Below are 71,529 nucleotides of genomic sequence, written 5' to 3' on the forward strand. Positions count from 1 at the left end.
GGCAGGAGATAAGAAGGGCTTGGTAGCTCCACTCCATGGCATATAATCTTAGGGTCCCAAGTGAATATTCACAGAAACCTGAACCAACCTATTTTCCTGGGGAATAAGTGCTTTCGGCCCACCTCTGTGTAGCCTCCTAATAGGATGAAAACGAAAGCCAGGCTTTTATTTATTTGCTTATTTATTTATATTACACTGAATCACACTTAACAAAGCCTTTGTGGAACGAGATCGAGTATAAACACATATCTAGCTTTTAAATTTTTCTGACAATGCTAACACTGCTGCCAGACCATCTGAAATACAAAGGCTGCTTTTCTACCAGCAGCACAGAAGACGAGTACTTAAGACTCTCATCAATCCCCACTTTCATGAACTAAGGGCTATTCAACTCTTATCAAAGGACAGGTGAGAGGAGCGGTATCTGAGAAAGACGGCCTGAGGGGGGCTGTTAGACACCCTTTCATCTCCGTTCGCAAAGTTCTATTCTTGTTCTGAATTAGATTAGGGACTAACACGCTCGACTAAATTGCCTGAACCCAGGAGGCGGAGGTTGCGGTGAGCCGAGATCGTGCCATTGCACTCCAGCCTGGGTAACAAGAGCGAAACTCCGTCTCAAAAAAAAAAAAAAAAGAAAAAAAGAAATATCACCACTGAACCAGCATACAGGACTGTTTTCTTAGCTTTTACGAGGACTTGATTTTTTTTTAAAGGCACATAAAAACTGTTTTGAATCTTCTGCTGATGTCCTAGACTGTAAGGGACTTGAAAGCAGGGACAGTCTTACTCACCTTGGTAGCTAAAGCACCTAATACAGTGGGTGCTGTGAGCACAAAAAACATTACTTACATAAATGTTGAATACAATAAAGGAACCAAAGTATACCAAGGTGTAGCAGATTATAAAGTTTTTTTTATTTTTTAATGTAGGTTTGAGACAGTCTCACTCTGTCTCCCAGGCTGGAGTGCAGTGGCACAATCTCGGCTGACTGCAACCTCTGACTCCTGGCTTCAAGTGATTCTCATGCCTCAGCTTCCTGAGTAGCTGGGATTACAGGTGTGTGCCACCATGCCTGGCTAATTTTTGTATTTTTAGTAGAGATGGGCGTTTCACCATGTTGACCAGGCTGGTCTCGAACCTCTGACCTCAAGTGATCCGTCCAATCAGCCTCCCAAAGTGGTGGGATAACAGGTGTGAGCTACTGTGCCCAGCTGTATAAAACTTTTTTTTTTTTTTTAAAAGAAAATGCAAACCTGCAAAACTAAAATTTGGCTTTATGTGAATAGTTTCACCAAGTGTGAAAACCTTTGAAACAGATTTTAAATATGCAATCTGAACAGGCTTTGTTACCAGGTTTTTAAAAATCAAGTTTCAATAGTTCAAAAACGACTAAAAATATTTCAGTGAAGCAATGGCCTTTTAAAACCCAGGTCCTAGCTGGGCAAGGTGCTGTGTGCCCGTAGTCCTAGCTACTTGGGAGGCAGGCCGCAGGGTCATTTGAGCCCAGGAGTTGGGAGTCCAGCCTGCACAATACAGTGAGACCCTGCCTCTTAAGAAAATAATAAAAGTGAGGTCCTGAAGGTTACTGAAATCAGTATGGGCAATTCATTCAGATGAGGCTGTTCAAAATACTCCTTCTGCAGAAAGCCACAACAAAAGGTAACATTCTCAGGACATCTGTGAGTTAAAACAACAGACCTAGTGTAGGGATTGTGCCAACCTCCCAGTCTCTAGCTGCCCTGCTGGCAGTCCGGGAAGGGTATCTCTTGTCACTTCCTGAAAGGGAATTCAGCTGCCAAATCGGGCGGGAAAAAGGAAGTATAGAAGGCTCTGTGGAAATTGGCACCAGAGCAGTTTCAAGGTACTGAGAGTTATATTTGAAAAATCATGTAAAGGTGGCTGCCAAGATTACAGTGGGTTTAAAGCAGTATAAGAAATCGTTCATGACTAAGACCACTTAAAAATCCTCGACCCAAAGCAATGCTAGAGACACAAACACTGTGAAGGATACCTAGTATCTACTTACTACGGGCAAATCTGCCACACGTGGGACAGAAATGACAACCTCTACATGGTGTGTTGCTAAATCCAGTACCGTTCTGTTCTAACAGCTGACTTTTATAGATGCAGAAATACACTAAGGGTAAAACCATGCCCTCGGAAAGGCGACGCCGTTGCTACCTGTGCAGAAACAGCCTCTCCTACTAGGAAACACGCTGCCGAGCGCTCCACCCCACAACCCCGTACCCCAGACGGCGCTGAGAGCTTTTGGTACTGAGCCAGTTCAGAAAGCAGCACATACGAGAGCCAGATATTTGGGGTATAGTCCAACTCTTGTCCACCCTTAGTTTCCTTTTCATTAGATTCCCAAGAACCTCCATCCACCGCAGAAACTTGGAACTGGGGGAGGCAGTCCCCGCGGAGGCCGGGGAGCGGTCCGCCCCGGGACACCTGCAGCCCCTCCCCGGGCCCCTCTGCGGCTCGGCCCAGCTGTCCGGGTGCAGCGCCCCATTCCCGGCGCCCCGCTCCTCCGGGCCCCGAAGCCCCCGGAAGCCCCCGTCGGCCGCGGGTCGAGACGCGCTTCCCGGGCCGGGGAAGGTGCCCGCGCCCCCGTCCGCGGAGCCCCGCCCCGATGCCCGGCCCCGCGCCGCGTCCTGGCGGGGGCGCTGCCGCGCGGTAACCCGGAAGTGGCGGCGGCGGCGGGCGCGGGAGCGGGAACGGGAGCGGGTGGCCGCGCGCACGAGCCGGCCATGGCCGCCGCCGCCGGCTTTGTGTGCCGCGCGCGGGCCCCGGCCGCCCGCGCCTCGCCTGGGCTCCGCGGCCGCCGCTGACCCGCCCGGGCTCCGAGCGCCGCGCCCGCCGGGCCGGCCCCGCCTCCCGCCCTCCTCCGCCTCCGCCTCCTCCGCGCTCGCCGGCCCGCTCCCTCGCCGCGCGCCCGCGCTCCGTCCTCCCGGGCCAGCCAGCCAGCCAGCCAGCCGGGCCGGCGGCGGGCACCAGGCCGTCCCGATGCCCGAGCCAGGCCCCAGGATGAACGGCTTCTCGCTGGGCGAGCTGTGCTGGCTCTTCTGCTGCCCGCCCTGCCCGAGCCGCATCGCCGCCAAGCTGGCCTTCCTGCCGCCCGAGCCCACCTACACGGTGCTGGCGCCGGAGCAGCGCGGCCCCGGCGCGCCCGCCCCGGCCCCGGCCGCCGCCAGCGCCGACGCCGCGGCCCAGCCGGCCCCGCAGCAGCCCGAGGAGGGCGCGGGCGCGGGCCCCGGCGCGTGCAGCCTGCACCTGAGCGAGCGCGCCGACTGGCAGTACTCGCAGCGCGAGCTGGACGCCGTCGAGGTCTTCTTCTCGCGCACGGCCCGCGACAACCGGCTCGGCTGCATGTTCGTGCGCTGCGCGCCCTCCAGCCGCTACACGCTGCTCTTCTCGCACGGCAACGCCGTGGACCTGGGCCAGATGTGCAGCTTCTACATCGGCCTCGGCTCCCGCATCAACTGCAACATCTTCTCCTACGACTACTCGGGCTACGGCGTCAGCTCGGGCAAACCCTCCGAGAAGAACCTGTACGCCGACATCGACGCCGCGTGGCAGGCGCTGCGCACCCGGTGAGCCGCCGGGGTCGCCGGGCTGGGCTTCTAGCGGGGGGGCGGCCTGCCGGGAGAGGGGCCCCTCCTCCGGGGCTGTGGGCCAGCGGACAGCCCCCTGGCCGCGGTGGATTCGCGTTTCTGGTCCCTCCGTGGCCTGCCCCCACCCTCTCCAAAACCCGCGCCAGCCTTCAGGTTCCTGGAGAGCTCAGACCCAGAGGGTTGTGCCTGCTTTGGCTCGCCTGGCCTGGGAGCCGCCGGTCCACCGGCTGGGTCTTTTATGGCTCCGGCCGCCGCCAGTGGCAGCGTGTGGGTGCTTAAGTACCGGGCGGAAAGAAACAACTTTGTTCGTGCTTCGTTTGTACGAGCTGAAGTGACCTTGGGCAGGGCACATGGGTTTCTAGACCTCAGTTTCCTTCCCTGTAAAGTCAGAAGGCGAGACAGGATGGCCTCTGAAAGACTTTCTGGTTGTCAAGTGCGGGCAGAACAATGTCTGGGCAGCCTTGGGGGCAGCTGGAGGGTCGGGTGGAGCAGGGAGTTTGCCTCCTGGTGGGGCAGAGTAGTGGCACTGCGGGGCAGGAAGTTAGCTGTAGCTGTGGGCTTGGCACACGGCTTCCATAACAGCCCGGGATGATTCGAATCTTACGGGGGCTGGGAAATCTCTGACCTTGAATTAGCATTCACGGAAGGACTGGGAAGTGTTTAGAGTGGGCCTTCTGTGAGCCAGGCACAAACTGGGGGCATGGTTTAGGGGTTAAACCTGGTTGTTTTATAACAAGCAAGCCAAAAATCTGACTTTTATTCGCAATTAGACGAAAATCTGACAAGTGGGCAGGTCGGGTTACCTGTTTGTGCTCCTGTTTGGGTATATGTGACCTTTCCAACCTGCCTTATAGCGGTGATAGTGAAAATACCTGAGGCCATGTCTATAATGAGATTTGATTTCTTCAGATGAAAGAGTCCCCAGAATAAGTACGCCGGGCGTTACTGCCACCATGGACCCTTCTGTAGTTTTTATCTAAAACGTGTTTGCTTGACTTCTGCATATCATCAACATTTACGATTTATTTATTTTTTTTATTCGTATTCATGCTGTTCCTAAGTGACTCCTTGCCTGCCTGGGAAAATGGCCTGTCCAACTGGGAAGAACTTAGTATTTTCGCTGTTGCGTGTTTATGCTTTCCTGAAGTCCTGAAGGGAATGCCCTCTTTGGGATTATAGCTTTTCGAAAGTGGCTTAGGCAAATGAGAATGTATCACCTGCAGATGCATTGGGTCAGAGTCTGTAAGGAGGAGTTAAAAGCAACCTGTTCCAGTAAAGGGTTTCAAAAGTATGTGTCACACACAGTAGCTTGCTAGAATTTGCTGTTGGCAAAGGTATTAAAAATAAGGTTGGCATTAGATCTTTTTTTTTTTTTTTGAGACGGAGTTTCACTCTTGTTACCCAGGCTGGAGTGCAATGGCGCGATCTCAGCTCACTGCAACCTCTGCCTCCTGGGTTCAGGCAATTCTCCTGCCTCAGCCTCCTGAGTACCTGGGATTACAGGCACGCACCACCATGCCCAGCTAATTTTTTGTATTTTTAGTAGAGACGGGGTTTCACCATGTTGACCAGGATGGTCTCTATCTCTTGACCTCGTGATCCACCCGCCTCGGCCTCCCAAAGTGCTGGGAGGCATTAGATCTTTAAAAACTGAAACATGAAAATCCTGCCCTGGTAGTTTTTTTATTTAAGAATTTCCGTAAAATGTTGTTCCTGTGTGCGCATGTCTGCATTACAATGAAAGCCTTTCACGTGGCTGACCCTTTGCCCCAAATATGCAGGTGTGTCTGTGTTACAGCCTACGTGGAGTGTAGTTATTTCCTGGAGACTTTTTTTTTTTTTTTTTGGATTATATTTAGTTAAAAGAAGGGTCGTTGTTTTGGATAATGTTGATTTATCTGGGCATTGTTTTGCATAATTTTGAATTATCTGATGGTATGTCTAAAGATTACCCAAGGTTTGTTTAAAGTTATACCAGAACTCTTAGCTAAGTTAATTTATTCAACTGTAAAATAGATTAGAATTTAAACACTACATGAGAATCTTAGAATTTGAAGGAACCTTACAAATCCTCATGTCTTGTGCTTTTCAAACTGTTTTTACTGTAACCTCACAGTAAGAAACACATTTTACATTTTGATCAAGTACACATACACATCTGTATCTACACACCTGAAGCACTGCTTCACAAAACAGTCATTTTTCTGTGGGCAATACACATAGCAGAATATGTTGTTTTATTTCACTTTTATAAAAAAGAAAAAAAGAGCCGGGTGTGGTGGCTCAAGCCTGTAATCCCAGCACTTTGGGAGGCCGAGGCGGGTGAATCACAAGGTCAAGACATCGAGACCATCCTGGTCAACATGGTGAAACCCCGTCTCCACTAAAAACACAAAAAATTCGCTGGGCATGGTGGTGCGTGCCTGTAATCCCAGGTACTCAGGAGGCTGAGGCAGGAGAATTGCCTGAACCCAGGAGGCGGAGGTTGCAGTGAGCCAAGATCGCGCCATTGCACTCCAGCCTGGGTAACAAGAGCGAAACGCCGTCTCAAAAAAAAAAAAAAAAAAGAAAGAAAGAAAGAAAGAAAAAAGAATGATGGTTGTGAATTGCTGGATTTATTTCCCACCTCATGCATGGGCACTGCTCACCTTGTCTGGCAGAAAATCAGCCGTAGTTCTCTTGACTACCAGTTTACTACTCTTGCCACAGGACTACAGTACTGCCACAGTGGTCATATTTATGAGATTCTTCAAGAAGTGCATTTGTGTGTCTTGGTTATTCTGCTGACCTAGGAATTACCTACTTCTGGAGCCAGTCAGCCACACAGCCACCTTCCTTTCTGCCTTTCCCCTCTGCACGTTCAGTGTGGCTCTTCTGCCCTTACTTGCCGGGAGCATACCCAGGTCAGTGCCACGGTGGGAATGCCTTCCACCCCATGTACCCATTCTTCTGTTACTGGGTCACACTGTTTTCCACGTGCCATCCCCATGTCTTCTTTGGGAATCTATCTTTCTTTTCCTCCTAATAAAACACACTCCCCAGGACACTGATTGGAGAGCTTGCCCTGTTCTGAGTCATGTCTGTGTCTCTGCTTAGATTATTTCCCCCGGAGGATTGTAAGGTGCAGTGCCCAGCAGCCCCCCTAGCTCCATATCAAGACCTTGCCCCACAATTCTGCCCACACCTAGCCTTTTTTATCTGCCCTTCTCCTGTGCTGGGAACACTGGACCCTGACTGGATCTGAATTGGGTTAGGAGACCCTTGGTTTTCCCTGTGTACCTGGTACTCAGCCCCTTTGCTTGAGTTATCATAGTGTTGATATATCTGTTATTTAACTGTATCTCCACTAAAATGAAAGATCTCTGAGGTCAGGGACATTCTGTCTTCTTTATTCTGACAGTTGGCAAGGTGTCTTAGATAATAGGCACTCATTGGTATTTGTTGAAGGAATTGCACGTAATGAGTGCCCCACAGATAAGCGGGATAAATTTATTGTTGTCCAAGTTGGACTTTTATAAGGACTTGGATCTTATTTTATCTTCAGGATTTAATATCCATAGGTACAACCATAGACCAGAAAAGGGCCAGTTGTATTGGCTTCAGGCCTGATCCATTTGTGTTCACTGTGTTGGTGTTCTTGTGATGTTGAAATGTCTGCATTGAACAGAAGAGCAATACTAACCCATCGTTTGTATGTCTCTGCCTCTTTTATCTGTTACCTGTCTGTGCCAGCCCGTGCTAGAGTGAGCTGCCCAGCCCTTGAAACAGACGTAAACGCTACCAGCGTGCAGGCCCCTCATGCAGGGATAAAGACAGTGAATCCCCCAAGATGATGGGTATTAAGGTGGGCATGTGATCCAGAGTAAGTTTCAGGAGGAAGTAGGTTTGGTAAGAAAGGTGGTGGTTGTCGTTTGGCCAATAGACGATTATTTTAAACATTTGAAAAGTTACTGAGTCAGAGTATAGAGGAGACGCAGAGTTTGAAGGAGCCAGGAAGAGTGGCATGAACAATGAGAGCTCACTGAGCAGTGTGGACAGCCCCGAGATCAAGACTTGTCTTACGTTTGCATTATTCATAAGTAATATAAGTGTGTTGTGAATACAAGTCCTTGAGGGAATGAATTGAAATCACTTAGACGTATCTGTGGAAAGGACACTGAAAATCAGGGTCACCTTATTGGAGTGTATTGTCACTTGAGTTGGGGAGGTAAAGTGATTAGTCGGTCCAGGAGAGAGACTGCCTGTTGGTTAAGGTGGGCGTCGGCAGATTGAGCCTCCTCAACACACGTTCTTCCAGGGGATCCTCTTAGGGCCGAGCAGTTTAGACTGTGTGTGCACATGTGGCACCGTGACTCGAGACAGTGAATCAGACTGATTTGAAACTACGAACCCAAACAAGCAAGTAGCCCAAGAACGAGGTGTAACGGAGGCAGAGGATTTTAGCTGAAATGTTTTTTTAATCCAGAGAAACAGGAGAGTGGGACATTTGTAATTCAGTTTGTTGTCCGTGTTTGCTGATGCTATCCACAGAAGTTGTCTTCGATCCTTCTTTTTGATGCTGGTGACAAAAGCTGTGGAGGAGAGAGGCATTTGGTAATGTAGGCAGAGAAACGCTGACACAGTCAGAGAAAGCAGATACAGAGGGAAGAAGAGAACTAAGACTTTCAGTGCCTTAAGTCTAAAAGGCAAATTACAAAAGACTTAATATTTCATTTATTCCTTCATTTGCCCAGTAAACCATTAACCATTAAACATAGGCTGGGTGTGGTGGCTCATACCTGTAATCCCAGCAATTTGGGAGGCTTAGGCGGGAGGATCGCTTGAGCTCAGGAGTTCGAGACCAGCCTGGGTGACATAGTTGAGACCCCCGTCTCTACAAAAAAATGTTAAAAGTAGCCAGGTGTGGTGGTGTGTGCCTGTAGTTCCAGCTACTCGGGAGGCTAAGGTGGGAGGATTGCCTGAGCCCCACAGTGTGAGGCTGCAGTGAGCCGTGGTTGCTCCACTGCACTCCAGCCTGGGCGATGGAGTGAGATCCTGTCTCAAAACACAAAATGAACAAAAAACCCCAAACTATTAAACACACATTTATTTATGCTCTGCTTGTGCCAGACCCTGTGCTGCGTACTTTGAAATATCGTTAATCCCAAACTCTTTCTTTTAGTTGTAAAAGGATGGGATAGATTTCAGAGGCATTTTGAATACATAACTATGATTTGCTGTTTTGTAACTTTTGTGTCTGTGATTCACAGGATCCATAATTGGAAAATCCGTGTCACAGCAAAGCTGTAGTGGCATCTTCTCAGGCCGTGGGACCCTTGAACAACACCTTCTGTTGGTTGTGAATGGTGTTCACGGCCAGCGCTCTCAGGGAGGAATCCTCCTCGCAGTAGCAAGCTGCTTTCCTGGGCGTATTAAGAACCTAACTTGTTTGTTCTCAGTGTTCCAGGAGGAAATACTATGATGCCATTAAGGGAAGAAGGCTTAGAATTTCTACTTGAGTTTGACTGATTAGGGAACAGAAAAACAGAAATGTGTCTGGCGCAGTGGCTCACACCTGTAAACCCAGCACTTTGGGAGGCTAAAGCGGGTAGATCTCTTGAGGTCAGGAGTTCGAGACCAGCCTGGCCCATATGGTGAAACACGGTGTCTCTACTAAAAATATAAAGGTTAGGTGGGCGTGGTGGCAGGCACCTGTAATCCCAGCTACTCGGGAGGCTGAGGCAGGAGAATGGCTTAAACCTGGGAGGTGGTGGTTGCAGTGAGCTGAGATTGCACCACTGCCCTCCAGCCCGGGCAATAAGACTGAGACTCTGTCTCAAAAAAAAAAAAAAAAAAAAAAAGAAAGAAAAAAAAGAAAAGAAAAACTGAAATGTTACGAATGCTGTTTGACATAAGGTGAAAGCACAGTGATAGTTCTGGAAAGGAGCTAGAACATTGATTTGCAATTCAAGGCAACCAGTATGTGAACCGGAAGAACGGAACTCTTAAGAACAGACCTGTTGAAATTGAAGTAAGCACAGCGTGATTTGGGGGTCCAGTCAAAGTAGTGGACCTTCTCTTTGGTCTGCCTTCGCTCTTTTGCTGAACCTGGGTCTTGCGGCTTGCCTCACCGTGTGGTTCTGCGGGTTTTCTCTCTTTATCGGGGCCAGAATCTGAGCTCTCGCTCTCCTCCCACCACAATTTACTTACCCACGGTTCTGTTTTGAGGGGCCTTGCTTTTCTCCGGTAATCCAGTTGCAAAAGATCTGACAGATGATTTCATTTTCTGTATTACTAGGCAATAACTCCTTAATGTGTTCTCTTCCAAGCACTTGTGTTTTCGTTTACGGAACTCTTGGAGACCCAGTCTTCCCTACGCGCAGTCTAAAGTCAGGCGTGGTGACACATGTCTGTAGTCTCAGCTGCTGGGAGGCTGAGACGGAAGGATTGCTTGAACCCAGGAGCCTCAGACCAGCCTGGGCAACATAGGGAGACCCTGTCTCTAAAAAAAAATTAATTAGCTGGGCATGGAGTCTCATGCCTATAGTCTCAGCTACTGGGAGGCTGAGGCAGGAGGATCCCTTGAGCCCAGAAGTTTGAGACCAGCCTGGGCATCATAACAAGAGCCTGTCTTCAAAAACCAAAGTCAAGTCTTCAAACTCTAATGATGCCATCGCATATTGGTGCCAGAAGCATGTTTTTCCCCTGCAGAAGTCGCTTAAATCATACTATCCTGAGATGACTTAGAGCTTGCCTGTAAGGTCATTGCCTGCCTTACATTACTGCTTCTCTTCCTCACTCTCCAAATTTAGTAACAACTCTCTTCAGTGTTGATAATCCCACATAGGACTCCAAAATCTGGCTTTAGGAATTGCAGTGTTCGTTTTGATAGCAGCTTTACCCTCTCTACTGGATTTCGCTGAGGCTCGTGTTGAAACTCTCAATGTGCTCTACTTTAAGAAGTCTCTGTGCAATCCAGAGTCTCAACACATACAGTTAGGAGATGATTATTTGGATAATAGAGTGATTTTTTTGTTAAGGCTGCTTTAAATAATAGGGTTTCTAATTTCATCTAAAAGATGTGATTTAAAAAAGACAAACAAAACCTTTGGACTAGGCAAATTAGTTCTGACTCCGGCACTCCCACGAATTCACTATGTCAGTTTTGTGCGGCTGTAACGGAAGACCTGGGATTAGGTAATTTATAAGGAAAGAGGTTTCTTTCCCAATTTCTGGAGGCTGGGAAATGCAGGATCCAGGCCCTTGCATGTTTCGTGTCTGATGGCTGCCCTGCTTCCCGGCTGGTTTCTTGAACCAAAGGCGGGAGGAAGGTTGCTGCTCAAAGCCTTCCCCAAGACAAGCCAAAGGGCAAGCAAGGGAGGGGACAGAGGCACAGAGTTGCTCTTTTATCCGGAAGCTGCTCTGAGATAAGGCGTTATCTGTTCATAAGGGTGGAGCCCAAATGGCCTGATCACCTCTTAGGGTCCCACCTCTTCACCCAGTTACCGTGGCAACTAAATTTCAACCTGAGTTTGGGAGGGCACAAACACTCAAACCGTGGCTGTCCCCTTCAACAAGACACGTCACACTTTTGGGCTTCACAATCCATTGCTTTAAAACCTGGAATATAATGAAATGTGATCCCCCTGCATGGCTTCTGAGGTGTCTTCTGGTGAGTCTGCGTTTTGTGATTTTCAGGGAAAGCACCTAATGTTTTTGAATTTGCATTTTCTTGACTACATGGGGAAATACAGTGGACTCTGTCTGCTCAGTGGACCTCCATCCTCGCTGTACTTTAGAATCTCCTAGGTAGATTTTTTAAAGTGTGCAATCTGTGGGTATGAGTGTGTGGGTGTGCACTCACAGCCAGCGTTGAGATACACTAGCCTAGAAATGTCCAGGAGCCCGTGAGCATGTCAAGATCAGCCTCGATTATAATTTGTTAATCCTTGAAAAAAATGGAATGTTAGAAATTTTCACACGTTTATAGACAGTCATCCCCCCTTCCCTGTGGGGTATACATTCCAAGACCCGCAGTGGCTGCCTGAGCCTTGGATGGCACCAGATCTCGTATACATGATGTTTTCTCCTATACATGCGTATCTACGATAAAGTTTAACTTACAAATTAGGCACAGTAGGAGATTAACAATAATAGGTAATCGTAAAATAGGACAATGATACCAATATATTGTAATGAAAGTTGAGTGAATGTGGTCTCTCTCACACGAAAGATCTTGTTCTGTACCGCGGATAACCAAAACTGCAGAAAGCAGAGCGGTAGATGAGGGAGAGCGAGGAGGATGGTTTCAGCTAAAGATCTGTGCTGGCCAGGAACCCACTAGAGTAAACCATGGGAATGGGCAGTGGTTGAAGAGAAATCATCACATTCCTATTTGCGAGATTCCAGGGAGTCTGAAGCTCCTGCCCCTTTCTCTCTCTGTCTCTCTCTGTCTGTCTGTCTGTCTCTCTCTCTCTCTCTCTCTCTCTCTCTCTCTCTCCCTCTCCCCAGCTGCTGGGCTCCTCTCATCTGTCCACGTGCCTGTCGCATTGCTCTTTCTTCACGCAAGCCGTTTCCCTCATTCACGTCCGCTGTACGTGACTGTGCCCCAACCCGCCTAGCTTCGCTCTGACCTGGCTGCCTGGAGCTGGCCTCCTTCATGCTCAGTTCCCATCCTTGCTCCACCTGGTTGTGCCCCGGGGTTAGCGAGGGCGGGTGCCAAAGCAGCGTAAGAAATGCAGCCGCCTCTTGGCGCCAGCAGGAGGGCGCAGTCCTGCGAAGAGGGGGCTGTGGCCAGGTGAGCACGTGGACACCCCCAGGATGCTGTCACTTCCGTGCCTTCTCAGTCAGCCTCCTGCCCCTGCTCTGGTTGTGGATGGAGGATTGCGTGCAATTGTCACCGCTCGCCACTGAGCTCCTTGTGTGACACAGAGTTCAGTCTGACAAGAGAGCATCGACCCTGAAGAATAGACTGCAATTAATTCTTAAACCAGGTCAGTAGAGCGGTGACATCATTGCCTTTTCGAGACCACATGTGTGTGGTGCCCACTGCAAGCCTGGAAGTGAAAGGCTGCGGGAAAACTCGGCCCATCCCTTGTGTTGCCCCTGCTGTCTCCTGTCCTGCAGCTGACACACCATCCACCGTGAGCTGTGGGGCTGTGAGGAGAAGCGGTCCGTGGTGTGGACACGATTCTGAACAACCCACGGGACAGCGGAGGTCGGCCCACGTGTCAGGTGAAGAAGGCAGGAGAGAAGAGGCAGGAGGGGAGAAACAGCCAGAACTTGATGGGGCCAGCGGACCTCTGTGTGACTTGGGTTGGAGGTTCCTGGCATGAAATGGTTTTATGATTTAATTCTTCATTTAGCTGGTTTACAACGGGAACTGATTCTGGCTTTTATGTCTGAGTCACACAGGCAAGGTTGTCTCAAGGGTAACCTGGGGGAAAATGTTCCCTGCAGTTCTGAGCTTCCTATGATTGTGTGTGTGTGTGTGTGTGTGTGTGTGTGTGCGCGCGCGCGCGCGCGCGTGCGCTCATGCGTGTGTGATTAGGAGCGTAGATTTTAGAGTCCAACACACCTGATGTTAGGTCTTGCCTGTGATTAGCTGCTTTCCCTCATTTCAAGCCTCAGTTACAATAATGATGATGGTCACAATAGCTGCAACCACCTTGCCAGGTGCTTAACACAGAGCTTTCCACATAGCAAGAGCACGGTGTTGTTCAGGATTATTGATAAAATTGCTAGAACTGTAATAACCTAATGCTCAGATCATGCTGGAAACTAGGTGCTTCGATCAGAAGGAGTGTTAAAGAAATTGCTTCTTTTCCCACCCTGTGTAAATACAAATACTCAGGTCCAGCCTAGTTTGGTGGGTGTGGATATGGAGGAACTGTAGAGATGTTTTAGTTTTATTTGTAGCTCAGGGGAACGTCTCTTTGGAATTGCTGCTTGTGGCCTGGAGAGTTTTGGAGAGTGGTATGCATTCGTATTTTAAATCTGATAGCATTTCATTAACCTAGGTGTTTATATCCCCCAGGGAGAGCTTTAAAGGAGAGGAAACCCTCCCTGTAATCCAACACCTGCAATTACTTTGGTTTGCTCCCTTCCCTTTGCCATTCCCAGGCTTAGTTTTGCGGAGGGAGGCAGGAATCAGACTTCTCTGAGCAGAGTCAGAGATGGCAAGGACCAGAAGGCAAAAGTGTGTATTGCGGGCACCATTCAGGACGTTCTGGTTGCTCTTTGCTTACGAAACGATCCCTAAAAGATAGTTAACCTTCCCTTTTCCTAGTTGGCCAAGGGATCTGAACAGCGAGCTTCCTTTTAAAATATGAATGCTCCCATAATGCCTTGCGCCTCAGATTCATGTGGCGTTTTCACGGCTCTGTGTAATGGAGCTCATTGATAACCCCCACATTATTGATTCACTTTAGAGTGTTAAAGGACCATGGCTCCACGGTGAAATTGGACACCTCTGTTTTTCAGGAAGTCTAGGTCATTCAGATTCAATGCTCAGACCGAATAGTTAACCACTGTACATCAGTTACTTGTGGAATCACCCAGAGGAGCCCAACGTCAAGTCTGCTTGTTAACAGAGCACTGTTTACATTTCCAAAGGAAAAACGAGCATACAGAACTGCCCGTGCTGAATATTCGTTTGCTCCTTCACTTTACATTTTTTCATGGTTACAGTGAAATCTGGGCGGTTACTTTGGGGGAAAATGTAAAGGAGTCTGTGTTCAGAATATAGCCACAAAAAGTGAGTTTCCAGATGTTATGTATAACTCTACTTGCTAAATTCTCTGTTATTATGATTGATTATCAGATGAGAATTCTGACCTAATCTCAGACTGTTTTTAGAGATTCTCATGGACATAACTAAACCCTGTGCAGTGATGATTATATGGACTGCAAAGATCTATGATACCAGAACAAGCTTTTTGTGTGCTGATCTAACTTAAATAATATGATTTATTCCTGTTGTCATAAACAACTCAAGGGTATTTCATTTCTCCAGTGTTGATTGTTGCCATGATGTTTAACTATCACTGTTGTCCTTATAACGTGTAACTTTATACTATTTTAATTTTAATATAGATATTAGGAAAGGATGCGTCACCTGCTAATCACTTTGAAGCATATTTTATAGTATACAGCTAGACTGGATAAAATAAGTACCTTAAAAAATGAACATGCCATTGTAGAGGCCAAGGGAAAACGTCCTTGTTGCTGAAGATTTGCTGAAAAATCACTTGATAAAAAGCAGATTAATGGGAGAAATGGCATATAAATGTATCTGTGTGCACAGGGGAGAAATGACAGAATTAACTACCCAATATCTCAAGGGGGTGCCTGCATATTCTTATATGCCCCACTTCTTAGGGGAAAGGGAAACGGGAACATGTGGGTGACTTCAGAGGCATGGTAAATGATTTTTAGGGGAATTTAATGGACTTGAAGAACACGCTGAGATAAAGTCTGTTGGACCCTCAGGACAGACAGGGGTTTGTGACAAAAGTCTGTGTAGGTGTGCTGACAGCCTGCACGCTTTCTTCCTGTGATTAGAGTTCAGTTAATGAAAACTCACAGAAGGGAACAGAAGTAATTGTTTACTTCTTTGATATCCAATCTTTTGGCTTCCCTGGGCCACATTGGAAGACGAATTGTCTTGGACCACACATAAAATTTACACGATTCCTAGCAATAGCTGATGAGCCAAAAAAAAAAAAAAAAAAAAAAAAAAAAAAGAAAGAAATCACAAAAATCTCAGTGTTTTAAGAAAGTTTCCGAATTTGTGTTGGGCCGCATCATCCAAAGCCATCCTGGGCCGAGAGTTGGACGCTGGAGCTTAATCTAGACTTAAGGCAGGTAAGGGAACTTCAGAGAACAACTTTCTGCTGTGCTTTGGGCGGGTCAGAGTTTTGGTGGGGAGGGGCAGAGAGGCCTCCTGAGGCTTCTGCAGCCCAGCCTCTCACAGTACTGTATTTGGGGATATCCATTTTTTAAACCTTAACACCCTCATATGTTTAATTAGAATAAATTAGTTTTTCCTACTAAAAACTCCAAGACAACCCTAAAAAGGTTAAGAAGGTAGTAAACTAAAAATATAAATGGTTTCCAGTTCCTGTTTCCATTCCTGAAGCTCAGTGGGGCTTGCAGTGCAAGGATTCCAGCTGCCTCTGGCTGCACCCAGACACCCAGGCCCCAGGCACTTGAGCACGGCTCTGAGCTCGGCTCTTCACGCTCCTGTCACTTACTTCTGCTTATCCAGGTCCAAGCCACAGAGTCCTCTGTGGTCCCTTTCTCTCCATCTGAATATCTGGTCAGCCACACGTTTCTGTTATGATTTCCTCCATCTTCCTTCTCCTCCTTTCCTTATTCTAGCCTCTCGACAGCTTGTCCCCGAATTGCTGCACTGGCCTGTTCTCCCCACCTCACTTTCTTCTCCATTTTGTTTTTCGTTTTGTTTTGTTTTGTTTTTTTGAGACAGGGTCTTGCTCTGTCGCCCAGGCTGGAGTGCAGTGGCGTGATCTCAGCTCACTGCAGCCTCTGCCTCCTGGGTTCAAGTGATTCTCATGCCTCAGCCTCCCGAGTAGCTGGGATCGCAGATGTGTGCCACCACACCCGGCTAACTTTTCTATTTTTAGTAGAGACAGGGTTTCACTATGTTGGCCAGGCTGGTCTCGAACCCCTGAGTCAAGCAGTCCTCCTGCCTCAGCCTCCTAAAGTGCTGGGATGACAGGCGTGAATCCTCCATATGTTTTGTGAGTTAAGCCCTGAATGCTTCAGTGCAGGAGGCAGGCTTAGCTTTGCGTGATCAGCTTCACCCACTCCTTCCTCTCAGCCACCTGGACTAGCGCAGCCTGGCGGGTAGTAGGTGTTCATTGAATATTCGTTGAGTAAATAAACAAGTAAGTTGGTAATGACAGAGTTCACAAACTTTAGTGTAAGAATTACTGAGAGGCCTTGATAAAATAGATGCCAGACCCCATCCTCAAAGACTCTGATAGAACAGGTCTGGAGCGGGCCCAGATGCAGTCATCTTAAACCCGCAGGCCTGCTGGGGAGGGTGGGTTGTCTGTATTTTAGGAACCCGAGGACATGTAATTCCTGAGGGAGGCAGTTGGAGACCCCACATAGTGACCATGTTTGTACAGTATTACCTGCTCCTTGGAAGTTTCTGCGATTCCCTTTTGCTGGAGCAGTGATAGTCACTGGACAACTTGCAGTTTATATTATCCCAGAGGTTTCCAAACTTTTTTTTAGCAGTAAATGTATACTTGATAAATATATGTATATGTTATAAATAGAAATATATAGGTTTTTAAAAAAGCTATTGGGGCCTGGTGAGGTGGCTCATGCCTGTAATCCCAGCACTTTGGGAAGCTGAGGTGGGCAGATCACTTGAGGTCAGGAGTTTGAGACCAGCCTGGCCAACATGGTGAAACCCCGTCTCTATCCCAAATACAAAAATCAGCCGGGTATGGTGGTGTACGCCTGGGGTCCCAGCTGCTTGGGAGGCTGAGGCATGAGAATCGCTTAAACCCAGGAAGCAGAGGTTGCAGTGAGCTGGGATTGCACCACCACACTCTAGTCTGGGCAACAGAGTGAGACTCTGTCTCAGAAAAGAAAAAAAATGATAATAAAATTAAATAAAAAAGCTATTGGTAGCTATTGGCCTCTGGGTTATAGTCACATACTCCTCAAAGACTTGCCCATCTGGATCACCATTTTCTTTACCCCCGACCTTCTGCTTTCATCCTGCATAAGGTGAATATCCTGTGAATATCCTGGGCCGTTCAGCAGCCCCGCCTCACACTTCCCTGGCCTCTCCCTCCTTGTTCTCCTCCTCCATTCTGCACATCTCCCCAGCAGCCCACACCGGTGGCCACACCTCGCACCTCCTGATCACCTGGAATGCTCTCCCTCCAGGATCTGCATGTTTAACAAACGTAGTAAGTGTCTGCTGTGGGCCAGGCTTTCTTCCAGAAGAAAACAAACAAAAGCCCTGCTCCTGTGAAGCTTTGTTTCACAAGTGCCCATGGAACAGAGTAATCATAATGATTATGTAAATGATAGTTTATTATTCAAATATGATAAATGCTAGAGGAAAACACAGAACAGGGCAAGGGGATGGGAGTCCTAGAGCATGGATGTGGCGGTTGCAGTTTTTAAAGGGTGATTAGCATAGGCTTCATTCAGAGAATGACACGTGGCCCAAAGCAGTGAGGGGTCAGCTCTGTGCAGGAACAGGCTGATGGACCAGGGTCCTAAGATGGGGTATGGTTGGCAGATGCAGAGATCATCAAGGCAGCCAGTGGGGGGCTAGAGCAGGGCGAGAAGGGGTGCAGGGGTAGAGGAGGAGTAGGAGATGAGGGCTGAGTAACAGCGGAGGGGTGAGGACCTCAGTCGCACAGGGCCTTGCAGACCGTTGCAGGGACTCTGGCTTTGTCAGCAGGATTGGGAGCCACTCGAGAGCTTTTGGGAGAGGCGTGACATGATTTGACTTAGGTTTCAGAAGGGTCACCCTGTGTTAATGACAAATTGGAGGGGCTGGTAAGTCAAGGGAGGAAGGTAAGAGACCAGCTAGGATTCAGATGCAGTATTTTAGATGGGAGATGCTGGTGGCTTGGACCAGAGTGTTAGCAGCAGAGGTGGTGAGATGTTGGGTGTATTTTAAAGGCAGAATCAACAGCAGTATTTGCTAATGCAGAGTGGGGAAGGGAGTATCCAGGATAACTCTAAGGATTTTGGCTTGAGCAGCAGGAAAACTAGAAACCGAAATGGATTTTTTTTCTTTTAGTTTCATTAACTGAAGCTTATTTTTCTTTCTGTGGAAATGGGGTCTCACTATGTTGTCCAGGCTGGAACTCCTGGGCTCAAGCAATCTTCCTGCCTCTGCCTCTGCCTCTGCCTCCCTAAGTGCTGGGGTTACAGGCGTGAGCCGCCGTGCCTGGCAGAATTGCTGTTGATCGAGATGGGGAGGGCTGTGAGTGGCTCAGGGTTCTGGGGCAGGGCATAGACTAGGAGTATGGTTGAGCTTGAGGTGCTCAGCAGACCTTTAAGTGGAGATGTAGAGTAAGCAAAAGAATAGAAGTCTAAAGTTCAGAAGTGAGGTCTGGGCTGGAAATAAATTTGGGAATTCTCCCTTCACAGAAGGAAAGGCAAGGAAGCCAAAAACAAAGCTGAAAGAATTGGCAGTTTTTCCTGGGATAGACCTACCTCTGCCTCCGTGCCAGAGTCACTCCGTAGGAGCTCTGCTCATCTGGCTCCGTGGTATCTTTGATCAGCGCTGCCACCAGGCCTTTGAAAGAAGCCAGTGTTGAGGATCAGACGCGCTCATGAATCACTGAGTGACGGGTCTCTCTGTCTAGGAGAGAGCATCCTGACATCAGTTTGTGACAGCAGGTTGGGGCTGTGGATCTTTGGTCACTTTCTGCGCCTGGAGAGTGATCGCTGATTTCCCCCGAGGTTTCTTCCCAGCACCCAGAGGAGCAGCAGGATAGCGCCCTGCTCGCTGTAGCAGCCCCAGGCGGCGTGCGATTTTCCCCGGGAAGTTCTATGCAGTTTGCCAGAGGTCTTGTCATTACTGCGTGCTTCCTCGCTTCCACTAGATTATTTCAAAAAAAAAAACCAAAAAACAAAAAACAAAATACCTCCTACTGACTCGGTGTGGACTAGTGTTTCTTGATTTGTGAAATGTGAGAAAATCATAATTACTTTGGCAGGATTAAGTGTGGCGAAGATTACAGTTTTAATTTGCATAATGCCTCCTGCCTGTCTGTTTCCCTGTATTTCCTCTCTGAACTGAAAATGGGACCCGTTTGGGGGGACTTTTACAGGCATCGGATCTTCCGAAACCTGTTCTTGTATCATTTCTGAGTTCTCCTCTTATTGACATTTGCTAAAGAACTGCGAAGCTAACTCATCAACACGCCAAACAATTGGAGTCCGTATTTCTTAGGACGTGTCCCTGCATTTGCAACTCTTTTCTGAAACGTTCTAGGTAGAATGAAAGACTGCTTGCTGCCTGTGGATTTTTGAAGGAAGAAAAAAGGCATGGCTTTGATCTTCACCTGCTTTTCTGCAGCTGTCAGGCAGTGCTATCCGTTAGCCCTCCTGCACCCATTCACATGTCTCCCTTGCCAGCAAGACAGATGTCCCGTTCTCTGCCTCCCATAGTTCTGATTATTCCTTGTTCCAGCCCTTGTCTTCTGGTCCTTTGGTTGTGGATGACTGTTCCTGCCTCCTCTGTTGGAATGTGATCTCCTTGAGGACAGAGGTAGTATCTAATTCTTTAGACTCACCCCGAGCCCAGTGTGATAGTTCTGGTGCTGGGGGTGGAATCACTGTAAGAGGTGGGATTTGTATGGAGAGCGCCTTCTTTTCAGGTTCAGGATGTGGAGCCTTCATCTCCTTTGATTCTTGGAATGGAGGCATCCGTCAGGTGGCTGGTGCAGCCCCAGCTTCCTGAGGTTCCTCTCTAGGCATGAGTGTGAATGTGTAGCCCATCCAAGGAGGGGTAGGAGCCATCTGGGCCCAGGAAACTGAGGTCCCGGCCTCAGCCTGCCATCGATTCTTCAATTGCCTGGCCTTCTGTGCAGAAGACAAAGCTTATTTTCTGCAGAGCAGCCTCCTGTCTGCGGGTGAGGTCCCAGAAGTGGTAGTGCTGAGAGAAGGGGAGGTTCATCGTTCTTGTCCTGAGTGGGGAGGAGTGTGTCCAGCTGTCGGTGCAGCACAGCTTTCCCCGTGTGGATTGACAGCCTCTCCTTCTAGTATGTTTTTACAATACTTGGACAAAGTGACTGTGGCTGTTATTGTTGAAGGATTTGCCTATACTTCAGATGTCACTTAATAATGAGAAGAATGCAGAATTTCAAGAGCTTTTTCGAAATCTGTAGTTTTACTGACTGTCCATGGCTTCATCTCCTCAGATCCATGAGACCTGTGCATTGCTGTCTTTTTGATACTTTGCCCTGTTGTCTATTAAAAACAAAACTTTCTAATGGAAAAATCTAAAATTATGTGCAATGTATAGGAACTATTAAGATAAATTCCATGGCACTATCATCACTACAGCAGCTGCTAACATTGCGCCATTCTGTAGCATCTACCTATCCACTCAAACGCCACCATCTACAGTCTATTATTACTACTTTGTAAATCTTTTTTAGGGAACTATGTGCATGCATTGAAATGCACAAGTCATACCTCCGTGACGTCCCTGCAGTGTCTTCTTGCCACCCACAGCAGCTCTCAGGCAGGTATGAGCCGGCTGCCGAGCAACACTCTCCATGGCATGCCGTGGTGACAGTGGCCTGTCGTTTTTTGGAGTGTGGATTGCACCCTGAGAGTAGAGTTAAGGGAGGTTGTGGAGAAATTTCATGCCAAATACTTGCCAAAGGAAAGCCACTGAGGGCTTGTTTTTTTTTTGTTTTTTGTTTTTTGTTTTTTTTTTTCCCAAAATCAGTCTTACAAAGGAAAACAGAAAGATAGGGAACTTCAGGAGTGTGTCCCGTTTATGCAGAATTAGTGGTTTGCTTCAATAGGGCACTGGTCTGGAGCTGGGAGAACAGTGGCTTTCGTTAACATTGAGACACACAGCTGTGTGGCCTGGATGGTCTTATAATTAAATTTTTGGGTTTCATTGTCTACACACACACACACACACACACACACACACACACACGCACACTCACACACACACACACACATACACACATTTTTTAAATTTTTTTATTCTTTATTGTCTTTCTTTTTTGAGACATGCTCTTGCTGTGTCACCCAGGCTGGGGTGCAGTGGTGCAATTATGGCTCATCACACCCTTGACCTCTCAGGCTCAGCTGCTCCGCCCACCTCAGCCTCCTGAGTAGCTGGGAATGCAAGTATGGGCCACCACACCTGGCTAATTTTTTTAAAATTTTTTGTAGAGAAGAGATTTTGCCATTTTGTCTAGGCTGGTCTTGAACTTCTGGACTCAAGCGATCTGCCTGCCTCGACCTCCCAAAGTGCTAGGATTATAGGCGTGAGGCATCACGCCCAGCCTGTCTCCATTTATAAAGTAGGAAGTTTGCGTAAGGTTGTAGTTCTGTTGTGACCAGCATTCCTTGAATATTTTGTTTTACGCTAAGCACATTTCACATATTACGTAATTTTAATCATCTCACATCTGTGGGGCATGAACTGTTGTCTCCATTTCACAGATCCAGAAACTCAGGACCACGATAGATGAATGATTTGTCCCAGGTCACACCAAGTTAGAAGGTGAGCCAGGATTTGAACCCAGGCAGCCTGACCCTGGATCCCATGCTCTAAAATTAGAAAATATTCACTACATGCATAGTCTTCCAAGGTGGCTGGGTGTGGACATCTGGAAAATGCTCAAGGCATACACTAGGGGTACAGAAAGACAACACCAGAGCTTACATTTTGGCTTAGTATTTGTCATTTGTGTGTGTGTGTGTGTGTTTTCAGTTTCTGTAGATTTTGTAGTGTTTTAAAATACACGCACACACACACACACACACACACACAAATCGAGAGCACACGCTATGATTTTTATGAAAAAGGATGCGTAAGTTTAGACACCAGTGTTCTCAATTCATATTGTTACTTAATATATTTTTGGATTTCTCTTCCCAGAAATACAGTATCAAGAGCATGACAATAAATTAAAATGTTTAGAAATTTTAGTCTTTCCACAAATCGAGTGCCTGGTATATGCCAGGCGTTGGGCTAAGTGCCGTGTATAATCTTCTGCAGTAAACAAAGTACTCAGTGTGCATTTTATTACTTTGTATATCCCTAGAGAGATTCCCCCCCCCATAGAATTCTGTATTGTCTAACCATTTTCTGATGAGATAAAATTTCTCCTGAATCTTTGGAAATCAATTGAAAGAAAGGAAAGAATTGCAGTGACCAGTCGGATTCCTCTCACCATTTGGATTGGGTGGTTCTGACTGCTTTACCACTTCCCGTTGTGGATGCTGCTAAGAGGAAGAGGGCTAAGGGTGAGTAAACAGCTGGATAACCGTAGGTGGGCCTGGCTTAAGAGCAAGGTCAGTAGAGCCAGACCACCTGGGTTCGAATCCTGCCTGCACGGTTTAATCCCTGCGTCTCAGTTTCTTCTTCTGTCACGTGGGGAAATGATCATTGTGAATATAGTATATAGTAGAGTGTTATTCATAGTAAATGAGTGTTTGCAAAGTGCATACATGGAAGTCGGATAGAATACGTTTTTTAAAAACGGAAAGAAATAAGGGAAAGATATGAATGAGTTTATAGTAGTAGACAGCTTTCAAAGATTTGAAGAATAGCAACCCACCTATTTCTAAGTGGGTTTGTGACCTTCAAAGCAGTTTCACGTAGACTCCGTCGGTTCCTAAGAGTGGTTCTGTGCAGCCCACATGCGTGTTCACTGGTGAGTGCAAGGTTGCGACATATTTCTTTCGACGTTTGCATGTTTTCGGTTGCCTGGATTCACTTGCTGCCATTAGTAGTCACTTCCGTCATTTGCTTTGCAGTGCTTTTGTCAGGCTAAATAAAGCAGCATGTCCAAATGGTCTAGCAATGTAGTCTCTCCCTATTTGACCTTAAGAAAAAATGTAGAGCAATTGAATTTGAATTCTTACAGTCTGCCTATGGACATCACTGTAATTGTTTTTTGAGCCGCGATAACCTGTGTTAAATAATCTGGAGGAACATTTTATTCCCCATGATTTAAACAAGGACCAGTTTTTCCCACTGACTTGCATCTTTTTAGACAGGGAGTCAGAATCTTCTGATGTGTTCATGGGGTCTCTCCAACATGCCTAACTCTAAGAGGTAAGTAAAGAAGGGGGTTCTTATCTGCCAAGAGCTTGGCGTATCATTGCAGGTTGCTTTCTGGAGATGTGCAGGCTCCAGGGGTAAAGGGTGTTGATTGGAACTAGCTGCTCAGGAGCCTGGCCAAGGCTCTTTGACCTCATCCCAGGCTAGGCTCCGACATGCTTCTGTCTCAAGACTGCAGGGACAGCCACATAAGGCAAGTCCTGTGACCTTGTGTGAAACGTCCCTGCTTCATGGATTCTTGCCAGTCTGTAGGTCCTCCACAATTTCTACAAAGTAAGAAGGTCCCTTTAACCCGAAAATGAGAGGGCTCTGGCAATAGAAGAGCTATAAACCATGTCCAGAGCCTCTGTAAGTTTCTTGGTAGATTGGATCACTAGTGTAAGATGCCATTAATAAAGGAAATCATCGTAAATCTCTCCCCTCTTACTTCAGTCCACTGAAGTTTAGTCTTCTTGAATTATAGCCAGATAGATGAAGGAGTATGGTCTCTGCTTACTTACATTGTGTCCTGTAAAGTCCATTATATTTACGAGTGGATTGTAAGGTTTTAGCTCCTCTATTGCTAGGGAAACCATTGCAGTATACAGCCAGATGATCCTTGGAAGGGACAGTAGAGTTGAGGTAATCCAGTGGATCCTTCATGCCAGTGCATGGTGCAGGAAGACATTTTTACTTATCCATAGAAAAACAGGACAAACAAAAACAATGGATCCTTGAAGCCAAATCTATTTAGCAGGTCCAGTATTCTGATATTTTTGCCTCTTCTGCTTTTTGTTCTTCAAATAGTCTTTAAAAGTATTTTATTTGGCAACCCAAATCGTTTCCCTGTTTTTACTGGAGGGGGGATGGGCAGGGCAGTCTGCAAGTGTATGAAAACTAGAAATACAGGATTTACTCATTTAGTCTAACTCATACTTGATTCAAGATGTTTGAAATTCTTTTTTTAAAAAAAATGCTAATGTCAAGTGCAGAATTTGACTCTCATCTGAGGTTATTGATACAGTTAAATGGCCTGTTAGCAATTTACATTTGTTTAGCTTTTGTGTTTATTTGAACGATGTAATAAATCAGCCTCATTTCTAGGGAAATAATAATTTACCTCTAGGCTTATGGTCCCTGTCTTGCTTCCCACCCCTCGGCCCTGCAAACCCCTTCCAATACCCAGGCGGCTAGCCACCGAACCCTGAATTTATCTTGGCCAGTAATTCTTTTAATATTAATAGTCATTCAGTCTCAATAAATGTGGTTTGAATGCATCATTGAATTAATACTTGAATGCCAACAGTCGAATCCTTCTAAGAGCAGTGTTTTCTCCTAAGCTCCAGTCTGTCTTTTAATTTTCTCTGCAGTCCTCATTCTCGGTTGTCAGGTGTTTGGAAACTGCTGATTAGTAAGCTCCATGAGGGCAGAGGTGGCGTCTCGTTGGTATTTGACTTCCCTGCAGCACCTAACAGGAAGTGGAGCCTCAGCAAATCCTGGCTGAGGTCGATTAAGTTCTCCTCCTAATCATCTCTTTTGCAGCCTGAACATTCCCAGTTCTCTTGACCATTCTTTGTCTGAGGTGTTGCCAGATTCTTCACCATCCCTGTCCTTCTCTGCGAGGACATCCCTGTCGAGCAGAATTTCTGAGACAGGCCTGTGGTTCAGGTGAGGTCTGACAAGGGACAGTGTAGTGCATCTGTTACCCCATGGCCTCATCTCACCAGTTAATGAGGGCTAAAGATGAATGAACAGCCTGCTGTTTTCATAAACGCATTTCTTAAAAGACTGCTTTGAGCAGGATGATAGACTTGTTTAGGGAAGATTCCATTCATTGAAAGCTTACTTAAAAATAGTTTCCTAGTTATATTTTTATTGACAGTTTTTTAAATGACACGTATTTCTAGGTTTTCACACATGTGCTTTTCATATTCTTGTTTTCCTTTACAATTGAACATACACTCTTATCAGCCAGAGGCCAGTGAGCATTTAATAGGAGCAAAAAAACCAAAAAAACAAAAATCAGAGCTTTGGTATAGCTAATACTTTGCATCTTTCCCCATCCTTACTAAGTTTGAGTCTCGCGCTTATTATTAATTTTAGCACTTTCATTTTTTCCATTTTCCATTCATTTTATAAAATTACAGCAATTTTTTTTTTTTTTTTTGAGATAGACTTTCAATTTGTTGGGCAGGTTGGAGTGCAGTGGCGTGATCTCGGCTCATTGCAACCTCTGCTTCTCAGGTTCAAGTGATTCTCATTAGTAGGGATTACAGGTGCGCACCACCATGCCTGGCTAATTTTTGTACCTTTAGTATTTTCGTCACGTTAGCCAGCCAGGCTGGTCTCAAGCTCCTGACCTCAGGTGATCTACCCGCCGCGACCTCCCAAAGTGCTGGGATTATAGCTGTGAGCCACTGTGCCTAGCTACAAAGTATATTTTAACAGTGGTTTTAAAATCTTTATTTGGCAATCTTTATTTTAAAAAATTTGAACCATTAGGTTCCTGAGGAGCTTAAGATGCTCTGAAACAGAATTTGAAAATGGTTGCAATAAAATATTCACATGATTTCACAGGTACTGCTGACTAAGGATGCTGCTGTTGGCGTAACTGAACTGCTAGCTGGCAGCCCCATTATCATGGACTGCAGAGGTCTGCCTGGGGAGTCTCTGTGAACCTGTTCCAGTTCAAGCAGACTGCCTGATTCCTAAATAAATAAATAAATAAATAAAACAAAACAGAAGCCCGCTTGAGTTGTCAGGAAGGTGATTTAGATGAGGGCTGTAGGATTGTTTGAGATTTGAACGTTGCTTCTGTAAGCTTTTATAATAGCCCCATCAAACTCCTGCCTCATTTCAAGCTTTTGATCAATTACAAGATCCGCCCGCAAAAATTTTTCCCCCGCATAAACTATTGCCAAATCAGGTCTCCAGCTTGCAGTTTATTTTTTTTTTAAACTGACTTTGAAGATTTAAAAATATGTATCTTTATTAATTTATACATATTTTATATATATTTACCTATATTCTTGTAATTTTATTTTATTTTTCTAATTTTCCTTTTGAGACTGAGTCACATACTGTTGCCCTGGCTGGAACACAGTAGCACAATCTTGGTTCCCTGCAACCTCTGATTCCCAAGTTCAAGTGACTCTCCTTGGTTAGCCTCCCCAGTAGCTGGGATTACAAGTATGTACCACCATGCCTGGCTAATTTTTGTATTTTTTAGTAGACACGAGGTTTCACCATGTTAGTCAGGTTGGTCTTGAACTCCTGACCTCAAGTGATCCTCCTACCTCAGCTTCCCAAAGTGCTGGGATGACAGGTGTGAGCCACCATGCCCAGCCACTTCTTGTAATTTTAAACCTCAGGCTTTGCCCATCAATACCTCCTTGCCACTGACCTTATTAATATTCAGTCTTGATTTTTAGATCAGATTCTTAAATGTCACTACTGCAAATTAGCATCTGGCGACTTGGGTGACTGCATGGTCATTCTGATAGAGTGGCGTCACTTCGGTACAGCTGAAGAGACAGGGCTGATTTATGAAGGGCAGAGTAAGGTAGAGGAGAGGTATAATAACTGTGTGTCACTTTGTGAATCGGTCTGAATAATGCCTGCATTTCATATCCTCATACAGTGATGATGGGTGGTGACATACAGGGTAGTAACTCCCCCTTCAATTTTTTTTAAAGAAGGAATGCCCTTGGGGTATTAATGGAGAATATGACTTGATAAGCACAGGAAGGTATGTCATTAGGTTCTAAGATAGACCAGCTCTCCAGTGAGAAGACTTAGTAATAAGTGACATGAGTAACATTTTCATGAAAACATTTAATGTTCTACTTAAATAACGTATGCAGACAGTGTAACAAGTCAAACAGAAAAGATGATGCTGAAAAGCGAGAGCCACCCCTCTTCCTCTTGACTCCTAATACCCAGGAGCCATTTTAGACGTTAGTAGTTGACTTTCTGTTAGAAGTGAGGATTTTTCTTAGTGAAGCAGTCTTTCAGACTTCCTTTTACTGTTTCCAGTGTTCGATAGTTACTTTTGGTTCCTCCTTGACAGTGCGATTTTTAGGTAATGTACACAAGCTTTATTTCTTCTTCTGTTCCCATGCATGAGCACACGAAGTCTCCCCCGTTTCCTCACCCCCAGCTCCCACTTGCTGTCAGGCTAACTTTTACGACGACAAGATCAAGGCTGCAAACATCTGCATTCTTTCTGGTAGTCACAAGTGACTTTCCATGGATTTCTATCGGTTGAATTTATAAGTTTAAAAAATCAGCAAATATCGTTACTGTTGATACTGATATTACGCTAGAGTAACATTTTTACTTCTACACGTAGTTTCAGGGCTTCCAGCCCACTCAAAGATGATGTTTTGCACTAAATGACAATGCCCTTTCTGATTTAGGGCAAACGCGTACTCCGTCATGGCTTAAAAACTGCTGTATGTTTAATTTTATCTTTGAATCATGATTTCTCTGTACTGTGCTTTCCATGTACTGGGTTTCCATGTACACCTTTTCTTTTTCTGTTCTTTTTGGAAACAGAGTCTTGCTGTGTCGCTCAAGCTGGAGTGCAGTGGTCGGATCTCAGCTCACCGCAGCCTCTGCTTTCCAGGCTCCAGCAATTCTCCCACCTCAGCCTCCTGAGTAGCTGGGACTATAGGCGCACACCACCGCACCCAGCTAATTTTTTTGTATTTTTTGTAGAGGCAGGGTTTTGTCATATTGGCCCGGCTGGTCCTGAAGTCCTGGGCTTAAGAAATCCTCCCACCTTCGCCTCCCACAGTGCTGAGATTACAGACGGGAGCTGCTGCAACACGCCTCCTTTGCTTTCTCTTGTTTAGAAAAGGATCATGGGCTTTCCGCATTTGCTCAGACGTTTCCATCTCCTTTCTTACACCACCTTTTGCGAGCCACTCTCCCTTGTCTTCTGGAAGCTTTCCCTTTCTCTCCCTTTAATTTGCCCCTTCCCTGCCCAGCACTCAGGGATCACCTGAGGCCTTTCCCCTTCCTTTGTGAGCCCCCAGTTTTCCGGATTCTACGTGTTCTTTCTTGGTTCTCTTTCTAGTTTTGCTGGAGGCAGTTCTTAATATCTTTAAAGGAGTGGAAATGTAGGAAGTGAACTTTCGAGAAGCCATTTTGTGGTTCCATGTCTGGACTGAAGATCAGTAGATCTGAACACGTGCACAGTATTGTCCTGTGGCACCTTGAATGCAGAGCCTGGCGCTGGACTGGTTCTGGCTTCCTGAAGGTGGCCTGATTGTCTTCTGAGGAAGCTTTTAGGATTTTTTTTTTTTAATCTTTGTGTTCTGAGATTTAAAAAAAAATATCCCAAGGAAGGGTCTTTAAATGATTATTAATGGTTAGGCAAAGCAGCTCATGCCTGTAATCCCACCACTTTGGGAGGCTGAGGCAGGCGGATCACCTGAGGTCAGGAGTTCGTGACCAACCTGGCCAACATGGTGAAACCCCATCTCTCCTAAAAATACAAAATTAGCCAGGTGTGGTAGTAGGTGCCTGCCATCCCAGCTACTTGGGAGGCTAAGGCAGGAGAATCACTTGAACCCAGGAGGTAGAAGTTGCAGTGAGCCTAGATCACGCCACTGCACTCCAGTCTGGTGACAGAGTGAGACTCCGTCTCAAAAGAAGAAAAATTATTATAAATTTATTGTTAACTACTTAGTGGGGTCCCTTACCAACTGAAGACCTGGGTCCTTTGGTCTCAGAGATTTTCTTTAATATTTCTTTTAAAATTTCTTTTCCTCCATTTTCATAGGTCTCTTTTATTACGACTTCTGTTACACTGGTCTCTGGATTTTCCTTGTCTCTCGTATTCTTCATCTTTTTGTCTACTTGGATATTCTGAGAGGTCTCTTCAACTTTATTTTTGGGACTCTGAGTTAAATTTTGTGTTTACCCATCCTTTTTAAGTCTTTTTAAAAAAAATTCATTGACTTCACTTTTTCATAGCACCCTGCACTTAAGGATATATTTTCATAAATCCAAGAGTATACTTATTTTTTTAAAGCCCTGTATGTTGGGCCCTTATCTTTCTGTATCCTCTGTGAAAAATACTCGGGTCTTTCATGCTGCTAGCTTTCCTTATATGTTGGTAGGTTAGCTTGGTGATAAAGAGCTTGGTCACCGGCTCTGATTTGGGCTGAGTCCTGGCTTTTCCATTTTCTTGTTGTAAAGTACTTTTAATAATAATGATATCCACCTGCTGGAGGAATTGAACATTAAATGATTTAGTACACGTAAAACTTGTAGAGTTGTGCCAGGCAAATAGCACATGTGCCATAAATGCTATTGTCACCGTCGTCACTTTTGTTCATCAGTTTACGCTGGGGACGACTGGGTAACCAGGTTGGGTTTCCTCTGTGTGGCGTAAGCAGGTATTCCTTGCCAGGCCTCTCCCCCGAGAGGTACCTTGGCTGGGGGCTTTCAGATACAGGCAGCCAGTAGGGCACTGGGGGCCTCCTCTTCATTCTGGTAGGCTTTGTTTCTGGAGGGTAGAAGGCCCCCCCAATGACAGAATAAGGATGACTTTCCTCGAGAGCACCAGCTGAACGTCTTAGCTCACCCTGGAGGGCTTTATACTCTGCGCTGGGGAAGGAAGTCGGATTTGTATAACTTCCTGTTCAGACTTCCTGTAATTCACCTAATTTTAGTTGCATGCTAATTTTGAGTCGGTTTCCATCTTCCCTGCAGCCCTGTTGCGGCAGTCCCGCACAGAGTTCTCTGCTCGGTGGTGTCCGTCGATTTGTTTCCATGAACCTTCTGTCACTGAGAGGGGCACTGAAATGCCTTCCGATTTTCCCCTGTCTTCTGTTCTCTTTGCTGTTGCAGATTTATTTCTTTCTAATTTTATGCTGCTTTTTCAGTGGCGTTTGGATTGGTTGAGAAGTGAACAGATGGGCTCAGGTGATCATTTTGAACGAGAAGCCAAAGGAATCTTTTTTTTTTTTTTTTTTTAATGTTTCCCCTTTATTTTCACTATGAGAAAGGAATCTGTTTTAAAGACCTGCTTTGTTGAGCTGTGATTGACATACAAAAAGCTGTAGATATTTAATATATACAACTTGATGTGTTTGAAGTTTACACCTATGAAACCATCAAACTGTCATCACTGTCATTGCCATGAATTTGTCCATCACTCCAGAAGTTTTCTCCTGCCCACGCTTTTTTGTTTTTCTTTTGTGGTCAGAGCACTTTACATAGATCTTCCCTGTGGGTAAATTTTTAAGTATACAATGCAGTATTGTTAATCACAGACTCTATCCTGTGCAGTAGATCTCCAGATACTTATTTTGCATAACTGAAACTTGGTACCCTTTGACCAACACCTCCCCATTACCGTCTCACCTAAACCCTGGCAACCAGCATGCTGCTCTCTGCTTCAATGGGGTTGCCTATTTAGATGCCACATGTGAGTGAGGTCATGTAGCACTTTTCTTTATGTGTCTGGCTTATTTCATGTAGCATAAAATTCTGCAGGATTTTCATCTCTCTAAGGGCTGAGTAGTACAGTCAGCTTTTGCGTCTGCAGATTCAACCAACCTTGGGTGGAAAATAACAGTATTTAAGCGATGCACAACTCCGGGATACGGAGGACCAACTGTTGACATCCTTAGGTTCTGCGGGGCTGACTGTGGGACTTGAGCATCTGAGGATTGTCATCCTGGAACCAGTCCCCTGAGGACACCGAGGGGTGGCTGTATTCCATTGTTTGTATACATCCCATTTGTCTGAATGACACAAAGGAATATTTTTAATTACGGTTTTACAAGCCTGTGTTTTCCATTGTGAGCTGCCAAGGCTGTGACGTGTGCTGGTGATCGGGGCATCCCATCCCATGACCCAGGGGATCACTGCCGACTTCTCAGCCTAGGTGAATGGTACTCCTAGAGTTGCTGGGGATGCAGCCTACACAGTTGCAGGTGAACTTCTCCACAGGTGAGACTGTCCTGTCATTTTAATAATGCTGACAGCCAGATTAGTTTCACTTGGTGTTCCGTAGCGAGGGAACTGACCAGCTCACGTTGTTAGGGCCTGTGCTCGTGAGCTCTTGTTGAATTACCATAATTTAAGGGAGACTTTACCATGGATTGTATTAGGGATTCCAAAACTCCATCTTATCGGAATTCCACAGTTTATCAGACTCAGCTAGTACACATTAAGTGACTCGTAATAGTTTATTAATTTACAATGAGAAATATTAGGTCAAGCGGATATTTGCATTGTTATAATCACATTGTCTCTGTACAAGCAGAAAGAAAGCCACATTGCCACAGGTTTCCTGGAGAACACAAAATCAGTGCTGCAGGAGAGGCTGCTGCTCTGTATGGCCAGTGGCATCAGGCCTTTCTAATCCGACCACCCCCAGGGGTATCAGGCCTTTCTAATCCGACCACCCGCAGGAGCATCATCCTCCTGCAGCTGAGGTGAACGAGATACTTCCATCTGCCTGTCAGTATGGTCTGCCTCCTGATGGCCTTTGAGCAGAATGAACTTAAAATCATCTTCAGGCTGGGCACTGTGGCTCACGCCTGTAATTGCAGCACTTTATGTGCCTAAGGTGGGCGGATCACTTGATCAGGAGTTCGAGACCAGCCCGGCCAGCATGGTGAAATCCCATCTCTACTGAAAATACAAAAATTAGCCGGGCCTGGTGGCAAACACCTGTTAATACCAGCTATTTGGGAGGCTGAGGCAGGAGGGTTGCCTAAGTCCAGAACTTCAGGACCAGCCTGGGTATCATGGCAAAACCCCATCTCTACAAAAAAAATTTTTTAATTAGCCAGGTGTAATGGGGCACACCTGTAATCCCGAAAACTTGGGAGGCTAAGGTGGGAGGATTACTTGAGCCCAAGAGGTTGAGGCTGCAGTGAGCTGTGATTATGACACTGTACTCCAGCCTGGGCAAGAGAGTGAGACCCTGTCTCCTCCCACCCACCCCTACCCCCAGAAAAAGGAAAAAAAAAAACCTTACAGTTTGTGATGAACTAGGCCTAAAATATCGTGTATATTTCTTTTCCATCCTGAGCAGAAAATCAGCAATGTAATAATTTATTAATGACTCAGTTTCATCACTGTGGAAGTTGGGAATTATACAGTGCAGTGATTTTTGAGTGATGATTGATTTATATCTCATCTAGAATGATGTATAAAATATTAAGGGGGATAAATTCCCGTAAGGAAAAAGCAAAAATAAGGCTGAAAAAATAAATGGAGGTACAGATGAGGTTTAGACATGCCTCCTGTAGTCAGCTGCTGGCTGGTCTCTGGTGTCTGTACGGGGCAGAGTTGCCCCCCAGTTCCGTGGGTCTGTGAGGGTGATGGATGCTCCTGCACAAAAGTGCCCTGCAGTGCTGTCTTCTCCCCATCCTCCTCTTTCTCCTTCTCCTCTCCCATCCTCCGCTTTCTCCTCCCATTCCGAGTTTTATCAAGGATGGAGTTTTCTGCTCCTGGCGCTTTCTTGGAATCTTTTTACTTGTGGTGGGTTTCCGTGGAGGAAAACAAGGTGACGTGCCTTTACTTTGACAATTTTCGTTACAAATCTCATCAAAGGTCTTTTAATCCAGAAGTAGTACTTCTGTGTTATCTTCGTTACATAACCACTGTGGTTGTGTTTTTATACCCTGGTGTCTTACAGAAGGACCAGAGTCAAACAAAGAATTGCAGGAAAGAGGCAAGTCTATGGGATAGTTTCACTCATGGGTGTGAACGCCTCTTGGGTGTCAGGGTCTAGTCTAACAGAAAACAGAAATGAATACAACATCACGAACCCACCCTTGCCCCGAACACTTAACCCATAAATACAGAAGATTTTCTCTGCCATTTCTGAGTTAGCAGACCCTTGAAATGGAGATTAGCTAAAGTCTCTTCTTCCTCAGACATTCTCTGAGAGCGATGGGCTATTGCAGACATGGGATAGTTGCGAATTCCTGCTGTATGCCGCTATCTACAGGTTCTTTAAGCTCGAATTTAGCATTCTAGTTTAGTATTAGTATAGCTTTGCTTATTTTGATGGTCAAGGTGACTCTCATTGTATCACTTCTCAATACCTGGTGTCATTTGTTTTATATGTTTTATGTGTTTATTTGTATTCATTACGTATATTTTTAGAGACAGGGTCTCACTCTGTTGCTCATGGTGGAGTTCAGTGGCATGATCCTAACTCATTGCAGCCTTGAACTTCGGGGCTCACGCGATCCTCCTGCTTCAGCTTCCTGAGTAGCTAGGTCTGCAGGTGTGCGCCACCATGGCTAGCTGATTTTTATATTTTTATTTTTATAGAGATGTGGCCTTGCTCTGTTGCCCAGGCTGGGTTTGAACTCCCGGCCTCTAGCGATCCTGCCGCGCTGGCCTCCCAAAGCTCTGGGACTACAGGTGTGAACCACTGCACGCCACTGTTTTTTTGTTTGTTTGTTTACATAGGCTGTTGTTGCTGTTTCGATTTCTCTTGACTCAGGAGTAGTTTAGAAAAGATTTTTCTGCATCTTCCCTTCCCACCCCAGTTTCAAGGATTTTCCCTTCTCTCTTGGTTAATCGCTTCTTTTTTTGTTCTTAACCTTTGCATGTGGTTAAGGAATGTGCCATAGCTTCCATTGACTTTGATTCTTCAGTTGGTCCCTTTTTAAACTTTATAAAATCTTTTTACATGTCTGTGGTTTTCCTCTGATTGTCTGTTTCTTCTGTGTGTCTCTAGCTGCCTGGTACTGGGAATTGAAATAAGTTCTGTCAGGGGTCATATATAGCTGTATTCAAATAGGTTATGACAGGGAGAAAAAGATTTAACTTAAAGTTCAAAAGCAAAGTACAGTTACCTTGTCTGAAAGTGTTGTAGGGGGTATGATGAATTCTTAAGGAGACCTGACCCTGATGTCTTTTCCACGTCCTTGAATAGCTGAACTTTGAGTCTTTCCTTCTCCTACATGGTGAGGGTTCTGAATCACTTAGGGACACTCAGTACTTCAGTGCCTTTAAGCAGAGATCGAGGGCAATCCAGCCAGTGGAGAGGGCATGTTAGAGTATCTGGTTGCTGTGAGAAATTCAAACTCTCTGGTTGTTTGACAGATGGAACAGCATGGCTTGGTGTGTGTCTGAGGAGGAACGTTCTGTGTGCCCTCGCCAGCCTTGCGATCCTAGAAGGTTTGCATAGTCTAGATTCTTTTGAGCCACTCTCAACCCTTTGGCTAACAATCAGTGTCATCGCATAGCGTGCTTTTCCAATGAGAATATAATCAGTCTCCAGAAATAAAGACAACTTATTGAGTGAGCAAACGGTGGGGAAGAAAGGGAACAGTGCGGGTGAGGATGTGGGCCAAGCCGGGACATTCGAGGGGCTGCACGCAGTGGGGTCTGTGAGCATTCCCAAGGTTGAGGGGCCAGTGACCAGTCTGGTGACATGTGTGCTGTTCTTGGGCCCGATTGCTGCAGCACCGTGAATTCTGAGGTTTTCTAGTAAGGTTCTGGTTCTTCATCATTTAAAAATGTGAGTATGGCCTTAGAGGAAGGGCTGGGGTGACATCCATGACAGATTGTCAGGCCTCCGCACCGCTTGACACAGCATTGCTGTGGCCACCCCTCCCTGGGTGCAGCCGCCGTCCGTGGCTTCGTGGAGACATGGCTCTGCGCGGAGGGGCTTAGCTCTGGAGGCAGGCATGGGCCTGGGTTCACAGCCTGGCTCTGCTTCCTAAGAGCATTGTGGTCTTTGGCGATTTACCTACCTGGCAGGAACCTTAGTTTCCTTGTCTGTGTAATGGAGCCACGATACCACCCTACAAATGGGTGACAGGATGGGAGAAAGGGCATGTAAAGCGCCATCATCACTTTATTATAGTTAATTCTGTTGTGTGCCAAGTGCCTTCTACTAATGAACAGGAACGAGCCCTGCTATTGAGGAGCGTGACTGTATGGACACATACATGCACACTCACCCACCTACGAACTCACCAAAATGGTTCCTGGCATCTTCCTGGTGTTCAGGCGCCCTCTAAGAGCCAGGTCTGCCATTCACGCACTGATGAGACCTCAGTCCTCCCTGGGAAAATCACCTTTGGTCTGACCTGATCAAGCATGCTTTGGGACCTGGTAGGACTGAACTTTGAGGGGAAAGTGTCAGTGACTAGCTGAGAAGGACCAGAGGAGGCAGATCCGGGCCTCCTCCATTCCCCTCACTTGATAGAGAGGAAATCTAAAGGCAGGTAAATCACCTTAGTGCCTCTGGGCATCTTTACTGGGCCTTAGAGTTAGGACTAGTGACTTGTGGGCTCAGAGTCCTTAACCTCACTTTCTTTAGTACATCTAAGTCGTTGAAACCAGGTGAACCACTAGACCGTAGGGCATTCTGATGTCTGAATAAAATTGAGACTTTTTAGAAGATAAAATGGCATCTCCTCCGAAGTCAAATTAGTTATTGAAAAGTACAGATTGGATGGATGGATGGATGAATGGATTGATTGTAGAGATGTGGTTTCACTATGTCGTCTAGGCTGGCCTTGAACTTTTTTGCTCACATGATCCTCCTGGCTCAGCCTCCCAAAGTGCTGGGATTACCGAAATGAGCCATCATGCCCGGCCTACAGCACAGATTTTCTAGAGTGTGTATCCTTCTCAAGAGTTGATGAGGCACGTGAGTGCCAGCCGTATAAAATGACTTGGCAAGACTTTAAAAGCAGCCATTCTTATTTTAGACGAGGATTAGCATTTATCATCAGATTGTTAGACTGTAAGCCCATGAGCGCAAAATTCAGGTCTTCCTTGTTCATTATCGTATCTTCGGCTTGTGGGCCCCAAAGGTGCATTGTGGGTGCTTGGTAACCATGGGAGGAATAAATTCTTCCTTTCTCTGTTTCTGGTTCCCGGGGGGGCCTCACAGAGAGAACCTAGCCAGCATGTATGCGTGAAACAAGCAGGGCAGGAAAAAAATCTCAACTGACATGTTTATTATGTAACACTCTATTCAGATATTCATTGTATTTACATAAATTGTGCTTTGTGCCAAAGAACTAGTGCATATGAAATCTTAGTAAGATCTTAATATTTTCATAAATATTTTGTTCATATCGTTTCACATTTTTCAATCTGAGGAATTCTAATATGTGGTAGAAAAGGATGAAAAACGTGCTTTTTATGATTTTAAAAATGCATGCAAATGGAGTTACGTCATGGAAAGCATTTGTTAATACTGTATAGAACATTGTATATCTTTCTGATTGCTTTCAAATTTTGGGTGAAAAAACCGTTCTTGACTACCTTTAAAATTACATAGTTAAAAAACTCTACTTTTCCGCATTGCTTTTCTTTGATGGGAACTAAAAAAGCCTGGTAAATTGTCAACAGGGAGTCAGACGTATTAGAAATAATAATGCAGGAACATTCTAAGGCCGAGGAAAGGAATTTGCACGTTTAATATGTTCAAGTACCTAATGGCATCACAGGTGGAATTTTAGAGAGACAGGGCTGTTTGAGGTCCAGTGGGTTTAGACAGAAGAGAGAACTCAGCCAGGGAAACAGATGCAGAATGAAGGGACTGCTGGAATTGTGTTAAAAGCTGGGAAAAGAGGCTGGGTGCGGTGGCTCACCCCTGTAATCCCAGCATTTGGGGAGGCCGAGCTGGGAGGATCATTTGAGGTCAGGAGTTCAAGATCAGCCTGGGAGCCGACATGGTGAAACCCTGTCTCTACTAAAAATATACAAAAAAATTAGCCAGGCCTGGTGGCACGTGCCTATAATGCCAGCCCCTCAGGAGGCTGAGGCAGGAGAACTGCATGAATCCAGTTGCAGAGAGCTGAGATCACACCACTGCCCTCCAGCCTGGGCGACAGAGCAAGACTGCATCTCAAAAAAAAAAAAAAAAAAAAAAAAAAAAAAAAAAAAAAAAAAAAAAAAGCTGGGACAAGAAAGGCCCAAAGCGAGCATCTAGGCATAGACATACGGGGATTATAGATAAGCCTCGCCCAGAGAAATGGAGTAAATTTCATGCTCAGAACAACTCTACCTCGAGCCCCTTCCTTTGTTTTAGCATCTTAACCCCAGTATCTGGGGACCACTGGTTGGGGTCCGGAGGTTCCCTGTCCTGCAGAGCCCATGGAATCCACTTCTGGAGGCCAGACCTCCTCTGCCCTCCCTGAGTTCCTGCTGGCTGGATGGAGAGGCTCCTTAGTGTGTATGATAAATGCATCTAGATGTTGTCATAGTCTGAATTTTTCGCAATGACAAAACAGTTTTATTTCGGGATGAAAAGGCAGCTCTGCTTCTGTAGCTGTTTGAGACATTGCTGGCGTGCAGCTTATATGAGGTCTCTCCATTTCTGAAATGATTTAAATGAGGAGACACAGTATTGTATGTTCTGCCAAAGAAAAGTCATTAGCATGACAGGGTAAATGTAAGACACCAAGGTTGAGAGTGTGAACTGAAACGTGGACTTGCAGGAGAAAAAGCCTGTGGAGTGCTGATTTCAGATGACACGTAGTACAGGCTTGTGTGGTCTGCAAAAGAAATGGAATCTGCTGTTTACGCTGCTGGGTCTCTAATTATTGCATTTTACTCCAAAAACTGGGTTATAAGGATGTTGTCATTGTTGATGGTAAAGTGAATAGGAGGGCAGGTGGCTAGCTGGGGCTTTAAATTATTAATGTCATGGTCCTCGATGTTTTTAGTGGCCAGTAAAGGCTTCCTGTTGATGATAAATCAGGGTGTAGGATTTGCTTCCTTATGTTTGTACACTGCGTAGTATTTTAATTAAATTATGATGTTGAAGTTACTTCACGGCCTTATTTTAGACTCACTGAAGAAGGAAATGGCAGAGTCCACGTGGGAAGGCCTCTGAGTCATACAGTCCCCATCGACTGTGGAGGCCATGGGACTGGATCTGGCACGCGGAACCCCAAATCCCGTGTCCTTGACAGACGGGTGGGGGTGATATTTTTGAATGCATTCGACCCCTTTAACAGCTGCCCTCGAGTGTTCAGATATAGCAGCTGGAGTTCTGTTGCCATTTTGTTCAAACGAGAGGTACTGCCGAAAGGAGTGTTTCTGTCCGTGTTTCTGCTTACTGCACTGGCTTCCTTTGAGAAGCGGTGTCCCTCAGGGAATGCTTTCATCTCCAAAAGAGAGAAAGGATGGCGGACTTGTTGTGGTTTTCCAGGGAGTGGTTTTCCTTTGTTGTGCTTTTTAAAAATCCAGGCAAGGAGGAGAGGTAATGGAAGGTCTTCGTGACGGGGAGGTCACCGTCATGTTTAAATAAAAGAATTCTTGCAAGACCCCAGGGTTGTCTTCCCTGAATCGTCTACCTCACCTGTGAGATAGATCACGAGTAGAATGTTCTACCAGTTTTGTAAAAGAACGGTATTAGTGACACACATATTTTTATAGTGTTTTTGGTCAATGTTTAATGCTCTTGGATTTCAGAGATTTTACAATAAAACACAAATTGTACTGTTTGGTTTTACTTTTATAATAAAATCTCGTTTAGACTTCAGGAGAGCTGGAAATGTCCGGTATTGTTGGATAAGAAAATAATGAGCATAAGCCAGATTTAAGAGGAATGCTTACTCTTTTTTTTTTTTTTTTTTTATTGTGGTAAAATAGGCATAACATAAAGGTTACCATTTTAACCATTTTTTTAAAAAAATGTGCATTTCTGTGGCACCGAGGCCATTCACCCTGTTGTGCAGCCATTACCCTTATTCATCTCTAGAACTTCATCTTCCCAAACTGAGATTCTGCACCCATTGTACGGAATGTTCACGTTTAAAGCGCCATTGACATCTGCGATGCCCAGGCTGGTGCTCTGGACAGACTCCTTCCAAATTGCTTTTCCCTGTGAGCTAAAGATGGGGCGGTGATCATCAGTGTGACTGGGCAGCTGCGCACCAGCCTTTTTAGGTCGGAGCCCCATTCTACACACCAGAGAACGGACACCCAGAGCAGGACTGGACCACTTGCCCCAGACTCGTGAGCTGCAGTGGTGGGATTGAGACGGTTGTGCCTGCCGCGGAAGCTGTGCGAGCTGCCTCCCTCCAGCGATGCTTCTGCCAGCTTCTGCCATTCACAGGGCTCGCCGCGCTCCTCCACGTTCAGTCCATGTCCCAGACTCTGACAGGCGGTTTCCATTCCGGGTTAAGACAGTAACCTCTCTCAAAACTGTAGTTTCCTTCTCTATCAAATAAAGTGGACCATTGTGTGATTCTCTAAGGGCTTTTTCATTTCTATCCTGTGTTTGGTATGTTTCCACAATTGATGCATTGAACTTTTTTGTTTTTTTTGAGACGGAACCTCTCTCTTGTTGCCAGGCTGGAGTGCCGTGGCGCGATCTCGGCTCACTGCAATCTCCACCTCCGGGATTCAGGCATTTCTCCTGCCCCGGCCTCCCGAGTAGCTGGGACTACAGGTGCGCACCACCACGCCCAGCTAATTTTTGTAATTTTAGTAGAGACGGGGTTTCTCCATGTTGGCCAGGATGGTGTTGATCTCTTGACCTTGTGATCCGTCCACCTCAGCCTCCCAAAGTGCTGGGATTACAAACAGGAGGACGGGATGGGGGGATGGAAGGTTTCTGATGGCAGAATGGAAAGTAGGGAATAGAAGGAAAAGAGAATGAAAGGCACAAGGAGAGGATTAGGCCCAAGAGCACAGACTGAGGATGCTGTCAAGGAGGGGCCAAAAGGCTACTTCATGGGGTCTGCCCAGCGAAGAGCATCTGCTTAACATACTTCCATTTTGAATGTTTGCAGAACACATTTAAGGGAATAAACAGCAAGAGTGGGCAGTGCTGAGCCCAAGCTGATGGAATAAGTGGGCCAGCGTTCAGGCTTCAGTTCATACGTGGCCCTGTGGTGTCCCCGGGCTGCATTTGAGCCCACCTAGGCCCACCATTTATGGAAACAGGAAAGCGGCCTGGATGGGGCCAGGACTACGGGTGCAGGAGAGAAGATCAAGGCTGGCCTGCCCCGAGCCTGGCAGTTTCACTCACTGCCGGTTGAATTCTTGCAGCAGTCCCAGAGGCAAGCCTTACTCCACCCCTCTGTGGCTGAGGAGAGGGTGCTGCAGGTGCAAGGCAGAGCTGGGTTCAGACTTTGTGCTGTGTGATTGCAGAGAATACTCTTCTCTTATGTCTCCTATGAATCTCCACCTTCCCTCCCCTGTCCCCAGCCTCCTTATGGTCATGACAACATACTCCAGGTTGCTTAGAGAATCCCTGTTTTAGTCCAGCATCAAGAGAGAGGACTCCAAGCTCACATGTCTGAGTGCAGGGCCTCAGACGATGACATCGAGCAAGCTCGCTCGATCTCAGCTTTGCTTTCTTCCTTGCAGTAATACTCAAGGAGGCTTTTTCTGTATGGTGACAAAGGTGTCACCTTTGTCCAAGCCCCAGGCTCAGCAGAAGAGGGTGCAGACATCCTAGGGAGGACTTGGATTGAGCAGACTTGGGTGCTAGGCTTATTCCCTAAGCAATCACTCCGGCCAGGAGGGTTCAGTACTCTCATTGCCCAGAACTGGACATGCGTTCATACCTAGAGTTCAAGGACTGGGAGGCTCCAGAAAGACGGAGCAGGTCACACACGCTCTCTGTCCCCAGTAAGTCACTCTCCAAGAACTTCCTGGCAAACATCTCAGCAGTTTTAGTGCAGGAACTAAATGTAGCGTGGCTGTCTCAGATTCACAGTCATTTGCAAGTCAGTGTCAAGCAGGCAAACTCACCAACCATCTGTGTCTCCTCCAGTATAGCTCTTGTATTAACTCATCCTACAAAGAGATGACAATTAGAAATGAGACACTTGAGTTTCTAGTTCTCAGAAATATTTTTCAGCCTTGGCAATCAAATTGATAATTAAATTCCATTTTTAAAGTTTTTTTTTTTCCCCCTAGTATAGAGAATTCATGAAATCTGTACCTTAAGTTTTAGCTGGGTTTCTTGGAAGTGGAATAGTGAATTTTCTTTTCTTTTCTTTTTTGAGACAGGATCTGGCTCTGTTACCCAGGCTGGAGTGCAGTGGTACAATCTTGGCTCATTGCAACCTCCACCTCCCAGATTCAAAGCATTCTTCTCCTACAGATGTGCACCACCATGCCTGACTAATTTTTGTATTTTTGGTAGAGATAGGGTTTCACCATGTTGCTCAGGCTGCCCTTGAACTCCTAGGTTCAAGTGATCTTCCTGCCTCAGCCTCCCAAGAGTGCTGAGATTACAGGTGTGAGCCACCACACCTGGCCTAGATGTTTTACATAAGTCAGCTTGTGCAATCTGCTCAAAAACCCTGTGAGGGAGGTGGCATTCTAACCATTCAACAGGCGTGTGTGCAGTTGCAGAGAGACGGCCACATTTCCTGACTTTTCCAACATGTTAAATAATTACAGAATGCCAAGAGAATCTCCATTATGAATTAGAACAATTTTATGTGCAGTTATACTCAGATAAGTTTAAGCAAATTATTCTATTTTACTTGTAGCAGATCCAAAGAGAGTTGGTTTTATATTTAGGACTGCAGCATTTCCTCTGAAAGATGATTTTTAAAAAATTGAAGTCATTCTGTCAGGTCTTGTGTATTTTTGTTTTGACACAGAGAAAGGGTATATGGTCGGAGAAAATAGTCTTGAATATCATAAAGAATTAAGTTCCTTTGAAGGTAGATTTTGACCTGACACAGAGAACCCTTCCCTGAACCACTGTTTGGAAAGAATTTCAAACATCAAGGATAGAATGAAGCATCGTAAATTCAGTGTGGATGCTACTTTATAAAAATTAGATAAAGCATGTCTTGATATGTATTGAAATGAGCGAATAGGTTTAGGAAGGGCTACGTTGATTAGCAGGTATCCTACCACACCAAGCTGTTTCGTAAGTTACGTTTTCCTGAAATGCCCTTGTTACTCTGTGCATTATGTTACCATCATCTCACACGGGACCTGGGCTTTCCAGCGCCTCTGCATTAGCTCTGCTCCTGTCTCCTTGCCTGGATTGATGTCCCCCCAGGCTCCTACTTCCAGCCACTTGTCTTCCAGTGCACTCTGGCAGGAGAGAGAATGAGGAGAGAATGAGGAGAAAGCTCAGGGACTGGTCTTTCTTAGCATAGATATCCAAACAGTTTCAGGGAGATTTTTCTTTATAATTAACCCTGCAAGGTTGACTTTGTATGCCCTGCTTAGCGTGTTCCAGAGTTCCCTGAAACTCAGTCTATTCCCAAACTAATTTCCCACTGAAACAAATAAAATTCCAACTACCTCTTATCTCCTTCCCAACCTCCCAATTCGTGCCAATTTTCTCAACATTTGCCTGTAGAATTGTCTTCGAATCTCTCCCTGCGCCCCTCTGCCTGCTACATGCATGTGGGATGTGAGCAACTCTCTTCTGCAGAAAACTTCTTCCCACCTATTATCCTTCTTTCTTCCCACGGCCACACTCGCCGCCTGCCTCCACCTGTGGGACCTTGTGCACATTACCAAGCCCTTCCACACTCTGCCTCCTCCTAGTTTTTACACCCTGCTGCTTCCTGACAACAAACCCCGCCCCAGCCAGGGCAGGCTCCAGCCCCGTGTTCACAAGACTCTCCCTCCTCCTCTGTGAGAGAGGTTACTGCTTTCTTCTCTTAGGTTTTAAATCTCTCCTTTGGCCGGGCGCGGTGGCTCAAGCCTGTAATCCCAGCACTTTGGGAGGCCGAGGCGGGTGGATCACGAGGTCGAGAGATCGAGACCATCCTGGTCAACATGGTGAAACCCCGTCTCTACTAAAAATACAAAAAATTAGCTGGGCATGGTGGCACATGCCTGTAATCCCAGCTACTCAGGAGGCTGAGGCGGGGGGAGAATTGCTTGAACCCAGGAGGCGGAGGTTGCGGTGAGCCGAGATCGCGCCATTGCACTCCAGCCTGGGTAACAAGAGCGGAACTCCGTCTCAAAAAAAAAAAAAAAAAAAAAAAAAAAAAAAATCTCTTCTTTGACTTGGCTTCAAGTTCCACCTTATAACTGTAGTTTTTTTCTGACTTCGCGGTCCCCATTTCCATCATTCTCTTTGCGGTACTTCAATGAACTTGACCCTAATATTAATGTTGCCTACATTTATACTCGGTTTTGGTGTTATTTCTTGGTTTGAATCTCATTTCCTTCATTGTTTTTCCAAAGATCTGTAACCTAAGAGCACATGATTTGCCCTCCTTACATCCAGTGTTACTTGAAGGGACTGAGCCTACGTTTAATGCTGTATTTGGTATGTTGTATTTTATAACCACTGTTGAGAGAATACCTGGACAGTGCCCAGGTTTTAAAACTTCCAGGGGTTATAATGAATATGTTTATTAAGTGTCCCTTTTAATCAAATTAGTTAAAAATTGGAAAAAGGAAAAATATACAGCAGACATCACTAACCTTTCCATTTTTATGTTTTCACCATTGGAATGAACAATTGATAGACATGTGTTTGTGAAATTTTCATCAATATAATGCTAAAAAATTTTCTAAATCTACAAATGTGTTTTGTTTTGTTTTGTTTTGTTTTTGCAGTTCCTCAAAACAAAGGTGTATTTTAAGAAAAAAGAAACACATTTTAGGTGATTAATGGTTTTCTCCTCCTCTTCCTCATAATTAAAATATAAAGCACGTTTGTTAAGTTTTGGCTAAAAGGTTTGCCTAAGGGCAAAAGTATTCCACATGGCTGACTGTGTTTTCTGGCAGGTCCTATTTACGCTCTGACTTCCCTTGCGTAGTCAGTCTTTTTATTCTGAAGCTTAGCTCTAGATTACTTTTTATTTTTTTAATGTTTATCTAAAGTTTATAAAGTTATTAGCATTTCTCAGTGTTCTCAGACTTCATCCTTCAGTTAACATTCACGCTACCTCGTGTGTTTATCTTTGTCCTATGTCTTAAGATCGTTCCACGAGGAATTCTAGCTCTGAAATATTTAAAATGTTGACTTCAAAGTTAGTGGGACTGTGCCAGGAGTGCGTCTCTGAAGATAAATAGGAGCACTCCTGACAAAGGACGAAGGCAGGGCCCATTAACTTAAACAGGATGCGGTGTGTCTCAGGGAGGCCAGGCTTGTTCATGGTTATAGAAGGAAAAGCCAGCCTTACATTAAAACGAAAACAAACAGATTTTAACCTTATAAGTGATTGTTCCCGTGAGACACCATCTCCTTGGCGCTGTCAGCCTCCATCGCAGGAACTTCCTGCCTCAGTGCCTCCTCTCGCTCCTGGGACAGCTGCCGAGCCCTCTGGGTGCTCTTGGGGACGTGTCCCCTGTGCTGAGTGGGAAGGAAAACGTAAATTTGTGCTGATCCACCTGTACTCAGCATAGCCCGTGACTGCAAAAGAATGGTAGACACTGGGAGAGGCTGAGAGCCAAAACTTAAGAAAAGGGATTACTGCACACATCGCGCTGCCCGTGACAAAGAGTGATGATTCAGCGTTATGGCTTCCCCTCGTAAAATTTGAGACACTTTAATTTCTTGTGCTCTGTTTTAAGAAAATCTTACATCATGCTTAAAAACGTTAATGCCTACATGCTTAGTAAATATTACGGTCTTCATTTTTGCTAGTTTGCATGCAAGAGATTCCGGTCCTATCTAGACCCCAAGATGATGTTAAACTTTGAGTGGATTATATATCCACTGGAATGATGACTGTGTCTGAAGTTTAGTTTCAGTTTGTTCAAAAGCAGCTTTTGGCTAGAACCACAGTCTGTGCAAAGCAAAAGGTGCCTCCAAACGCACTGGTCCCCTGAGCTTGGAAATTGTTAACTTGCCCAAGGGGAGATACAGTCTTCTCTCCCCTTGTGGAGCTGACATCGTCACTGGCAGCGTAGGGCATGCTGCAGCACCATTCAGAGCATCCACCTGCCTGTCACTAGGCATCCCACTGGATGGCTCAGGAAAGAAGAGTCTGTCTGTAGACTGGAGGAGTTAGGAAGAGGGAAGACACGAGGTAGGACCGGCCTGGACCCAAAGGACCCAGAGTTGTTCAGGTGATGACAAGGTGGGAGAACATTCCGGGCAGAGGGCGTCTCTGAGACAGTGAGGGAAGAGCCTGCATCACGGGAGCAGAGGGGCCGCTTGGAGAGAAGAGGAAAGGTTGGAATAGTTGGACGGGGTTAGACTGTGGACACGGACTTTTATCCGAAGCATAGTGGTTGCCTTCCGAGTCTGATGAACAAAGTGGCATCACAAAAGTTTTCTTTTTTGTTTTGCCTTTGTCTTTTTTCCAGGAAGATATATCTGTGGGGAAGGATGGAGTGGAGCAGGGAGTGGCCTGAGTGTGGCAGCTTATATAGATAGGATTGGAAGGAAAGCAAGTCTGGGAGAGAAGAGAAGTCAGGTGTGGGCGTTGATGATGCCTGGGGGATTCCCAGCTTCTGCCTGGGGAAAAAGGAGAAGCTGGGGTGGAAGCCGGCAGGCTGGCAGAGTGTATGCTGTTAGCATGAGTCAGGGTATGGCAGTGGATTGAAACCAGGTAAGTAGTCAGGAACCATGGCACCTGCTTCCTTCTCAGCCATAAGCTGACACACACAAACCAGCAGGGTAGGACCGAGCAGGTGGGTCGTCTGAGCAGCCAAGATCCACGTGGGGCAGGCTGAGCGCCACGGAGAGGGGTGTACAGGCAGCAGAAGTAAGGATTCCTGAAAGACTCCGGGTAACAGACCCTGGGTACCTGGATGGAGATGTTCATCACGGGGCAAACTGCACATTCACAGACCAAACAGAAGGCAGATCCTGATCAGTTGCCCAAAAGATCTGCCATTTATAGCCCACCACAAAGCAACAGAGGTGGTCTCAAAGAAACCATGGGATCTGGAAAACATCTCAAAGATAGAAATGGTGGGACTCAGTGACTACGAGTGTGTGAGAGCCAAAGGGGGGAGAAAGGCGAAAAATTCATCCTCGTTCCCAAGCCCATGGGATACAGGATGTGGTGAGTGGTAGAAATGGAAAGACTGGGGAAGAGTCAAGTTTGGGAGATGTTACATGTGAAGGGATGGGGTGCTCCAGAAGAAGGATCAAAAGAAAGGACAGGGATGGGGAGGCCGCAGGTAAGATGAAATACCGGGGGCGAACGAACAGACTCCAGCGTCTGCGCACCCATTTATTCATTTAACGAATATTCATCACATAACCACTGTGTGTCAGCCACTGTGCTAGATGCCGGCATTGGACAAGTTCTATTAATACAAGGAAATCAGTTTGAAGATAAAAGATTCCAGCAAGTGGCCAGGATTGAGCTTTGAGAGATGCCCACCTATTGTGTGGGAGAAGAAAGAGGAGTGACCAGAGGAAACGGAAGAAGCGTGCCCAGGAAGAGCAGGGTAAATCTGGCCAGTGTGGTGTTGGGGGAACCAGAGGAAAACATTTGCAGAATGACATGGTGTAGTCACTAGCAAACATCTATTAAGCACCTTTCTCTGATGCGGAAATGCTTTGCTTTTCACCTCATCCCCTCAAGGGTAGAGAAGGCTCCCCTGGCAGCCGAACGCAAGCGTTCCACAGGGAACAACCTTTAGCATGCCTTCGCTACCGCCCTACGTGTTGGATTTTCGGTGGTTTATGTATTTTGAATCAGGACGCTTCCTGAGTTTGCCGCAGTGTGGTTTAGGTATTTGTCCCCCTCAAATCTCTTGTTGAAGTATGACCCCCAGCGTTGGAGTCTAGTGGGAGGTATTCGGGTCGTGGGGGTGGGTCCCTCATGAACAGCGTGGCACCCTCCCCGTGGCAGTGAGTTCTCTCTGTGTTACATTAGTTCCCATGAGAGCTGGTTGCTGATAAAGAAACTGGCATCTCTCTTACTCTCTCTCCCACCATGTGACACACACCTGCTTCCTCCCCCTCTTTGCATTAGTAAAAGCTTCCTGAAGCCTCACCAGGAGTGGAGCGAGTACTGGTCCCACGTTTGTACGGCCTGCAGAACCGTGAGCCAAATACACCTCTGTACTTTATAAATGACTCAGTCTCAGGTATTTCTTTATAGCAACACGAAGTGGACCACCACAGCCCCCATGGCTCCGTGTTATTTGGGTATTTCTTTGAATGGACAGGTGGGCTGCTGTCTGAGTTCCCTTTCCTGACTCAAGTCTTGTCTCTTCGGGCCTTTTCTTCTTGCTTTTCAACCCTTCAGGGCCACACATCTGTTCTGCAGAGGTTTTTGTGTGTTCTGACCTTGGGGCTGCACCAGCCCCCTGACTTACTTCCTAACCTCCGCTGCCCGGTCAGTGCCTAGCTTTGTTTTCATGTTTTGTTTTCCTGCCCTACGCCTTCCACACATGCTGACTTCCTGATTCTATTGCTTAACTAAGCCCTCGACACTGTGTCCAGCAGCTTTCATCCTGCCACCTGCTCAGACCCGTACGAGACCTGACCTCATGACCTCCTTCTCTGTGACCTCTCCCTGCTGGTCCTCACTAGCAGCAGGGCCCTGCCTGTTGCTACCATGTCAGTATCCTTTCTTCTGAGCTATGTCTTGAGTTCCTTCGAGGGAAGAAACACAAGTCCTAAGACTGAATGCATTTCGAGCCCTTACGATAAACTCTGATCAGAAATATCATGGATTCCATTTTCTAGGCTGTACGTACTTGTCATTTATGAGCCTGTGGTTTCAGTAGTGGGAGAACACCTCAACTGTCGGCCTTCCTGACTTCTCCCTCTGGCAAATCCCCTTACCTCAGCCAACTCCCAGGACGAGGAGTTGGCGAAAGTAGGATGGTGAAGAAGTCCAAGGACTCTGGGGTTTATAACACCAAGGGCTGAAGATGACGGACTGTCCTAAGGTACAGAGACGCACATACAGCTCCCAAGTCAGTTGGATACTTCTCATTTTGGAACCACTGGCATAGAGGTCAGTAGTCTAATACTTTGATAGAAAAAGAAAAAATTCTAGTACTACAGTAAAAAGAGTTGCCTCACCTGCCAAAAGCAAGTGTTAGAACAGAAGCCTCTTACCATTCTACTAAAAATCCCCTTACTTTCACAGAGTCACCCACCTCCTTCTTTCCTCATTTGGTGTCCAACAGTATGGCAAAGACAGGGAAAAGCAATGGAAAAGTCCCTAACACGGTACTAACGAACTGAGTATTTGACTCAGCCTGCTCTTGTTTTCCGAGCCCTTTCGAAAACACCAGCGCTGGCAGTCGGCGGCAGGCCTGCTGACTCCACACGAAGGGACCAGCGACACCGCTTCCCTTTTGTCCCGACAAGTCACTGCCTAGTAAGTAAAGGAACTTGGTCATGAAAATTTGAAAGAACTGCTCAGTCCCACCACCTGAAGATAGCCATTACTACCATGTTCCTGTATTGCTTCCAAGTCCCTGTTCCAGATAGAGGGTTCTTTTATTTGGGTTTTTTTTTTTTTTTTTTTTTTTTTTTTTTTTTTTTTTCTTTGAGACAGAGTTTCGCTCTTGTTACCCAGGCTGGAGTGCAATGGTGCGATCTCGGCTCACCGCAACCTCCGCCTCCTGGGTTCAGGCAATTCTCCAGCCTCAGCCTCCTGAGTAGCTGGGATTACAGGCACGCGCCACCATGCCCAGCTCATTTTTTGTATTTTTAGTAGAGATGGGGTTTCACCGTGTTGACCAGGATGGTCTCGATCTCTTGACCTCATGATCCACCCGCCTCGGCCTCCCAAAGTGCTGGGATCACAGGCGTGAGCCACCGCGCCCAGCCAGAGGGTTCTTTTAGAAATGTAATTGTGACCCTGTTTCTGTAAGCTGCTTTTCATGAGTGTTTGCCCATGTTAACTATGAGATATAATTGTTAACGGTCCGATATTTCCTTATGAAGTTTGTTTTTAGCACAAAATCTACCACAAGTTGTAACAGTTTTGTCAGGGCTGTCTTCACATCTGAAGTATCTGGTGAACTTTTAAAGAATTTGTTTTCATCATGAAATTTAACTGCCATGCATAAAGGTTCATACAACACAGATGTCCGGCTTAATGACTTATAAAAGGAACACTTGTGATGTGACGTAGACCCTCGCCAGCATTTACAGCCCCCATGAAGGACATGCTTCCCTCCAGTGATGACCCTTTTCCTTCCTCCCTGTAATCGCTGTCCTGACTTTGGTGATTCACTTCCTTGCCTTTCATCATAGGCTTACCGGCCAGTGAAATATCCTGAAACAATGATGTTTCATTTTGGTGGGTTTAAGTTTTTTGTAAATGACGTCACATAGTGTGTGTTCTGCTGTATCTGCCTTTTTTCTTTAACAGCATTTTTTTTTTTAAGAGGGTCACCCAGGGTGGAGTGCAGTGGCACAAACAGTGCCAACCGCAGCCTTGACCATCCGGGCTCAAGTGATCCTCCCACCTCAGCCTCCTGAGTAGTTCAGACTACAGGTGCTGCCCCTTTGCCCAGCTAATTTTTTTTGAATTTTTTAGAGATGGGATCCTGTTTGTTGCTCAGGCTGGTCTCAAACTTCTGGTCTCAAGTGATCTTCCCACCTGGACCTTCCAAAGTCCTGGAATTACAGGCATGAGATACCGTGCCCGGCCTTAACAGTGTGACTTTAAGATTCATTGGTGGTGATGGGTGCACCAGAATTACAGAAATCACCACTAAAGAACTTATCCACATAATGAGAAACCACCTTTACCTCCAAAACTATTGAAATATACAAATTTTTTTAGTGTCCACATACATATTCTACAGCACAACTATACCACAGTTTATTTACTTGCTGTTGATATACCTTAAGGCTGTCTCTAACTGTGTAGACATGCACACACAGTCTAGTACATATTTCTGGTATATGTAAGCACTTATTTCTGTGATGAATTTATCTGGGAGTAGAATTGCTAGGTCCCTGCGTATGTGCTAACTAATCATGTCACTTAATATTGCCAAAGTCTTTCTAAATGGATCCTATCAACATAAACCCCCATCAACAGTGAATGAACATTCCTGTACACATCCTTGCCAACACTTAATATTGTTAGATTTTTGAATTTTTGTCAATCTGATGAACCTGTAGAGTGTAACATGATTTTTAATTTCCATGTTCCTTTTTACTAATGAAGTCAAATAATTCTTTTCTTGTTTTCTCTCTTCTTCTTTCTGTCTTTCCCTCCCCCTTTTTTTTTCTGTAGAAAAAAAATTTGTAAAGAAAGAAAAAAAAAAGAAAAATTGTGTAAAATTATATTTTTCTTATTTGGCCAGCTGTCTTATGGATTTGTAGTAGTTATTTACATATGCTAGATCTAGGCTCTGTGGCAAATGTCTTTTCCCACGTGGTGGTTCACTTTCACTTCCTTCTGTGTGTCTTCTGATCAGAAGTTCTTGACTTTAATGTAATACTTTCTGTCATTTTTTTCCCCTTTATGGCTAGTGTTTTTTGTGTTTTACCTGGTGATATTTTTCAGTGCAAACTTTGAGTTGGGGCTGGGCACAGTGGCTCACACCTGTAATCCTACCACTTTGGGAGGCCGAGGCGGGTGGATCACGAGGTCAAGAGATCGAGATTATCCTAGTTAACATGGTGAAACCCCGTCTCTAAAAAATACAAAAATTAGCTGGGCATGGTGGCGCAGCAACTCAGGAGGCTGAGGCAGGAGAATTGCTTGAACCCAGGAGGTGGAGGTTGCGGTGAGCCGAGATCGGGCCATTGCACTCCAGCCTGGGTAACAAGAGCGAAACTCCGTCTCAAAAAAAGAACAAAGAAAGAGAATCTTGGGTTGGTTATCACGAAGGATGTGAGTCTGTTGGAATCAAAGGTGGGCTTTGTAGAGGGTACTGGGTGCGTCTTAGTGCTGAGAACTGAAGCCTAAGCGCTGAGAGTCCTCAGGCACAATAACTCTAGCTTTTCCAGAAGGCATTTAAAGAGGGCTGTGATCTCTGAGGATGGCTGGTTCGGGACACTCCGAGGAGACGGAGCTGTCTGTGTGATGGCCAGGGCGCTCCCCTCTGCCCCAGCTGCTGGGCCATGCCTCTTGGACCTGTGCCCATTCGTTCCTTTGTTCAGTGCAGCCTCTGAGCTTGTCAAGTCCCTTGGTGTGTTGTATAGAAGACAGGATCTTGAAAACATGGTGGACTCGTCACAAGAAGTAGAATGAACACTTCCTCCTAACTGTGATAATGTTATCCTATCTAATCCTCTCAGACCAGATGTTATCAAAGAAGGTCAGGGTTATTCTGGTTGCCATTTTTACCTGGAAGTCTTTTACTTTATTTTTTGATATTCGGTATTCATCATCTCTTAATCTTCTGTGCCTCATTCATTAATTGCCTTCAGTTTTCACTTTTCTTCTCCTCTTACGTTTTCTTTGATTTCTGATTTTTAAAATTAATTGATAGCAAAATGAATGGCCTGTCCGCAAGAGTGGCCATGGCAGAAAGAACTCAGCCCCAGGTGTGGACATTGGACGTCCTGTAGCGCAGTATCTCCTGCTCCATATGCTTTTTGGGGTCATAGAGCACTTTGAAAATCTGATGAAAATGGAGGAGGGAAGAGGAGACCCCTGATGTTACTTATGCTCTACCCCAAAGACTCCTTAGACTTTAGGTTAAAAACTCCTCCGAAGTCCGTGAAAGAAGGATTTGGTGGAAGTTGCTGCTGAGGAAGATCCTGGACTGCTTACCTTCGGCACTGAGTCATGAAAGCAGGCGTTCCTTTCTGACCCCACTCCCCATTTAGTCCTCGTGGCAGGGGTTTGAAAATCTGTGGTCTCTGGTGTGGATTTGGACACAGGATGCTGCTGGATCCGTTGTTTCCTCAAACCTCCCCACCGGAACTCCCTGTGCGGACCGTTTCTTACTAACCTGTTAAACCAATGGGCGTGAAGCCCCAGGCAAGACCGCCAGGCAAAACCTGCCTCTGGGGGCCTCTTCCCTAGGCACAGTGGTACTGGGTGGTGTCAAGCTGCAGGGCCACGCGGACACTTCACTTCAGAAAGCGAGGATGGGTGCGGTGTTTGTTACGATCTTTTATTTCCTCTCTTCTGCATGGTGCTTACTAGTCCCCTGCCGGGTCTCCCAGCTTCCTTTTCATGCTGTCATCTGCTGCCTGCCATTGTCATCTCGCCCTTGGACGCTCCAGTGGCCCTCATCTCCAGGACAGGCCGTAACCCTTTAGCTTCTGATTCACACTGTCCTAGCACATCGCCCGCCAGCCAGCCCAGTGCTTTCCTGCTGCCACATTGGGTAGGCATTGCACATCTCCCATAGAAAGTCCTCTCACCTCCGTGTGTTTAATTCCTGTCTCCGTGGCACAGCCCAGGGGTGGTTCACTCCGTAATCACGTTCCAATGCTCCGAATTCTTTCTTAAGGGCTTCCATTTTTCCACGGAGTTTCGTGGAGCTGGAAGGGGAAGAAGCTGGGCAGAAATCCTGCCGTTTCCATCAGCTGTGGATTGAGAGTTCTTGTCACTGAAGGCTGTTGGTCAGAAAGCATTTCATATTGCCCTGTAAGCTACAGTACGGATTTATTCCAAAAAGGAGAGCTGTGGGCTCACTGGCTTCAACTTTCTTAGACAATGTTGAATTGCTTTCCCAAGCGCTTGTACGAATTTACAAAGTAACAGCGTTCTGCTTTTCCGTATCCTTGCCATCTTTCAGCATTGTGTGGCTTCTTCATTTTTGCCCATTGTTTGGGTTTAAAATAATAACTCATGGATTTAATTTGCATCATGATATTCTAGCGAGATTATCACATCTATCTCTGTGTGTATTAGGCATTCTTGTTTCCTCTGTGCTGCGTCTTCATTTCTTCCACCTATTTGTCTTTTTCTTTTTCATTTCTAAGCATTCTTTAGATATTCTAGATATCCCTTGTGGGATAACAAGATAATAAGATAAGAAGATAGTGTGTTTTCCCGGGTTCCTTCTGTTTTGTTCCACTGTGATCTACTTGCCATGACCAGGAAGGCGGAAGGGATGGGAAAAGCACACCATTTGCTTTGAAGCCTGACCTGGGCCGGGCATGGTGGCCCACACCTGTAATCTCAGCACGTTGGGAGGCCAAGGAGGGCGGATCACGAGGTCAAGAGATCAAGACCATCCTGGCCAACATGGTGAAACCCTGTCTCTATTTTTAAAAATATAAAAATTAGTCCCACATGGTGGTGCGTGCCTGTAGCCCCAGCTACTCGGGAGGCTGAGGCAGCAGAATCACTTGAACCCGGGAAGCAGAGGTTGCAGTGAGCTGAGATCGCACCACTGCACTCCAGCTTGGCAACAGAGCGAGACTCCATATCAAAAAAAAAAAAAAAAAAAAGTACGACCTGGAGGTCATGTCACTTCTGCTGATATCCAGTGGGCTGGCACTTAGGTCTCTGCACACACCAGGTTGCAAGGGAAGCTGGGAAATGAAGCCTGTTCTCCACACAGCCCTTGATCTAGCTAACAATTTAAAGAGAATGAATCGGAGCCCACTGATGGATTGAAAGACTTGGAATGGTTTAACCCTGAGAGAGACTAAAGAAAATATTATATTCAAATTAATTGTCTCCCAATATATCTTTTTCTGAGAAATGTTCATATATTTTGTATCATGAAAACTTTGCTTCAAGTTTTTAATATTGCAATTTGCCAAACCTTTTTTTTTTTTTTTTAAACTTTAGAAGTGTGTTTATGATTAGCAAAGAAAATATAAAGGGGAAATAATGGGAAATGAGATGACTTCTGTATCTACTGAAACGAAATTTATAAAGTTAATTGGCCAGCAAAACGATATCCTGTTTATTATTTTTGCAAATGCTGTGGAAGATGGAACCTTAGTTTGTTTTTGTCAAGCTCACATTCATCTGAAAATGTACAAGTCAGATACGGCTTTAAGCTGGTGGATGTGGGAATATTATGGGTTTACGATACGGGTTTCTCAGTCTCTCTCTCTCTCTCTCTCATCATACCTTAGCTAATGGCGTACAACCTTTGATTTCTCCAGGTATGGCGTAAGTCCTGAGAACATTATCCTCTACGGTCAGAGCATTGGGACCGTCCCCACAGTAGACTTGGCCTCGAGGTACGAATGCGCAGCGGTCATTCTCCACTCCCCTCTGATGTCTGGTTTGCGTGTGGCTTTTCCGGATACCAGGAAAACGTACTGCTTCGATGCTTTCCCCAGGTACGTTTGTGCTTGTACGGCAAGTGGTCAGTCAACCAGTGACCGTGTTCGGATCCGATGCTCCCATGAGCTGTGTAAATATTTACTGAATGAAGCCTACGTCTGACCCTGCCCCGGGTGCCACAGGGCATGTGGAAGCAGATATGACACACACTATCCAGAGATTTTATCCTCCCAGGCCTGACGCACTTGTGAAAACCTCCCAGATGATGCATAAGGACCCTGAGCATACTGATGCCTAGGGTTCATTGATTCAGCTGTAACATGCAGGATATGGATATGTCACAGCACAGCACCTGCACATCCTAAAGGAACTTACAGTTCAGCACTCGCTCATTCATTCTGAGACGGGTCTTGCTGAGTCATGAGCTATATGCAACATGTGTGGTGGGGAAATTGGTGTAGACACTCAAAAACTGCAGGCAAGCAAGCGGTTTTGAAATTCCTCTTACTTTTTCAGTTGGACAATACAGGTGAGGGGAAAGGTAAAGTCAATCTTTGTAAATAGAAGAATAAAGGCAAAGTGAGTTACTGGACAAGCCAGGCTTTGATCTCCGGTACATAGCCACAGAAATGGCATAAATGAACACACTCAGCTGCTACCCCCTATTCTGCTCTGCCACTTTAACCAGATCTCAGCTCTGCAGATGTGCCAGCATCCACCCCCGGAAGCTAAAAATGAGAGCGTCTGCTGCACCCAGGGCTTTGCCCCCAGACCATTGGAGGGAGCAGTACAGCTGCCAACCTAGCCGCTCCTATTGTCTGTACTGTAACCACAAAAGCAGCAAGCGCATTGGCTTCTTGAATTCCTGTTTGAACAATTCTACTTGTTTTTTTTCTTTTAAAAAAAAAAACCTAAGTATTTTTAATACAAAATATTTTCCCCTACAGTCCTTGCTAAGGTGGCCTAGGATTGTTACCCTCAGGACTGGCCAGCTCATGTTGCCATTTTATAGAAAAACCCCAGCAGAAAGAAGACACAGTTTTAGGGTTTTAATTGACCCATTAATTGCTTTCATTTCGTTAATGCTGGAAAAAAAAACCCATAAAAGATCACCGTTTGGTTACATAAACTTCTGTTACACAAACTGTCTCCTTTCACAGAAAGGAACCTTTTGTTAACACCTTGGGTGAACTTTAGTTTTGTGCCGTTCGTACCAGGATTCAATGAGATTCGACTTCATGGGAAAGTTGTGCTGCCAATTTCTAGTGGTGTGGCTGGGAATGCCGAGTAGGGCTAATGAGCCTCTCAAGTGTGGCCTTATTTGTGCCGAATTGGAAATGAGAGGCCAGTTTGCTGAAAGATGGATACTTAGCATGTTTGTGGGAAGCAATCCCAGGAATTACCCTGGTAACAAAACGAATAGGTTGTTTTTTTTTTTTCCCCTGGCTCGTAAATTAGCGTATACCCTAAAAGAGCCATGCCAACGAATTTTTAATAACAAATGAGCAACGAGTCTGATCCTGAGTTTGTCTGGTATGGCAGGTATCGGGCTATGCATTTCATCCCCATGTCCTCCTTCATCTTCACAACAATCTTAAGTTTGTCGGCCGGGCACGGTGGCTCCCGCCTGTAATCCCGGTACTTTGGGAGGCCGAGGAGTGCAGATTGCCTGAATTCAGGAATTCAAGATGGCAAAACCCCATCTCAACTAAAAATACAAAAAAAAAAAAAAAAAAAAAAAAAAAAAAATCGGCATGGTGGCGCATGCCTGTAATCCCAGCTAATGGGGAGGCTGAGGCACTAGAATCGCTTGAACCAGAGAGGCAGTGAACCGAGATTATGCCACTTCACGCCAGCCTAGGCGACAGAGCAAGACTCTGTCTCAAAAAATAAAAGATGTTTATCCCGTTACTGTGCCCATTTTACAGATTGGGAAACTGAGACTTTGAGAGGTTAAGTAATTCCTTGAATTAAGGTCAGTGATTGGAGTGCAGGCACAGTGGCTCGCACCCGTAATCCCGGTGCTTTCCGACGCCAACGTGGGAGGATCACTTGAGGCTATGAGGGTAAGACCAACTGGATGACACCATAGCAAGACCTGTCACTACAGAAAAAATGTAAAAGTGAGTCAGCCATAGTGGTGCACGTCTATAGTCCCAGCTCCTCAGGAGGCTGGGCCGGGAAGATTCCTTGAGCCCAGGACTTTGAGGTCACAGTGAACTAGGATTACAGTACTGTACTCCAGCTTGGGCAACAGAGGAAGACCCTGTCTCTTAAAATTTTTTTTAAAAAGGCTGATGATTGGAGACAACAAAAACTACTCCTAATATTTAATGTCATTAATTATTAATATGATAGATTTCAAACCATTAATGGTTGCATTGGCTTTCATCATGAATTGAATTTGGTAAACATTTTCTTCATATGTCCATTGCTGCCAAATGGTAGAATCATCTGCGTCTCTTTCCTTAAAAGAGGATACTTTCACGTTTCCTTTTAGTATTAAAACAAATTTTTAAAAAGGAATATGAATCCAGATTATTATTTCATTTATAGTTTATTTTCTTTTACCTCCTTTATACTTGGGATCAGATGATGACATTCAATACACCCTCCAGGCAGTGGAGATTCTCTTAAACTGTGTAGCGTGGAACATAGGCCCAGGTCCATTGTAACTGCTGAGTAAATATCTTTTTAATTGAGTATAATTGAACTGTCTTAAAGGAAGTCATTTTAAAATTAAGTACAGAGGAAAAGTAGGTTTCCAAATAAGATTTCCAATGTGCATAATTGAATCCTGCTACAGTGCTCTGATCTTTGCAAATTACATGGCTGATGAGGTTTTGCAATCTTTCTGGGATGTCTTGAAGTGGTCTGAGGCTCCTTGAGTTTTTAATAAAGGCTAGATGACAGCGTTTGTAGATCTTTGGAATGTGTAATTGATGTTAGAGCCCTTTATTATCTCCACGACCTCATTCCTGTTATTTAACAATCTCTCTGAGCTTCAGTTTTCTCCTTGATAAAACAAGAGACGGTCATTCCTCTCTCATTGTGTTTCATTAAATATTAAACAAGATTGTGTGTTAAGTGCAAAGCACCTGTCTATGGTAAGTGTTTAAAAAATGTTAGCTGTTACTTTTACCAAAAACATTCCCACAAAGATTACAAACTGGTATCCTTTTGTAACTAAAACTAGGATCAAATATGGAAAGAGAAGTAAACTTTAAGAGGCCCTTTGGCAGGACAGAGTGGAGAGAGATGCATTTCTCTTGATTCATTTGTGGATGAATTGAGTGTTATCCCCATCAGAGAAATCGCCTACACACCCAGCTCAACCAGTGCTTAAAGTCTTTTGGATTTCTCTTTGGGATGTGCCTTTGGAGGCTGAAGCATATTCTTTTAAAGATCCTCAAATATTCATCCTTTGAGAGTAGATCTGATTTTTTGTAGAGCAGTCATTTGGAATAAGATCTAGGCATTACATTAATTTTAAAACTAAATGTTTTTATTTTTTAAAATGAGGCGCGTGCTTCTATGAAATGGGATGTGAATCGTTGGGTCAATTCTGAAGGTAGCTCTCAAAAAAGAATTCTGAAGTCTTGAATGGCAGCAGGTTAAGTGTCCAGCTTTCCAAAGAGACTTCATTTGCTAAGTGAAGTTCTGGCCCGTTTTTTTAATACTCTTAAAAGATATGAATATATTAAAATAGTAGTTACTGGTTTGCTAGTTAGATGCTCTGAAGAGTTCTGTCTTTAATAAAATACTCTAACAAACACAATGGCCAAATGCAGTGTAGTATTCTTGACTGGATTCTGGAACAGAAAAAGGACATTAGTGGAAAAACCAGTGAAATCCAAAGAAAGTCTGGAGTTTAGTTCGTAGTAATGCACCAGCCCTGCTGTGGTAGCTTTGACGGCTGTATCCTGGTAATGCACAGTGTTGTACGTTGTACTTTACAGGAAATGGGTTAGGAGAATGTAGGGGCAATTTTTTTTTTTTTTTTTTTTTTTTTTTTTTTGAGAGAGAGAGAGTCTTGCTGTGTCGCCCAGGCTGGAATGCACTGGGCGCCATCTCAGCTCACTGCAAGCTTCCCGTCCCGGTTCAAGCAATTCTCCTGCCTCAGCCTTCCGAGCAGCTGATATCATAAGCATGTGCCAGCATGCCTGGCTGACTTTTATATACACTCTTATTATCTTTACACCTTTCCTGCCAGTTCAAAATTATTCTAAAAGTTGAATTAAGAAAAATAATAAATTACCAGAAAAAACGTGAAGCAAAGGAGAAGCCACACTGTTACGATGTGTTACCATAGGTTCATCAAAGGTACCACTGTGCTGGGGACACTGATAATGGGGGAGGCTCTGCATGTGTGGGGACAAGGAGGTATATGGGAAATCTCTGTACTTCCCTCTCAGTTTTGCTGTGGACCTAAAACTGCTCTAAAAGATAAAGTCCTTAATATAAAACAAAAACAAAAACAAAAACCGTGGTGTTACTTCCCTGCCTGTGGACATGTATAAACTTATCGTGGAGTGTGATGTGTGTCATCTGTGAGCCTAACTCTTTCTGCCTCCCCCTTTCCATTTTGCAGCATTGACAAGATATCTAAAGTCACCTCTCCTGTGTTGGTCATTCACGGAACAGAGGACGAGGTCATCGATTTCTCCCACGGCTTAGCCATGTATGAGCGCTGTCCCCGAGCCGTGGAGCCCCTCTGGGTCGAAGGGGCTGGGCATAATGACATAGAGCTTTATGCACAATACCTAGAGAGACTAAAACAGTTCATATCTCACGAACTTCCTAATTCCTGAAGACGACAACTTGATCTTACCTCATTTACTGTGAACAGAAGAGTCCTCCGTTTTGCACATGCTTTAACTGGGTAGCTGTAAAGGCTTGATAACCGTGAAGAAGTGCCCAACCTTTACGGTGTTCTCATCCAAGAGCTGATGAAATCTCAGTCTTTTATATCTAGAGGTGGTTCTGCTAACTCACACAACACGTTAAACTGAACAGTTGGGATTCCCAGCTTCATTACCTTGCGGGAATGGGAATGAGAGCTGAATGTAGGGACGATTTTCTAGTGCTGTATAAAGTAGCCTCACATCTGTTTCTCAACCTTACCCATCATTTCTGGTTCATTCCTGCAGTCCTCACCCCTGTCTCCACCAGTGTTCTCAGTGTTTGACATGCAGCTCTCTTTCTGCCACCGGATCCATTTGTGAAGCTGTGATGGTGTAACTGGAAAACTTGTGGTGAAAATTCTTTTATTAATTTTTGTCAACATGCTGATCTTTCCCCAGACGAATGAACTGAAGGGTAATTTACTGGAACTATCGTGTACAGCTTCATCCACTGTAACCATATAAATATAACTGGAATATTCTTAAAAAGAAGTGAGGGGTTTTTTTAAGTGTAAATTTATTACTAGCCAACAGAGTTTTAATATTTTGATTGTCTGGTTGGTTTAACAAAGAGCCTAGCTGACTTTCCTTCTGTAAAGTCCTCCTTATAGGCTTTTTTAAAGTACTGTACATATTTGCAAACACATTGTGCATAGATTCTTAATGGTAGATATGATTTCTTTTGTCAGGCTGCAACAATGAACTGCAGATTCCTTGTTTGTAATGTAAATTGAATACATTTTGTTAATATGTTTTTATTCCTATGTTTTGCTATTAAAAATTTTATAACATTTCCAAGACAAAAATTCCAAGTTTATGCTTTGAAGAATTTATGTAATTAAAATCTCACTAAACTAATCTTTTTAGTTTAGGAATTACTTGGGTTCTGACACTGGAGTTGCGGCGAATAAGCATCAGCAAGAGAAGGTGCTTGAAATTGCTACACTGCTCGTACTGGTCAGGGGTTTGGATTTGGGGGTTCTTCGGTTTTGATTTGTTTTTCCCAAATTTAAAAGCCTTAAATGTACTGTAAGCGTCAGATCGTTGTACAGCTGGACAGCGCCTGATCGCGTTTGTGTACTGCTGCTTGGACGCAGCACAGTGGTGGTCATGGAATAAAGGATGCATGGATCAGAACGTGTGCGCCTGTGCCGTTTCTTCATCTCTCCCTCAAAGAAAATAGTGAATAAGAAAACAGCTTCTGGTCTTAATGTAAGGAGAAACCCCTGGGGCTTTCAAACTGCACCGTCTTTCTCAAGGTATATGTTTTTGTGCTATGAAAGGCCTTAGATTACTTTTGGAAGAAGCCGAGATAGAAAGCGTCTAGCAGTCAAGTGTAGATGGTATCTAAATCGAAGATGCAGTGGATTCTGGCTACGAAACCAAACTGATGAAGGTGACCTCCTTGCGACCTGGCTCAGAGGGAGGACATGCCTCTTTTGTCAGGAAGCCTGAAACAGGTGTGTTCTGTAGAGTTTTCAGCCCTTGACCGCCTGAGCAGAAGAGAGCCGCCGAGGGATGCTGGTTTCCAACTCTTGGGACACACTCTCCTGAGCGTGCAGTGGGAGGAAGTGGTGGTCAGGAGGGTGTGAGGACATGGGAGTGCGCACATGTGACTGTGAGAGACGCACGCACGTGCAGGCTACTTACTGATCCTGAATCAGGTGGGCGGGGCTGGCTCACACATGAGGAGCCTGTGTATAGACAGGATTAGGACCATATCTAATCTCTGTCCTTGTATCCAAGCTTGTGATACTGACCTCATTCCCTCATTTCTCTGGGCCTCTGATGCTTTTTTCCCCTTTTTGACCACACTTAGGGCACATAAGCATTAAATGAAATCATGGCTATGCAAATACTGTCCATTTTTAGCTGTACCATATTTTTTACAAAGGGTTTAACTCTGTTGCCCAGGCTGGAATGCAGTGGTGTGATCATGCAGCCTCAGCCTCCCAGTCCTCCCATCTCAGCCTCCCTAATTAGCCACCATGCCTGGCTAATTTATGTTTTTTGTAGAGATGGGGTTTCACCATGTTTCCCAGGCTGGTCTCAAACTCCTGACCTCAAGCAATCCTCCCACCTCGGCCTTGCAAAGTGCTGGGATTACAGGTGTGAGCCTCCATGCCCAGCCCTTAGTGCGTTATAAAGCACTGTAAATTGTACTGCTGACCGCAGAGCTTCATCAAGATGAAGCTCTCAAAAGACAATAGAACAATAGCATTCGGTGGCAAAATTAATCTTGAAACCTCAAGGGATTGAAGTTTTAGATGTGGTTTATTTAAAATATGGAAGTTTTGTATTAAAAATAGCATACTCTAATGACAAATTTGGGGCAAAACATGATAAAGCATATGATAATGTAAAAATACGTTTAATTATTCAATGATGAGACACCCCATGTGTAAAGAACTTAGGACATGAAGAGACTGTTCTTAAGAGATTGTAATAATCACATAGATTTAATTAAATAATCAGATAACTACAGATTTAAATAGTAAAATTCCATTTTATATTATAAAGTTGTTATAAATATTTAAAATATAATCTCCGTTGGTAGTAAGGGTGTGGATAAATGGGTTCTTTCAAATTACACTACTATTATATCACATAGGTACAAACTTGCTTTTTCTTTTTCTTTTTCTTTTTTTTTTTTGAGACAGAGTCTCCTGCCTCAGCCTCCCGAGTAGCTGGGATTACAGGTGCACACCCAGCTAATTTTTTTTATTTTTTAGTAGAGACGGGGTTTCACCATGTTGGCCAGGGTGGTCTTGATGTCTTGACCTCGTGATCCGACCACCTCGGCCTCCCAAAGTGCTGGGATTGCAGGCATGAGCCACTGCACTCGGCCGATATAAACTTTCTAAAGTGTACCTTGACTCAAAATCCTAACAGTGTTCAGGAATTTAACTAATTACTTCTAGGAATTTAGCCTTAGGAAATAATCAAGATAAGATAGACTTATGTGGGATAATTACTGCTCTAAGTAACAGTGAAAGCTCACCAACAATCTGTTTTCAGCCATAGGGATTTAATTATGTTTATACAACAAATTACTCTGTAACTGTAATAGATAATACCATAGAATAGTTATTTAGTGACATGAAAATATTTTGAAGAGCCATGTGTGGTGGCTCACACCTGTAATCTCAGCTACTCAGGAGGCTGAAGCCAGAGGATCACTTGAGCCCAGGAGTTTGAGGCTGCAGTGAGCTATGATCACACCACTGCATCCAGTTTGGGTGACAGAGTGAGACTTTGCCTCTTAAAAAAAACAAAAAACAGAGGCAATTGAATCTCATCAACAGAAATGTGCCTCTGTTAACATTTTGGTGTGTAGCCAGCTGTGTTTCCAGGTTTGGGGCTGTGGAGGAAGTGTAGGAAGCAGTGGGGGGAAATCAGACACATGAACTATTTGGTATCCACTTTTATCACATAACAATGTATCTTGAAAATCTTTAAAATAGGCTGGGCACAGTGGCTCACGCCTGTAATCCTGGCACTTTGGGAGGCCGAGGCAGGTGGATCACGAGGTCAAGAGATCGAGACCATCCTGGTCAACATAGTGAAACCCCGTCTCTACTAAAAATACAAAAACTAGCTGGGCATGGTGGCGCGTGCCTGTAATCCCAGCTACTCAGGAGGCTGAGGCGGGAGAATTGCTTGAACCCAGGAGGCGGAGGTTGCGGTGAGCCGAGATCGTGCCATTGCACTCCAGCCTGGGTAATGAAAGCGAAACTCTGTCTCAAAAAAAAAAAAAAAAAAAATCTTTAAAATAATGTTTTTGGGGGAGATAGAGTCACACTCTGTCACCCAGGCTGAAGTACAGTGGCACGATCATAGTTCACTGTAGCCTCAAACTCTTGGGTTCAAGCAATCCTCCTGCTGCAGCCTCCTCTAGCTGAGACCACAGGTGTGTGCCACCACACCCAGCCAATTTTTTTATGTCTCATAGAGGTAGAGATCTCACTATGTTGCCCAGGCTGGTCTCAAACTCCTGGCCTCAAGTGATCCTCCTGCCTCGGCCTCCCAAAGTGCTATAATTTTAGGTGTGAGCCGCCACGCCCGACCCTCTAAGTGTCTCTTGAACATGCTTTTATAAAGAGGAATGTCCAAACCCATTCTTCCGGATTCATGTTTAATAGTTGTTGTATAAAATCATATCAGTGAGAGCTTTTGTTATCATCATTTGTTCTGGAATACCACTGGATGGCACTACCTAACTCCCCCAGAAAATGTTACTTTTTCTAAAGAGGACAAATATTCCGGGTAAATTACCTTCCCCTGTGTGTGAGGGTTATGCAGCCAATAAATGAAGTGCGTATAAATATGGCATTTCACTCTGTCCAGCTCTGATGCCTCCTACCTGAGGCTTTGCCCACTAGGATTTCAGTGGGAGACACGGCATTTCCCACTGAAACTTTCCCAGAGCTTGCCCTGACGGATGGGTTCCAGGCAGAGGGCCACCTGCTCCTGTCCCCGTTCCTTTTCAGCCAGAGACCCGGCCACTGCCCGGGCCTCAGAACCCTCCTGTGTGAGGTGAGGGGTCCATTCCATCTGCAGTTCTTTTACGTGTGTTTGGTAAGATAGACATAGCATATAATTTACCTTTTAACCCTTTATTAGGTGTGCCAGTTCAGGGGCATTAAGTACATTCACATTGAAATCACCACTGTCCATCTCTAGAACTTTTTCATCATCCCAAACTGAAAGTCTGCACCCACTAAGCACTAACTCCCCATTCCCTCCTCACCCAAGCCCCTGGCACCCACCATTCTACGTTCTGTCTCGGAATCACCCGCAGGGGGTGCAGGACAGCAAGGGTTGCTGCCTGTTCCTTCCTCTGGCACCTTCATCCCAGAAGGGCACCTGCCCGATGTCAGCCAGAGCTCTCCTGTATGAGGTGCCTCTGGATGTACAGGGCTTGGGGTGCCTGAGGAGGCAGTCTGTCCCTTGTCAGCGCTCAAGTGCTGTGCTGGGAGCTCCGGGGCTGCCTTCAGAGCTGCTGGGCAGGGACATTTAGGTCTGCTGAAGCGGGGTTCACAAGCACCCCTTCTCCCAGGTGTGTGACCCGGGAAGGTGGGGCTTTATTTTTCTTTTCCTCTTATTTTTTTAAATTGCATTTTAGGTTTTGGGGTACACGCGAATAACATGCAAGATGGTTGCATAGGTACACAAGTGGCAGTGTGACTTGCTGCCTTCCTCCCCCTCACCTGTATCTGGCATTTCTCCCCATGCTATCTCTCCCCACCTCCCCTCCCCTCGCTGTGCCTCCCCCGTTTCCCCCCAACAGACTAGTTTTAAGTCCCTGCCGGGCAGGGCGAAGCCCGGCAGGGAGGGAGTCTGGTCTCGGTCTGCCAGCAGGGGCGCTGCTGAGCGGCCGCGGGCAGGCTCCCCCAGCTGCGGTGTAGACGCCTTGATAGTTGTTGACACACGCAGGGGTAGAACTGCCCGGGCCTGGCGGACGCCCCTGCCCGCCCCGAGCTCCGCCGTGCTGGGTGGGGCAGCTTGCTGGTCGGCGTGGGGGTGGGGCCCGCCCGGCCGGGTCACCCGGCTCCTGCCTTCAGCGCCCCGTTTCCAGGGCGGGGGTGGTTCTCCCTCGCAGGTGTTCCAGGCCTGGCTGCAGCGGCTGCAGCGTTTTGGGCTGGAAGCCGCCGCGCTGGCGGGAACCTCCTGGTGTCTGGGCCGTGGACACCGTGGGAAAAGCGCAGTGTCTGAGCCAGAGTGCCGGAGGGCCCGGAAAAGTCCCCGCTGGCCTCCCTTCTTAAATTTTATTTTTGCCTGTAATCCCAGCACTTTGGGAGGCCGAGGCGGGTGGATCACAAGGGCAAAAGAGATCGAGACCATCCTGGTCAACACGGTGAAACTCCGTCTCTACTAAAAATACAAAAATTACCTGGGCATGGTGGCGCGTGCCTGTAATCCCAACTACTCAGGAGGCGGAGGCAGGAGAATTGCCTGAACCCAGGAGGCGGAGGTTGCAGTGAGCCGAGATGGCGCCATTGCACTCCAGCCTGGGTAACAAGAGCCTTAATTTTTTTTTTTTTTTTTTTAAATAAAGATGGCGTTTCACCATGTTGGTCAGGCTGGTCTTGAACTCGCGACCTCAGGTGATTCGCCCGCCTTGGCCTCCAAAGTGCTTGGATTCAGGCCTGAGCCACCACAACCGGCCACCCCTGCTGGCCTCCCTTGGCCAGGAGGGTGAGTTCTCTGTCCCTTGCACTTCCTGGGTGAGGCAACCCCCACCCTGCCTCAGTGTGCCCTCCTTGGCCTACACCCACTGTCCAACCAGTGCCACTGAGATGAACCTGGCGCCTCGGCTGGAAAAGCAGAGGTCACTGGCCTTCTGCGTTGCTCTCGCTGGGAACTGCGCTGGGAGCTGCTCCTGTTCAGCTGTTTTGGCGGAACTTTCTGTCTCCATACATGTGACCACTCTAGGTATCTCAGGTATGTGGAATCATTAAGTGTTTTTATCCTTTTGTGTCTGGCCTGTTTCCTCGAGGTTCATTCATGTGATACATTTTGTTCCTTTTTAAGGCTGAATGATTTTCCAGTGTATGTATATACGATGATACTAGTGTGTTTTCATCCTGCTGTTAACAGAGACCAGGCAATTTACAAAAGAAAGAGGTTTATTGAACTTAGAGTTCCATATGGCTGGGGAAGCCTCACAATCGTGGAGGAAGGCAAGGAGGAGCAAGTCACATGATACCTGGAAGGCAGCAGGCAAAGACAGAGCTTGTGCAGAGAAAGTCCTGTTTTTTGTTTGTTTGTTTTTTGTTTTTTTGAGATGGAGTTTCGCTCTTGTTACACAGGCTGGAGTGCAATGGCGCGATCTCGGCTCACCGCAACCTCCGCCTCCTGGGTTCAGGCAATTCTCCTGCCTCAGCCTTCCGAGTAGCTGGGATTACAGGCACGCGCCACCATGCCCAGCTAGTTTTTTGTATTTTTAGTAGAGACGGGGTTTCACCATGTTGATTGACCAGGACGGTCTCGATCTCTTGACCTCGAGGCTGGTGGATCACAAGAAAGTCCTGTTTTTAAAACCATCGGATGTCGTGAGACCCATTCACTGTCTGGAGACCAGGCTGGGAAAGAGCCACCCTTGTGATTCAGTCATCTCCCACTGAGTCCTTCCCACAACATATGGGGATGATGAGAGCTCTAAGATGCGATTTGGGTGGGGACACAGAGCCCAACTGTGTCAGCCATATTTTCTTTATCCACTCATCTGTTGATGAAAACTCTGGTTATTTATACCTTTTGGCTATTATGAACAGTGTTGCTGTGAACATGAGTGTGCAAATATGTTGGAGACTCTGCTTTCAATTCTTTAGGGTATATACTCAGAAATGGAGTTGCTGGATCGTATGGTAATTCTGTTTACTTTTTTAAGGAACCACCTTATTTAATCTGTAATTCTTTAATTTTTTTTTATTTTTTAAGTTCTGGGATCCATGTTCAGGAGGTGCAGGTTTGTTACATAGGTAAACGTGTGTCATGGTGGTTTGCTGCCCCTATCAACCCCTCACCTAGGTATTAGGCCCAGCATGCATTAGCTGTTTTTTCTAATGCACCCCCTTCCCCACCGCCCTCCCCCAACAGGCCCCAGTGTGTGTTGGTACCCTCCCTGCGTCCATGTGTTCTCATTGTTCAGCCCCCACTTATAACCAAGAATGTACACTGTCTGGTTTTCTGTTCCTGCATTAGTTTGCTGAGAATAATGGTTTCCAGCTTCAACCATGTCCCTGCAAAGGATACGATCTTGTTCCTTTTCATGGCTGCATACTATTCCATGGTGTATATGTATCACATTTTCTTAATCCAGTCTATCATTGACAGGTTAATATGCAATTCTTAACAGGAGTCTTGGGATCTGTGACCCCCTTTGAAACTGCATGCCATACTTTGGATGTCTGTACCTACGGGCATTTTTCTGGGGAGAAAATCCACAGCTCCAGCAGAAGCTATCAATGATTCTGAAAGATTAAGAACACAGAACTAGATGATATTTAAGGGTCTTTAAAAACCAGTATTTTTGGCTTCTGAGAACTGTGAGAGCAGCAGATTATGGAGAGGTTAAGGAGCTTGGATTTATCCCACAGTCAAGCCCAGGGAGAGGCATGAGTTTGCTGAGTAAGGAGGGGTTCTCTGGCTGTACCAGAGTGGAGGGTAGAAGCATTTACAAGCCCAGAAGAGGACAAGACAGTAATGGAGTCCTGGATGGAGAGACAGCAGGTCTATCTGGGAGTTTTTGTGCCATGGGAACCGTGTGACCTTGGGCAAATCCCTTAACAGCTCTGGGCCTGTCCCTTATCTCTCAAATGGTAGTAATTTCTTGACTACACAGTCAAGTAAGGATCAGATGAAATTCTATAGGCAGAAATAAATGCATTGTAAGAGGTAACGGAGGCTTAGACCCACTCATTAAATGGATGGCCGAAGTCTGGGTTTAGAACAAAATGGAAAACAGTTTGGACACTCCTGGGTAAGACCGTTTGCCCTGTCTGTGCCCTCACTAGGTTGTTACTTAAAATCATTACTCTGCTGCTAAATGATTTACCATTTGGCTGGCCCCAGCTTGTTCACACCTGGCCCTGTCTGGTTATGTCTGGGTGTGGTGTGGGTGGAGACGGGCCCAGGCCCTCCAGACTTACAAAGATACTGCCTCCTGTCTGAATCCCAGCCCCCAGATCTCCCTTCTCCAGGCTCCCACATGTCCTGCAGATGGGTCTGTGAGCACAGCTAGCTTCTGGGCCCCTCCAGCACATTCCAGGATGGGACCTGGAGGGGGCCAGGGTCCCTGAAATAAAAAACCCAGTTTGGGAAAGGAGTGGACCCTTTCTATGCTGGTCTCAAAGCAAGCGCCAGGGGAGCCAGCTCAGAAGAGAGCAGAGAAGGATGTCTGATGAAGCCTGAGTTACATTTAAGAAGGGGGCTCAGAAGAACTTCCAGGAAAGATGCCCTTTACACAACTATTTTTAAATTTAAAATTTCAACATTTTATCTACAGAAGTGGATAAAAGATATTTTTACAGTTTCAGGGGAAAAAAAACCAAAAACCCGTATTCCCACTATTGAACCTGAACCCTAGAAACTCACTTGCTCCCATCCTCTCCCAGTCACGTTCTCTTTCCTCCTGCATTCCTGTATAGCCTCTATCTTGAATTTCCTCTCACTCATGTTCTTTCCTATATAGTAAAAATGTGTGTGATCTATGCATATGTATATATGTGTATGTGCATATTTCACATGTATATGTATGCATATATGTTATATAATGTGCTCTTTAAAATTCTGAACAAAGATATCACCCTACTGCCTTACTTCTCATTTGCTTTCTTCTTTTGCTCTGCATGATAAACCTTTTAGACGTATCAGTATTAATCCATACAGCTGTAGTTTATTTATATTCATTGTTGTGTAGCGTTGTATGAATGTACTCTATGCAATCTTTTTTTTTTTTTTTTTGGACACCATCTCATTCTGTTGCTCAGGCTGGAGTGCAGTGGCCCCATCTCAGCTCACCACAGCCTTGACCTCCTAGCGTCAATCAATTCTCTCACCGAAGCCTCCTGAGTAGCTGGGACTACAGGCCCATACCACCACGCCTGGCTAATTTTTTTTGTATCTTTGTAGACACGGGATTTTGGCATGTTGCCCAGGCTGGTCTCAAACTCCCGGGCTCAAGCGATCTGCCCTCCTAGGCCTCCCAAAGTGCTGGGATTACAGGTATGAGCCACTGCACTCAGTGTATGCAATCTCCTGTTGGTGGACATTCAGGTTGTCTCCCAGGCTTTTGCTATGAAAGACAGTTTTGTACATCTCATGACGTAAGAGACTTCCGGTTGAAGGTTCTTAATCTTGGCAACATACTGAAATTACCTGAGAGGCATTTACAAGGGCTGATCCCTGGGGTCTGACTCTCAGAGATTCCAATTTAAGCAGTCTGGAGGGGGTTCTAATGGGTGCTTCGAGACTGAAAGCCGCTGTTCCAGAAAGGGCTTCTCAATTTCCGGTGTGTACACAAATCACCTGGGGATGCAGGTTTTGACAGTAGGTTCATGGTAGGACCTGAGATTCTGCATTTGTGAGAAGCTCCCAGCCGCTGCTGGTCCATGGCCCCATTTGAGTACTGCTGAGTCATTGGGACTCTGCCTGTTCAACTTCACCAGGTAATGCCAAGTCATTTTCCAAAGGAAGAGCACCCATTCACCTTCTCACCAACAGAGGACAGGAGTTCTGGTCATCCACACGCAGCATCCTCTAACTTTGTAAAGTTTTGCCTAAATAGTGGATGTGAAATGTTATGCTCCTGGTTATGCAGGAGAGTAAGCGACTTTTCCGAAAGATACGGTCATTTGTAGGTTCTGTGTTGCGAAATGTCTGTACTTGACTCTTGACTACTTAGCTGATAGAGTTCCATATTTTTCTTTTTTGACGACAGTATTTATATATTCTGGAAACAAATCTGTTATATATATATTCTGGATACAAATCCTTTAGATATGATGAATATATTCTCTCCATTTGTCCTTTGAAGAGAATTTTATTTACTGATTCAACCTCTCAGTGGTATCCCAGCTGACATATTAGTTTCTAATTAGGAAGGAACCTGGCCGTTCCCCTATGAGCCATTTCAGCACCATCAGCTTCTCAGAATCATTTAAGAAAAGACGTATGTAAAGAGCAGACTGAGGCCAGGCACGGTGCCTTATGCCTGTACTTTCAGCCCTTTGGGAGGTCAAGGTGGGCGGATACCTGAGGTCAGAGTTTGAGACCAGCCTGGCCAATATGGTTAAAACCCCATCTCTACTAAAAAAATAGAAAAATTAGCCAGGCATGGTGGCAAGTGCCTCTAGTCTCAGCTACTCCAGAGGCTGAGGCAGGAGAATCACTTGAGCCCGGGAGTCGGAAGTTTCAGTGAACTGAGATTGCACCACTGCACTCCAGCCTGGGCAACGAGCGAGACTCTGTCTCAAGAAAAAAAAAAAAATTTAAAAATATAAAATTTAAACATTTAAAAAGACTAGACTGAGGTCACTGGGCAATTGCCTAAGGCCAGGAGTTCAAGACCAGCCTGTACAACATAGTGAGACCCTGTCTCTTGGTCGGGGAGAAAAAGACCATTCAGTGCATAAATAATGAACAGCAAAAAATATAATACACACTCTTTTTTTTAAGATATGTATATTACATACATTTTGTAATACACACACTTCATAGTATTACACACATTTTGTTTTTCTCAACAAAAAACATGCTGAGAAAGTGACTAAGGGCATCAAATCCTTCGGCATTTGGGAGGATGAGTGTGTAGTGGTTCAACGTGTGTCTGTGGTATTTGTTTATCTGAGCTTGAATTTTAGCTCCACCTGCTATTAGCTGTGTCACAGGGTCATTATTTAACCTCTCTGTGCTTTCTCACCTGTAAAGTGAGCATAATTTATTACTTACCTCATAATATTAATGTGAGGATTATATGAGCCTAGAACATACTGAGCTCTCAATGAATACTAGCTATTATCATCTGGAGAAACAGAACACTTTATTCCCTACTGAAAGGATTTTCCACATGAGCGCGTTGATAGAGAGACTCTTGGAAATGTATGGGAAAATGGCATCATTCATTCATTGTGTACTGAAACGGTATTCATTCCATGCCCTAAGTCATGCATAAGAATGGCTTTTGTGTATAGCAGTATGCCTTGGTTTTTAATTTTTTTTTTTTTAGTAAGAATTCTGTTTGTAAAAGTTGTTTATCTTTAGAAACACAGGAAGTGTTTTCATTTCTCTTCCACATATTCAGAATGTCACAAGGCAAACATGAGAATGCACGGCTTTTCTTCTGAAGACAGTGTGTATTTTTCTAGCAAAATGGTTTATTTTAAAGGAACCCGGAATGGCCTGCCAATATCCAGCACTTCAAGTGATGTAAAGGGGGAGAGTTTTAGGGTCATTTCTTAAGTCAGTCTTTCTCTCTCATACACACAGAGACATACAGAAACACACACGCCATTCACCGATTGTGAATTTGACCAGAAGAGTTCGTGTGCCCAGGCAGGATCTGTAACAATACAGAATCACAAAACTAGGAGATTCCTTGACAGATACCTGGTATGAGATGCCCCAACATGGAGCCGGCCACAAAGTTCTGGGGGTTAGGCAGGTGTTAGGAAAAGGAGACAGGGAGAAGAGGGGAAGAATTTTTGCAATATAGCCTGGAATTTACA

The 71,529-nt window shown here is 45.5% G+C and overlaps 1 protein-coding gene across 1 annotated transcript; it reads left to right on the forward strand.

Annotated features, from left to right (window-relative positions):
• The first annotated feature begins 2,699 nt into the window (after positions 1 to 2,699).
• ABHD17C (abhydrolase domain containing 17C, depalmitoylase) lies at positions 2,700 to 60,436 on the forward strand. Its single transcript, XM_010351278.3, has 3 exons — positions 2,700 to 3,593; positions 54,272 to 54,451; positions 58,987 to 60,436. Exons 1-3 carry the CDS (start codon positions 3,007 to 3,009, stop codon positions 59,204 to 59,206), a joined length of 987 nt encoding a protein of 328 aa, XP_010349580.2. The 5' UTR covers positions 2,700 to 3,006; the 3' UTR covers positions 59,207 to 60,436.
• The last annotated feature ends 11,093 nt before the right edge of the window (positions 60,437 to 71,529 follow it).

Source organism: Saimiri boliviensis, chromosome 5, assembly GCF_048565385.1.
Source record: "Saimiri boliviensis isolate mSaiBol1 chromosome 5, mSaiBol1.pri, whole genome shotgun sequence".
NCBI classification, from domain to species: Eukaryota; Metazoa; Chordata; class Mammalia; order Primates; family Cebidae; genus Saimiri; species Saimiri boliviensis.

What these genes read in the sequence shown, in the direction of transcription:
- ABHD17C (XM_010351278.3), top strand. Translation starts at nt 3,007, where the DNA reads ATGCCCGAGCCAGGCCCCAGGATGAACGGCTTCTCGCTGGGCGAGCTG. An exon ending in TGGCAGGCGCTGCGCACCCG is followed by an intron (nt 3,594 to 54,271) that starts GTGAGCCGCCGG and finishes TGATTTCTCCAG; the next exon opens with GTATGGCGTAAGTCCTGAGA. An exon ending in TGCTTCGATGCTTTCCCCAG is followed by an intron (nt 54,452 to 58,986) that starts GTACGTTTGTGC and finishes TCCATTTTGCAG; the next exon opens with CATTGACAAGATATCTAAAG.